The sequence below is a fragment of the Tasmannia lanceolata genome, unplaced genomic scaffold (genome assembly GCF_043159265.1).
Source record: "Tasmannia lanceolata isolate RefF3 unplaced genomic scaffold, GAP_Taslan_0.1 ptg000026l, whole genome shotgun sequence".
Lineage (NCBI taxonomy): Eukaryota > Viridiplantae > Streptophyta > Magnoliopsida > Canellales > Winteraceae > Tasmannia > Tasmannia lanceolata.
Window position 1 is genome coordinate 5,296,403 of NW_027518703.1, and position 65,507 is coordinate 5,361,909.

General features: G+C 40.1%; 3 protein-coding genes and 1 pseudogene across 4 annotated transcripts in view; 3 read left to right on the top strand and 1 right to left on the bottom strand.

Moving 5' to 3' along the window:
- The window catches only part of LOC143858446 (uncharacterized), a 7,088-nt gene extending 6,774 nt beyond the window's left edge, over window positions 1-314 (bottom strand). Inside the window, exon 1 of the mRNA XM_077369100.1 lies at window positions 246-314. Coding sequence (XP_077225215.1) covers window positions 246-314 — 69 coding nt within the window. The remainder of the gene's footprint in view (window positions 1-245) is intronic.
- A 4,640-nt stretch (window positions 315-4,954) lies between these two features.
- LOC143858447 (protein FAR1-RELATED SEQUENCE 5-like) lies at window positions 4,955-11,359 on the top strand (annotated as a pseudogene).
- Window positions 11,360-12,599: 1,240 nt separating this feature from the next.
- PEX7 (peroxin 7) lies at window positions 12,600-42,767 on the top strand. 2 transcript variants are annotated; one of them, XM_077369371.1, is made up of 2 exons: window positions 12,600-13,816; window positions 42,598-42,767. In XM_077369371.1, the coding sequence occupies exon 1, from the start codon at window positions 12,823-12,825 to the stop codon at window positions 13,771-13,773; it is 951 nt and encodes a 316-aa protein (XP_077225486.1). In that variant the 5' UTR covers window positions 12,600-12,822; the 3' UTR covers window positions 13,774-13,816; window positions 42,598-42,767. The 2 variants fall into 2 exon arrangements, with proteins under 2 accessions (XP_077225486.1, XP_077225485.1); XM_077369370.1 differs by lacking the exon at window positions 42,598-42,767 and adding an exon at window positions 39,816-40,139.
- Window positions 42,768-49,128: 6,361 nt separating this feature from the next.
- Window positions 49,129-56,391, top strand: LOC143858448 (F-box protein MAX2-like). Its single transcript, XM_077369101.1, has 4 exons — window positions 49,129-49,571; window positions 49,959-50,154; window positions 50,768-51,277; window positions 56,089-56,391. The coding sequence occupies exons 1-3, from the start codon at window positions 49,156-49,158 to the stop codon at window positions 51,269-51,271; spliced, it is 1,116 nt and encodes a 371-aa protein (XP_077225216.1). The 5' UTR covers window positions 49,129-49,155; the 3' UTR covers window positions 51,272-51,277; window positions 56,089-56,391.
- Window positions 56,392-65,507: the final 9,116 nt, after the last annotated feature.

Below are 65,507 nucleotides of genomic sequence, written 5' to 3' on the forward strand. Positions count from 1 at the left end.
GGAAAAAGGCTCTTCATTTTTTTACAGAGGGGAGAGAAGGGAAAGAGCAGCCGCCATCTACCCAAGCCCATCTCCTCATCGTCGCCTTCAACCTCCGGCTAGCCATTTCCGACCGACCGCCAGCCACCACCATCTCCAAGGTCCATCCACCACCTCCCTCATCTTTTCTTCTCCCAAACCCACCTTCTTCTCCGGCAGGCCTCCGGAGTCCGGCCGAGCCACCATCAAGCCCCATTTCTACCTACCATCTTCTCCACCCTCTGCAACTCCACCTCCACTTCCACCATTTTTGCCCAATCACCACCATCAGCCATTAAAACCTTTTTTTTTATTTATTCCCCAAACCCATTTCGGCTTCTCCGACCACCTCCACCATCAGCCACCGTGCCCCACCACCTCTGCAACTCCACCTCTACCATTTTTATTTTTATTTTTTAAAAAAAACCCATCTCCATTAAAACCGCCCATCACCACCTCCACAACCTCTCTCAGCCACCCTCGAAACCCACTTCATTTCCTCCATTGTTTCCAAGAAACCCCATCTCCGGCCACCATTTCTTCGACCCTCCTCGTCGGTCGCCGGCAAAATCCATCCTCTGCCATCTCCGACCGACCACCGCCTCCACTGAAATCCATTTTCTCCCACGCCTCATACCTCTGCAACTCCTCCACCCCCAAAACCCAATCAATCCAAACCCATTTCAAAAAACCCAAAAATCCATCACCATCTCTGCCGTTTCCCCTCAAAACCCCATTAGCTCAAACCCATATCCACCGAACCTACTTCCTTCTCCGGCAAGCCTATCCCACCTACCTCAATCTCCAACTTGCAGACCCTACCATCAATTACCTCCATCTCTTTCGGTCTCATGCCCAAATTGGGTTTGTGGAGTAGGGTTAAAGGGAAATTGATGTAGGGTTTGAGTTGCTGAGAGCATTTGAAGGCCTTTAAGATGCTTAATCTCAAGGAAGAAGGTCACCATTGGGCCATCTAATGTCATTGCCGCCTATCGCACTGAGCCGCAGCTGTCATCTCAACTCGCCGGTAATTCCACCATTGCAAGCTGACTTTCTAAGGGTTCAAGGAGCTGCTGTCCAATACATTTACGCACTGTAAGTGTGGATGGTTGCTTCAAATTCTTCGTGCCTTATTCTTCATCTAGGATATTTCGATATGCATGTTCCTGCTTCTATGATGGTGCCGCGATTTTCATGGGTTGATTGTTGAAATTAAATAATTCTCAATTGGAAAGAAATTGTTGAGTTTCTTCGTTATCATTTTCTTTGGCTGAATATCAAATTTCCTTTGATCAATCTGATTCGTAGATTCGGCTGTTAGCTTTGCAATATCCTCTGAAATTCTAGTAGAAAGTGAATGTTAGCATCTGAGAATGTCAATTGTGGAAATGAAATATTCTATGCTTGTTTCGATTGGGAGTTTTACTCAACTCATTTTGACAAAAATGGTAAATGTCGAGAACCTGCACAAATAGTCGATTGAGACAAATTCTGCTCATGGCTTTCGTATAACAGTAGTGTCGAAACTGCATGGTCATTGTGTGCTTAAATGCATGTGAAAGTTTCAAGGTCCCTAGTGTGAGATGTTCCTTACTCCCTCGTTTGATTTTCTCCATTCTCACTTATGAAGGCTTGTGTGAAATAAGCTTGCTATAATTGTTAAAAAAAAAGTGAGATGTCTTGTATCAATCACGCCGAGTCACCTCGTCTTTGGTGGACCTTCATTACAATTTCCAAGAGGCCAAGGGAGGCTAGAAGGCATTGTGATTTACAAGACGTTATAAGGTCAGGACATTTTTCTTTCAACATCAGGTTGATGGAAAGCGATACTTATCTTTGGTCGCAGCCCCTCTCCATTTCCCCTTCGCTCCTCGTTCAGATGTTGCTTCGGCATTTGGAACTCTTGTAGGATCTTAACGATCTCCATCTACATTCAGGATTTCTATTGGGTTTTGAGATTTTCTTTTCCTTTCGGGATTGCGCTGTGTATTTTCAAGATTTCCATCAATATAAGGATTCCATCGATTTTGAGTATGTTCCATTGGGACGGCTATGACGGAACGCTTCTTAAGCCACCCCCTTCCCTTCCTGCCTTAGAGTTTTTGCAGGTTAAGGGATTTCTTCCTCTTTAGAGTCTGTCCTAGAGAGTTTAGGAGTCTGTCCTACCATCCTAGGGTTTGGGAGTCTGTCCTACCCTTGTAGAGTTTCGGATTCTGTCCTATCCCTTCATAAAGTTTAGGATTCCGTCCTTCCCTCTTTCAGAGTCAGTCTTCAGCATAGGAGTCAGTCTTTCAGGAGTCTGTCCTATCATCATATGGGTTAGGATTCTGTCCACCCTCTCATCAAGTCATGTGGTTTTTATCCGCTCTTGCAGGGTATAGGATGCTGTCCAACCCTTGCAGAGTCATGATTCTGTCCAATCCCCCCGCAAAGCATAGGATGCCGTCCAACCTTTGCGGGATATCAGGAGTTTATCCTACCCTTATGATGATAGGATTCTGTCCTCCTGTGTCAAAAATTCAAAAACACTTCAAAAACATCTAAAAACCCAAAAATCTCAAAAATCAAGAGTCATTAAGAGTGTAGTTAGGGAATTCTGGTCCGAACTACGGATGGCTTGATCCCTAGCTAAGGGGTACGTAGGCAGCTCAGGCGTGCAGCTGGCATCCTGAGTCCAGTCACCCTTTCACCATTTTTTACACCCTTTTCATCACCATTTTACAAATATTTCTCACATTTTCGTCCGAACTACATTGGCTTGATCCCTCTCCGCAGGGTACGTAGGTAGCTTGGGTCCACCCAAGTTCAGTCAAACCTTTTTAATAAATATTTTCAAACATTTCAAAACAAAAGCAAAAATGGGCAAGGATGGTGGAGCCCTCTTTTCATTCCATTTCCAGTTTTCATCGTGATTTTCCGGTTTCCATCAGTTTTCTGACGTTTTATCGGGTTTTGGGACGGGCGATGACGTAGCGTGGCCCCTTTACAGGGATTGTCCTCGTTGAACCCAACGATAGGTCATGACGATCGCGAGACTTGTCCGATCTTCAGCAGATTAGGATCGCTGGGCTTGATTCCTTTTGAATCGCCCTCTGAGCCTATCGTGTGTTCCATCTTCTTTCCCCTGGCATTTTTTGTTCTCACATGCCGTTGATTTTCCGATTTCTTTCTTTTCTTACACCTTTTAGCTTGCTGTGTGCTTATCTTAGATTTCTCATGCATTCTAGTTTGTTTGTTCTTCTAGCGCGCGATCGATTGCCATTTTCTTAGTCTTATCTCTTGCATAGGCTCTCATGCTAGTGTGTTTACTTTACTGCTTTGATTGCTTAGCTATAGCGTTTATCCATTCGTCTTAGCTTGATTATCTGTCTAAACTTAGATATTTGCTTTCCTTATCTCATTATATCTGTCATTATCTGCTTAGCTGTAGCTATGCATGCGATTGTTTATTGCTTTCTTAGATGTGATGAGTTAGGATTAGATGCGATGAGTTAGGATTTGGATGTTCACTTTCTTTGCCCATCCCCGGGTCATGCATGATTAGCTAGACGTTATCTCGGGGATATTCGTTCCCATTTCGCATGATTTTTGCCCAAAACTCTTCAAAGTTAATAATAAATGGCATAAGAGACCAGGTGCTTGCACTTGGGCGAATTGGGGGCGCCTAACCCCTTCCCCATTCGTCATCAGGCACGGACCTTTTGTATCTCTGGTTATCTGTTGCGACAGAGCACAGCATGGGATCCAAGGCCCACTTCCTTGGATGGCGACTCTTTCTTTGTTTGAGGTACGCCTCGAATCCGGGCTAGTCCCCGAATCGAGAGGTATCTCACTTTACATCGTCGCTCATGCTGTGAGGGGCACTCTTTCGAGAGTTCCTTGGCGGAGCTCTCCTTCACGTGGATGATCTAGAGACTTTCTGGGGGGGGGCCGTCCTCCCGCCTCTCTAGGATCGGGGTCCACAGTGAGAAACCAAGTTTTTAAAAAGGAAATCCTAAAAGATAGCGTCAAAATAACGTTTGGAATTCTATGCCTCGTGGGATCTCCAATTTGAGCTTTAAATAGCGTCAAAATAGCGTTTGGAATTTCATGCATTTTGGGAACTTGAAGTTCAATTATCAAGAATTTTTTTTTTGGAATGCAGTGCGGGTGGCGCGTGGCGACACCCCCCAACTTACCACATCTACTTTATAGCGTTTGGAATTCCATTCGTTGTGGGAACTCGAAGTTCAATTATGAAACGTTTTTAAATTTCGGGATGCACTGGGGGTGCCACATGGTGACACCCCAGCTTATCACATCTACTTTATAGCGTTTGTGGGAACTCGAAGTTCTAGTCGTGCGGCATTTCCATGTGCGGACAAATTATCCATGATTCTGAGGACTTGGACTTTCATGTGCAGACACTTGAGGACTTGGGGACAAATTGTCCATGACATCTTTAATGTACGGACACTTGAATAGGGTTTTTTAGATTTACATCAGAAAGGGTTTTGAGAAGGCCGGGGGGAAGGTTTAAGATTATGACAACCGATTGCCAGTCCTAAACCTATTATTTCAGATTTTCTTCTCCAGCAGATTTGAGAGATGGTGGTCATAACAGGGTATAAGAAAAACTCAGGAAGAAATCCGAGAGATGGATTTGAGAGATTGTTGTCAAACAAACATGGTAAAAGAACTCAGGAAGAATAAACAAGAAAAGGGGAGGTGGGGATTGAGATAGAACACATGTTCTCTTTCACCCCTTTAACAAGATCTAATGAAAAAAATTAGGGCATAATAGGAGAGAGAGAGAGAGAGAGAGAGAGAGATGAGCAAAACCAAGATACCTTGAAGTGGGGAGAGAAGGGAAACGACCCAGAGTGGGAGATGAGGGTTTGAAATGGAGAGATGAAGGGTTAGGTCGAGAGATTTGGGGATGTGCGCGATATAACACATGGACTTCAAGTTTCACTTGTTAACGGGGAACAGTGCAATCGAGTTCTTTACTTATAAGTCCGTACTTTAAGTTCGCGCCTCGAAGAAAGTCAGTGATTTTCGGAAATTTCGACTAAGGGCTCGTTTGAGAGTTTCGAAAAATTGACGCACCCGACTAACGGCGGAATTTGAAGAATCCACCAAAGACCCCCTTTCTCTTGAAAGGAGGTATGCACAGAAGTTGCGCGTATAGGAGGGGGACACGTGGCAGCACCACGTTGTCACACATTCAGCTTTACTTATATATAATAATAATAATTAGATATAATTAGATTTTGAGTCCAAAAATAGGTTTAGAAATGGCAATCAGTTGCTCGAAACAAACATGGCTTATGCTTTCTATGAATAAGGTTTAGAACTGGCAATCAATTGTTCGAAACAAACAGGGCTTATGCTTTCTATGGATAATTGAAAAATTAAACAAAGACCACGATTTGTCATGCCCGTGGATTTAAATTTCGACCAAAATCTGAAAATTCGGACTGAAATTTCTGATTTCGGTCGAGAGTTCAAGACCGACACCGAAACGTACCAAAACCGAAATGGCCGAAACTTACCAAATTTTGGAGATTTCGGCGAAATTTGAATAAAAATATTATTTTTTTGAGGAATGATAGATGCAAGGGCTAAAGAAGGGCCTTTAAATAGATCCACGTCATTATGTGCAACCGAAACAGTTTCTCAACTTACTTTTAAAATGACGTGGATCTATTCAAGGGCCCTTCTTTAGCCCTTGCATAAAGAGGCCCCTTGCATCTATCATTCCTCCAATTTTTTTATTCCTTTCCCCAAAAAAGGGCATTTCATGCGCCTTTACCTCCCAAATTTCGGCTGAAATTTCGGGATTTTGATAGAAATTTCGGTATCAGTTACCTCCCAAATTTCGGCCAAAACCGAAATTTAAAACCTTGGTCATGCCCAAAAATTAAGGAATAATTCAAAAAATTATGTGTTGCCTTCAACAAAATTTCTTACAAAATCATGAATAAGTCACAAATTTCTCATTATATTATTTGTAAATCTAATGAAATCCAAATTAAACATTAAAAAGAGACTTAGGGCCCGTTTGGATACCTCGTGCATTTGTATTTTGATTTCGATTTAATTTTTGGATACAAAACACATCAATCATCTTCATGATCATGTTTTATAAGAGAGAGAGAGAGAGAGAGAGAGAGAGAGAGAGGGATGTCTCGCTGCTGCCGGAGCAACGTCGAGGAGCAGCGATGTTGAATGAAGTTGCCACAAATATTGATTTCCAAATAATGTCTCGCAGAAAAATTTGAAAATCGGAATTCTTTGCACTGTTGTAGCTGATTTGGAAATCTAAGGATCTGATTCAGTTCAAAATATCAACTAAATCCAAATCTAAATCTTGTTGGTATCCAAATGTGGCTTTATAGTTTAGGAAAATAAAAATAAAAAAAGAGAACGATTCAGCAGCACCAAGCGCTTCGTCGCCCATGTCTCTACCGTCAGATTAGGTATACGGTCTAGATTAAAATTTCGAAAAACCGCTTGGAATAGGTAGCCGGGATCCCTCTTTCTCCTCCTCTCCTAATCTGTAGGGCGAGAATATCGCATCACAATCTATGCGAAAAAATGAAAATTTCCAATTTCAGCGGAGATTTTTTCTCTGGGTTATTCCACCAATTGATTTTGATAATCTATAGGATGAAAATCACCCGAAAGAGGGAGAAAAAACAAGATACAAGGCATCGCAAACCTTGGTTTCGATTCTATCTAATCGTTCAATAGAACTAACCAGATCGAGGTAAGTTGATTTTTTATCCATTTTTTTCCGAAAATTATTTCAGATCCAGTCTCTTATTCTCTTCATGCAAATATCTTCTTTTCCTAAGCTTTTCTTCCTGGAGAAATCGTTTATCTTTAGAAATTGTTCTCGACTTGTAGGATTTGATGCATGTTTGATGCCGGGCAACCAAGAAATTTTTCATGAAAAATTAGGAGAAATGATAAATTCGCCCCTTTTCATTACACGGGACACCCCTTTGAATCCTTCCCACGTGAATTACTGCACATTGTAGGTGGCTGTCCCAAGTAGAAAAAGGGGGCGAATAGTTTCTAGAAGTGGTCTGGGGAAGAGAGAGAGACTTGAAAGGGCAAGAACGAGTAGAGTGTTATGGTTTTGTTATTTCAATTCTCAGATCACAAACATACCATGTCTGGCAACCATCAATTCTTTTCGTGATAAATAATTTTCTCAAAGGCCATGTCTGGCAACCATGGAATTTTTCCATGCATCGCGAACCTTGGTTTCGATTCTATCTAATCGTTCAATAGAACTAACCAGATTAAGGTAAGTTGATTTTTTATCCAATTTTTTCCGAAAATTATCTCAGATCCAATCTCTTATTCTCTTCATGCAAATATCTTCTTTTCCTAAGCTTTTCTTCCTGGAGAAATCGTTTATCTTTAGAAATTGTTCTCAACTTGTAGGATTTGATGGATGTTTGATGCCGGGCAACCAAGAAATTTTTCATGAAAAATTAGGAGAAATGATAAATTCGCCCCTTTTCATTACACGGGACACCCCTTTGAATCATTCCCACGTGAATTACTGCACATTGTAGGTGGCTGTCCCAAGTAGAAAAAGGGGGTGAATAGTTTCTAGTAGTGGTCTGGGGAAGAGAGAGAGAGAGAGACTTGAAAGGGCAAGAACGAGTAGAGTGTTATGGTTTTGTTATTTCAATTCTCAGATCACAACCATACCATGTCTGGTTCCTCATGCCATGTCTGGCAACTATCAATTCTTTTCGTGATAAATAATTTTCTCAAAGGCCATGTCTGGCAACCATGGAATTTTTCCATGATAAATTAGTTTCTCATAGTGGTGTGAGAGGAGTAGTCTAGGTAGTAGAAGGTTTGAAAGGCTTCGACGGAAGACTATTGGGAAAGATGCCCAAAATGTGCTCGAATATTTCAAGCGTATGCAATGTCAAAATCCATTATTTTTGTATGCAATACAAGTTGATGAAGATTATCGCATGACGAATTATTTTTGGGCTAATGCAAGATCAAGAATGGCCTACAATTATTTTGGTGATGTGGTGACATTTGATACCACATACAGGACTAATTGATATGGAATGCCATATGCACCGATTGTTGGGGTGAACAATTACAAACAGTCAATTATATTTGGATGTGCATTATTGTTGGATGAAACTGAAGAATCTTTTATTTTGTTATTTAATACATGGCTTGAAGCTATGTCAGGGCGTCATCCGATTGCAACAATTACCGATCAAGATGCAACCATTGGAGTAGCAATTGCGAAGGTATTTCCAAACACACGTCACCGTCTATGCAGGTGACACATCTTTAGAAAGATTCCAGAGAAGTTCGGTCATGTGGCACAGGAACATCAAGATTTCTCTAAGGATTTTTTTAGATGCATCAATCAGACTGAGTCAGATTCTGTTTTGAATCATCATGGTGGACGTTTATTAATAAATATGAACTGAGGGAGGATCGATAGCTTCAATCATTATATGCGATTCGTGAAAAATGGATTCAAGTTTACTTATAAGACACTTTATTTGCAAATATGACTACCACACAAAGAAGTGAAAGCATAATTTTTTTTTTCGACGGATATGTGAATACGCATACGTCATTAGGGGTGTTCATTATTCGGTTATAACCAAATAATCGAACTGAACCGAATTGGTTTGGTCGGTTCGGTTCGGTTCGGTTTTTTTCCTTTTCGGCTTGGTTTCGGTATTTTTTTTGGAAATTCAGTTATTCAGTTTCGGTTTCGGTTATCTCAAAAAAAAATTCGGTTAATCGAAAGAACTGAAATTTTGATAAAAACCATTATTTAAAAAAAAAAAAAAGTGCTACATGGGCACTCAGTAGGATGATCAAAACCGTCCATTTGATTGATCACAACTTAATTAGGATGTGCTCAAAAAATCATTTCGATTAGATGATCCTGCCCTCCGATCGAAACCGAGATTTTGTTTTTTTCCTTCTTTTTCTCACACTATTCGATTAACCGAAATAACCGAATTTTTTATCGGTTCAGTTTTTAAAATTTTCGATTCGGTTTCGGTTACCGAAATTTATTTCGGTTATCAAATTTCGGTTATTTCGGTTCGGTTATAACCGAATAACCACCCCTATGCGTCATTGGAAGTATTTGTTAACCAATGTGAGAAAGCCATAAATAATCAATATGTAAAAGAGCTCGAAGAAGATTTCAAGACACAATACACAAACCCAATCATGAAGACTGAGTTTCCTATGAAAAATCAAGCGTCTGAAATATATACAAGAAAATTGTTTCTAAAATTTCAAAAGCAATTATTTCGAAGTTTGCTTCAAAACATAGAAATGGACAAGGATGATGGATTGATTACTACATATAATGTGACAGAAATTGGGATAAATAAAAGGGTTTATATAGTTACATTTAATAGTTCAGAAGTCACTGCAAATTGCAGTTGCCAAATGTTTTGAGTATGCTAGTATTCTTTGCAGACATATAGTAAGAGCATTCCTTATGAGAAATATTATGCATATGCCCTATCATTATATATTGAAACGTTGGACAAGAAATGCCAGGAGTAGACCTACACCAAGTGATAATAGTCCCAATATGCCTCTTAACTTGTACGAATCTCGGACAGTTCGATACAACGATCTATGTCGTCAGGCCATTAATTATGCCGCAGAAGGAGCCAATACAGTACATGTTTTCAATGTGGCAGTGTGTGCTCTCAGAAAGGCCCTTGAAGAAGTTGTCTCTGCTAGAAAAGAAGAATTAGTTGCTTCCTCTAGTCGTGCAACCAGTGACGGTGTCCTCACATACAATTTGCGAAGTGAGTGAAGCAGATAATGTTATAGGGCATATAACTTTGCGAGAGCCTCAAAAGGTGAATACAAAAGGTCGTGGTAGAATCAAGCCCGGTTGGGAGAAGAAGCAAGAGAAGCGAAAGAGAACTGCAAAATGCAAGAAATGCAACCAACCAAATCACAACAAGCGCAACTGTCCAAATTTAAAGAGCGTAAGGTAATATAAGTATCTTTCCTTATAATTTCCTTCTTTGTTTTATGCACGAGTGTTTGGCCTTGCTATTTGACATTTCTGTTTTGCCGGATTATTTTTTTCTTTTTTTTGAAATGGCAAATAATATTGAATAAAAGGGGGGCCCCGAGAAGGGAAAACCCAAGAATATAGAAAGAAAAAGAAACAGAAAAGAGAGCACAATGCAGATGACACTTCAAGGAGGAAGATGATCAGACCATCTCAAAAAATCGCTCCCCACCCCTCTCCTAGCCAACAAATCCGCCTTCTCATTTGCGGACCTCCAAACATGGTTCAATTCAATATTTGATTCCGCGATTATTTTCTCCATGTCATCAAAAAGAGCCAAGAATCTCCAAGGAAGAACTATCCCACCCATCAACCATCGGATCACATTTAGAGAATCCCCTTCAACAGTATCCCTCCTAATCTTTTTTAGTCCTTGAAAAGCCGCTTTGACTTCCGCCTCCGTAGCATCACACTCTCCAATCGGACCGCAAAAGGCCCAAAGCACATTGTCACTATCATCTTGACATAAGCCTCCCACCCCAGCCGGACCCGGATTATTATGATTATTATTAGCAAAAATTTACTATTTTTTTCCTTTTAATTTTTCAGGGATAGTTCAAGCATGCTTGGAAGCCAAGGTTTCACATGGTCGTGTAGGCGAAGAATTTATAATCTCTAATAGCTTCACGTGAGTGTAATAATTGTTTTTTGGATTGGTTTCACGTTATTTTTCAAAAATTACTCAAAGACAATCTAATGCTGAAATGGTTGGCTAAAATAGGGATGTTCTGACAACTAATATATCTGATATGCATGTCGCAAATGATTTCACTATTTCCGTGCCCAGCACTTCTACGCAGGTAACTAAGTACATGAGTTTTGGCCCAAATGCAATTTTTACAGGCTAGTTTATCTAGTACTATGTTATTTAACATATGATTTATATTTTCAGGTTTCTCGTGAGACTAACTTTCAAGATAACAATGCCCTCTCCTAGTGAAATTATCATGTAATTAAGAAGGTATGTATTAATTTAATTCTCAGGTTCTTATACTTAACATATTATGAACACTTTCTTATTGAACATTTTTGCATGAAGTATTTGGGAGGCTAGTGAGGTGCATTGATTTTGTATTGAAGTTGGAAGGAATACAAATGTCTCTGGAATTAGTGTTATTGGAAGTTTATGCAACTAGTTCGATTCTATCTATTGTTTTCACCATCGGAATGAAAGATGAGGTTCCTCCAGGGTCAGAGTTCATGGCACACAGGGAAAGAATTGACAATGTTATGTTAGATTAGGCTCTTTAGGGAATGGATTCAGTAATTCAGTTATTAATAATGTGTGATTTTGCTACTAGTAATTAACAATATTTTGTTTCGAACCTTTCTTTATGTTATGATTGCATGCACGGGAGTTTTTGAAATTTAATATGGTGAAAATAAGAAGGGAAATTGTCTATCAGAGTTCTAAATGTATTTTTGTTGTGATACTTATTGAAGTGAGTGGCTTGGATTGTGTCAAGCACTCAAATGTGTAAACTAACTGTAAGCACTCCAAAAATACATTTAGAACTCTGTATCAGAGTTCTAAATGTATTTTTGTTTTATATAAGTAGAACATCTGCATAACATCAGTCGATGGCCATGAATGAGTTGAATTTATGAAATTACCAAATGCTAGTAAACCAAGGGAGTTGTTAAATCTCAACTATATATGATGCTGAAAAACTTAGTAGAGGATGACAGTTAGACCTGGCAAACGGGTGGGTCGGGCCGGGTCAACCCGCGGGTGATGCGGGTGCGGGTCGGGTCAGAAATTGACCAGTATTTTTGCGGGTCAGAATTTAGGTGACCCGCACGGCCCGCGGGTGGGCTGGATCAACCTGCAGGTCACCGGCAAATTCAAACAGGTGTTTATTTTGAGAAATGTTATCACTGGATTTTGATGAGGGCGGTATGGCCGGCACCATGGGATGATCCAAACCGTCCATTAGATGGCGCACAGGCTAAATAGGTGTTGCCCCAAAAATCATTTCAGTAGGTTGATCCTAACCCTCCGATCTATAGAGCGTTAGGATCAAGTGATCAACCCTCTAACATTCAAATCGGAGGGTTGGGATCAACCTATGGTGCTAGCCATAACCTATTCAGTCATCAAACCCTTAAAAATAGATTAGCATGACAAAATCACCATCCTTTGCATTAGAAAAAAAAGCCATCTAACTAGATTAGCATAACAAAATCACCACGCTTAAAAAAGCCAAGTGACCCGCGGGTGCCCGCGGGTTGACTCGACCCGACCCGACCCGTGTTTTTGCAGGTTGGGTCACCCGCAGGTTAGTTTTGACGGGTCACTAAAACTCAGCCCCGTGCCCGCAAATTTGCGGGTGGGTCGGGTCGACCCACGGGCACAGGTTATGTTTGCCAGGTCTAATGACAGTCCCCATTTAAACCCATATTCTTCAAAAAGTAGGGTAGAGCCACATCATAGGGCCCAAGTCAGGAAAGGATAAATACTACTAAAACCGGATCCCGTTAGTGTGACAGAGATATATCTCAAATAGACTTTTTTGCCATTGTGCGGATTCGTGCCTCTTTTATTTTAACAAACAGGGTTCCCGTTTCCCTAGCAAACCCTTTTTTAATCCACACCGGCATTAAAAAGCAATGACAAAATGCAAAACCACACACGAGAGCATTGATTTGATCCTTCTGGTTCTGGTTAGGGTTTCTAATTTTCCTCTCTAGTAGTAGAATTAGAAATGCCTTTGTTCAAGACCCCCTTCAACGGCTACGCCGTGAAATTCAGCCCCTTCTACGAAACCCGCCTCGCCGTAGCCACCTCTCAAAACTTCGGCATCCTAGGCAACGGCCGCCTCCACATCCTAGACCTAACCCCAACCGGCTCAATCGCCGAACTCCGTTCCTTCGACACCGCAGACGGAATCTACGACTGCGCCTTCTCCGAAGACAACGAAAACCTAATCGTCTCCGCCGTCGCAGACGGCTCCGTAAAACTCTATGACCTCGCCCTCCCTCCTTCTTCCAACCCCATCCGATCCCTTCAAGAACACACCCGTGAAGTCCATTCCATTGACTATAACCCCGTTCGTCGTGATTCCTTCATAACCTCATCATGGGATGATACTATTAAGCTCTGGACCATTGATCGACCTGCTAGTGTTCGTACCTTTAAAGAACATGCTTATTGTGTCTACTCTGCGGTGTGGAACCCTAGGCATGCTGATGTTTTTGCTTCTTCTTCTGGTGATTGTACTCTGAGGATATGGGATGTTAGACAGCCTGGATCTACTATCATCCTTCCTGCTCATGATTTTGAAGTGCTTTCTTGTGATTGGAATAAGTATGATGATTGTTGTATTGCGACTGCGTCCGTTGATAAGTCTATTAAGGTTTGGGATGTGAGGAGTTTTCGGGTTCCTGTTTCTGTTTTGAATGGGCATAGTTATGCGATTAGGAAGGTTAAGTTCTCGCCGCATAAGGAGAGTTTGATTCTTTCGTGTTCTTATGATATGAGTGTTTGTTTGTGGGATTATCGGGTGGAGGATGCGTTGGTTGGGCGGTATGATCATCATACGGAGTTTGCCGTTGGGGTGGATATGAGTGTTCTTGTTGAAGGGCTTTTGGCGAGTACTGGATGGGATGAGGTTGTTTATGTTTGGCAGCTTGGGACTGACCCCAGAGCGCCTTGAAGTGTGATGCTATGGTCTTGTTTGAAATTGCAAGTCTCATGGGGTATGTTGCTACTTGTTCTTCTACACAATAATTTGGGTTTAATTGTTATATATACATCAATAATTACTCCTTTTTCTATGTACAATTAAATAAATGAACTTATGAAAACCCGAGCTATAAAATGTGTTTGTAGTTTTGGATGATATGAGCACTATATGGATTCAGTGGTGTTCTTTGTATGCCTTTTGAAATGTTCCATTTCTTTAGTAGCATTTATTTGGTATTTTCCCTTTTCTTGCAATTGAATTCTCTCTTGTGCTGGAGTTTATCAGCAATACCATTGTGTATAGACCATCGATATGCTCTGAATTTTCCAATAATCTTTTCTTCACAATGTCCGTACTCCTTCCTTTAGAACAGCAGCCAGTAACCTTATTTGTGCCTAGGTGGCGTTTTTTTTAATGATTTTCTATGTTTTAAACTAAAGGAGAATGCCATTTTTTTGAATTTAAAATTCAGGCATACATTCTCTGGTTGCTAAGTGGCACTATTTAGTGCTGTTCCTATTGATTAATACATGTGGTGTTTGATTAAAGTCCTTAAAGAAACCAAGTCTCCAAAAAAAAAAAAAAGCATATTGCTAGTGGTATGGTTTAGCTCAATGCTATTCAATCTCAAGCTTCCTTTGACTTTAGTGGAAGTATCAAATAACATTACTCCCAATCATATATTGGACATAGTGGGTTACATGAGTTAGTGGAGGGCTCAACTCAAGCACCTTGATATTGTCTTTAGCTATGGTTAGTTAACACAAGTGATAAACTTGGAAAGTGACTTCCATGGTAAGAAATAGTGAATTAGATCTGTGCATGTGTTTTTGTTGAAGCCACTTGAATACCTAATTGCTACTGTAAACCATTTGCTAAAGCTCAGGTTGTATGTGACTTGTGACTTGTTTGGTGTGTGATAATGACTTGGCCAACTATTTGATCCTTAGAAGCACGAATCTTCCCTCGGGGTGCCGCTCCTACCTCGGAACCTCGATTTGGTGCTCTTAGGAAGGAGCTTCGAGGGAGTGCGACCCCAAAGAGATGGGAACCGCTCCCATGACGCTCCCATCCTGCTTCTATTACTCCATAAGTCCCACCATCACCAACTTCCTTGCATCAAACTCCAACTCTTCAAAGTACTTCATTGGAGCAAGCACAAAGGCCTGTGCATCTTCTGAAGGCACGAAGAACGAGTGCACGTAAATGAAGATGGTTAGAAGTTACTGCTTTTTAATGTACTTAAATTTTAATAGATACTTATGAAAATGGTTAGAAACTATTATTTTTTTATTTACTTGAATTTTGAAAGATATATAAAGAAAATATTATATATACGCTACCATGGCGCTCCCAAACTTGGACTCTTATAGACCTCACGCTTCCCCACCCCTGCTCCGGTCTTGCTTTGTGCTTCTAAGATCTGATCTAAACTCATGAAAAGCTCAGCTAGACCTTTAGTCTCTGTGAGGTCTAGAGTCCATTGGGAGATCAGTTTGTGCTGAAATGGCACTCACAAGCATGGAGCCATGAGCTATGGCACAGGAATGACATGTTCTGCTATCTAATTCTTTAATGCTATCGAATTCATAGGCCTTCTGATTCAGTTTTCAAAATGAATGTAATCCAACGGTTGGAATAGTTGGGATTTTCCTTTCTATTTGATCTGTAGTGCTGACCCGAGTTAACTGGTTGTGTTGCAAACACCAGTCCAGAATGGGCCTCAAAGACCTGAAGTAAACTACACGCCCAAGGAAGGTCCTAAAGGCGTAGAAAGCACAGTGGCTTTTGTTATCACAGAAATTTGGGTGTTCCTATGAAAGGATCCTTTTCTTTGAGTGTGATGCCTGCTTGGGATATTATTAGTCATTAAGACTACTGTTGGATGCCTCTTGCACTCCTTAGGACTCTGAGCTCTAGAAGAAATTCCACATATCTGAGGATTTACACCAGCCCTTGAATGATATTGGAATTGTTATTGTTTAAACCCAAGAGCTTTTGTGGAGTCCTACTTCACCATGCCATTTTTTAGCAACCCTACATTGTTCTAAACTTCTAATCGATCAACCCTTGCATCTCACATTCCCGCCGCACTTACCTTCTCTGTGGCTGCTCCTTGACTACCTCACAAATCACAATTGTTAACCAAGATTTGAGGAACCTGAGATCGAACATTCAGCAACTCTCAATGTTGAGGGGCCTTTACTGGCGACAAATTTTCACTTGACCGAGAGCTTTGTTAAGGGATTGAGCACCAATGAACTAACAATCTATTCAGCCATTGAAAGCTGCTGCAATATTGATCTGTTTATGATATATGGGGATGCATTTTCAATGAAACTCCAGGTTGGAAGCTGAAATTTTAAGGTAGAGTGAAGGCCATCCAGATTGTAGAAAGGTTTGACCTTGATTGGGAGAGATACCACAACCAACAAAACGACATCCTAGTTCAGAAATTCTAAACACAGTGACATAAAGTAGATACCAACAAGTTCAATATTTGAGGTTTCCACTTTCTTCCCTCTCAAGTTGTTAATTACCTCACTATTGCATGTTCCTCTTTCGCTATTTGATCGAAATTTACAGAACACAGTCCCAATAAACCTATAATTTAGCCGACACTTTGAATTTATTGCTAACACACGTGTCCTGTTGTGTCCGACACGACACGCGTGTCCAGCCATGTCGACACTCCTTTGGACACTTTTTAATATATTGCTAGAAGTGTCGAGTTAATGTGGGCGTGTCGACACATATTTGTGTAAAATCAATGATTTGGTGTATGTACATGTCACCATTTAAAGATTTTTAGATTTTTCCATGTCAGACAATTCATTTTCATGTTGAAACTCAACACACATATCCATATCAATAAATTATGATTATATGTACTTTCTATTTTTCGTGTTGAAACTCAACACACATATCCATATCGATAAATTATGATTATATATACTTTCTTTTTTAGCTGTGTCCCCGTTTCTCAATTCTGGGGGTTTGCCGTGTATGACACTTCATGTCGGTGTCGACACGCGACACTCGTGTCCGTGTCCTCAAATCATAGCAACAAACTAGTCCAGATCATAAGGCAGGGCTTTCAACTAGAACTGTCTTAGCATGTGCAGTAATAATTGCATCTCTATATACATGAAGCTGAAGAAGCCTGACGCTTAAGAGAGAAGAAGCTGCTCGTGAGCACCAGTTCATATTACATGCTGCCATTCATCTTAGTGTTGATTTGGAAGTGAAATGCTAAGTCTTTCTGTTTCTTAAGCCCCATTTGCTCATAGCCAAACTCTCAGGTAGTGCTTACTTAAGCACGCCCAGGAACAGATCAAAATAGCAGCATCCATCCCTTTCTTCATGCTCCCCAACTCCCTCGATTGATTCCTAATTCTGCCAATTCAAACATCAGATCCGAAAGGGGAAAGGATTGTCCAATGTCCACTTCTCAGATTAAAAAACAAAAATGCTGCAACCAATGACAGTATAACATGTTCAATCAACTATGTCAGAATTTGATATGGATGATGCCAAAGTTCTAAAGCACTGTCAACCTCTATGGAGACTAAAAGCTGCAATTTTATAACTCCTAAATCATGCATGCATGGTTATATTATATACACAGCCATAGTATGAAGAGACTTTGGTGAATTTTCTCCCACTTTAAGGGCCCGTTTGGATACCTGATATTTTGTATTTGGATTTGAAATTTAGTTTTGAATACAAAATGAATAGATCCGCCAGCTCATGTTGAGGGAGACAGAGAGGGAAGGGGTACTTCCGATTGGAGGGGAGTGGTTGAGGAGAAAAGAGGGCGAAGGAAACTGCCAGATCTGTGGATTTCCAATTGCTTATTTCCACAGCATATTTGGAAATCTGATTTTTTTTCACTGTCAGTCGTTGATTTGGAAATCAAAGGATTTGATCCGGATCCAAATCACAACACAAAAAGTACTGCAAATGTGAGAAATCAAAATCAAAATCTTCTCGGCATCCAAACAGACCCTAATTGAATTGCAATTGAAAGAACAATTGCATGCCATGAGCATGATGAGTCTGATGGTTATATGTTAAAGATCCATAAAGAGTTGATGCAATGATCAGTGTAGAAAGCAAATATGACATCCAAGCAACAAATTCAAGGGAAAGCAAAGCCTTAAGAAGCATAGAAAATATTTAGTTTCTGTTCTTCTTACTGATATGTTTCTCTTTTCAGCATATAATGTAGGGGTGGCCAACCGGTTCGGTTCTCGGTTTTCGGTTCTCGGTTCCGTGAACCGTAAGAACCGAACCGAACCGTAGTACACAGTAGGACCGAACCGAACCGGACCGAACATAATCGGTTCGGTCCGGTCCGGTTCTTCGGTTCTAATGGCTAATTATTAATTATTAATTATAATTTATAAAAACTTTTAATTAAAGTTATAATATAAGTTGCTTTCTTATTATAAGAATAGTATTAACTATTACTTATTAATATTATAAGTAATTTATATTATTAAGTATATGTATAATAGAAATGTAAAAATATTATATATATATATATATATATATATATATATATATATATATATATATATATTCAAAGTTCGGTTCTTCGGTTCCGGAACCGAACCGAAAACATTAGACCCGGAACCGAACCGAATAAGTTCAGTTCTTCATCAGTGGAACCGAACCGGACCAAAAATATTTTTTTACAGTTCGGTTCCGGTTCGGTTCTTCGGTTCTGGTTCGGTTCTGGCCACCCCTAATATAATGTATTCAATCCATATTTGAATAAGTTTTTCGCCTCGTAATAGATGTTTACAAGTTAATTCTTTAATCTATGTAGGATGGATTTACATCATCACTGATACTTGTGAATCTAGTGGGACTTGTTACACAAGCTGGATGATTCCATAATGAAATAATTAATTTATTATATTGTAATCAACATTTATATTCATCCCCACGATACTATTTAAAGTATCAGATGTGCAAACATAACTACAACAGCTTTAGCTAGAGGGTCTTTGAAGTAGCACAATTATTCTCAATGTAAAAACTAATATATGAGCCACTAAAGCATACAAAAAGCTAGGTTGTATTTCAATAACATCACATCCAATGAATTCAAGTATTGAAATGTACAATCTCTGAGTTTCCTCGCAATCAAGGGATCCTGGCGCTGACAATTCCTATTCCTATTCTATGCTTGTAGCAACAAACCTGGGCAGCCCAGTGCACGAGGCTCCCGTCGTTGTGGGGTCTGGGGAGGGCTAGATGTACAACAACAAACATGGTAAACCATAAATGAAACAAAAGGATTCTTAAAACACTGTTTGAAATTTTTTAAAGCACCATCTTAATCAAACATCCTAGTAAAATAAGAGAAAATACCTGACATATTTATAATGCGGTGACTCCTACGTGCTTCTTTTCCTCAGCAGATCCTCAAATCTCCGAAGCAATGCTTTTTTCTTTCTAGCATCATTGTTGAGCTTCTGTCATCCACCATTCCAACAAATTGAGCCCCATTTATATGATGATAAAAATCATCAGAGTTCACTGTTTCTACATCATCCATGTGTGCCGAGGAAAGAGCTTTCCGGTGGATGTAAGCCCAAGGGTTCCCATGGGTTAATGATTCACCTTACCTTCTTGTTTTGATGCTAGCAAACCAAATTGATTAGGATTTATGGACTAGTGTGTTGCCTTGAGGTGTTGTGTTGTATACATGAATTTCATGTCATAATCGCCATTACACAACTCTTCACAACACATGGCTTGTGGATCAAGGAGCAAAAGAACCAAGAGCTTGCACCTACAGTGAAGACATCCTCATTTGAAGATATTCAAATCAAGAAGCTCATCATGAAGATTTCACAAGTTCCCGACAAGTGTCAAGAAGGAGCTTGGATTGAACATGCCATGGTGACACCTCATGTACCATTCAACATGCATTGAAGATTGGAAGAAGTCACAAGAGCCGAATTAAGTTCAAGATGTTCACTCAAGCTAAAGAAGTCCAAGGAAGTGCAAAGGAGCCAAGACATTCCAAGAAGACTCAAGGTTCTTATTTTTAGAATGTATTTAGAGTCCTCTTGATTTTATGTAGATTGCACTTTAAATAGGTTTTCAAATGATTTTCATACCTAAATTTTTACATCTTTGAAAATCATCAAGACAACAAAAAAGGTGTTTGAAAACCTAGAACTTAAGCCCAAAGACCATGGCTCAAAAGCCCCTAATTTTTAAAGTTAAAATGGAATTTTACACAGGGCCGATCGACCGGGGTATACCGGGCGACCGCGGCAAGCTTGCTGGAATTCCAGCACTTGCGGAAAAATAGCTGGCCGGTCGACCGGGTTTGTCCGGCGACCGCGGAATAAGTACTGTTGAAACAGAACTATTCCGACATGGGTTTGGGCGGGCGACCGCCGTGGGTCGGTCGACCGCGGATAGGTTTATGAGCTAAAAATTTGAGCAAACGGGTAGCCTTCGTCGGGCGACCGCCATGGGGTCGGTCGACCTCGACGATAGAAAATTTAAAAATAAAATAGGGCGCCTGATAGGGGCGGGCGACCGCTGTGGCTCGGTCGACCGCGACGGTCGGGCAAACTAGCTGTTGGGGCTTTCACAGGTTGACTTTTTCAACCCTGTTTATTACAGTTTGACCCCCAAACGGTCCTATTTTCAAATGGGCTATATATACATCATCTAAACCTATCTAAACAAGCTTTTGAACATTTTTGAAAAGATCAAATCTCATTTCTTTGAGCTAAAACCTTTCTATCAAAAGCTAAACCTTTTTTATCTTGCATTTGTACATTCTATCAAGAGGTACTCCTTAGGCTTTACATTTAATCTTTCCTTGGAGTGTTGGTGAGCTATACAATTTTGTAATCAGCCTATCAAAAGGCATTGAATGTTTTTCATTTATTTCTTCATTGTATTTGAGGGTCTTCTCTTCGGCCCGGTAACAAGGGTCTTCTCTTCGGCCCGGTAACAAAGGTGAAGACATTATAAGGGTCTACTCCTCAGCCCGTTAAGAAAGGTGAAGACATTGTAAGAAGGTGTGTCCCCTCACCAAGGCTTTGTGCAGAAAGGGTGTCCCCTTTGAAGTTGGAGAAGTCGGGTGTACGGCTTGGAGATTCGCCCGTTGAAGAATCTCATCCTTTTTAGTGGAGATCCCAATGAGCTAAACTTGGAAGAGTGGAGTAGGTCTTGTGATAGACCGAACCACTATAAATCTTGTGTCTTGTGGATTGCTTCTTCTTCTCCTTCTCATTTGCACATGTGGTGATTGGTAATCTCTAACCTAACTTGTATTTATGTTTTAAATTGAACAAGAGTTACTTAAATTGATTTAACTTGGCAAATTGTTTTTAATCTTCCAACTAATTAAGCCAAAATTTTCAATTAGCCAATTCACCCCCCCTCTTGGGTTGTCACACTTGTATTTCATTTGGTATCAAAGCTAAGGCTCTTAAAGAGATTTTTAAATCTACTAGAGAAAGATCAGTGACAATCCAAATGGATTTCGAGTTAGGCCAATCCGCTCTAATTTCTCCATTTTTTGATGGAACGAATTATAGACCTTGGAAAGTGAAAATGCTTGCCTATCTCAAATCCATAGACTATGACATTTTAGATGTCATTGAAAGGGAATTTTCTTTACCATGGAAATGTAACAAAAATGATTTAAAATTATTTTCCTTGAACTCAAAAGCATTGATTCTATTGTGTTGTGGTTTAAATTCAAATATTTTTGAGAAAATTTCAACATGTTTAAATGCAAGACATTTGGTCCACACTTGAAGATATTTATGAGAAAAATTATTCTCTTTTCAAATGATAAAACTCCTGAGCAAAAAGAGATAGTACAAGAATCTTTTGCAAATGAAGAAAGTGTTGAAAATTTAATTTTCAATTTCAAGAATCAAATTGGTGCTTTAAAAATGAAAATTCATGAAAGTTTAAACAGAAATGAGAAATTAAGTCAATTAAGCAAAATCTTAATACACAAAAATGATGACTTGATACAAAGATGTAATGCTTTTGTAAAAGAAAAAGAAATCCTTGAAATCACAAAGAAGGATCTAAATGAAAAATATAAACTTGTTTGTGAAAATGAAGAAAAATTAAAAACTAATTCATCTCATAAGATAAATTGCCTTGAAGATCAATTAAATGAGATAAAATTAATAAATGAAGAACTCTCTACAAAGAACCAAAGAATATAAAAAGAAAAGGACAAACATGTTTGTCATCATATGTATTCTCATGGTTCTAGTTGTTCCTCATCTACTAATGTTTATTCTTGTTCATATTGTGGTAGATTAGGACATCACAAATCTAAGTGTAAGCTTAGATTTGTGAAGTCAAACAAGTTTGTTTGGGTAAGAAAAGATACACTCCTGCAAATAAATTTGGTCTGAACCAAAGTAATTTGGATTCCAAAATCTCCCACTCAAATCATCATTTGAATATATTAATATATGGGGTTGTACTTAATTGCTATATCATATGGTTTCTTTTTAGATGCCTTACTTCAATATTACATTCTTTGCATCTAGTTTACATGTGCTTAAATGACATATCATTCTATATTTAAGCTTAGATACATATCTTTACACATGTTTTAATAGAATGTATCTTTGAAAATTGTGCTTTAATGATCAAATCATATCCATGCTATAGTCTATAAGCAAAACAATGCTATACTTGTTGTAGACTATATCTTTGTACTTTATTGAATATCATTCTAGAATCTTTAGTCTAAGTGCATATACTTTGTCTCATATCCTCTTGCACTTAGTATTCATCAACAAAGAAAATCCAGAATAGAAAATCTTAAAGTGAAAACCATATGTGTACTTTAATGAAAATCAACATTTCCTTGCCCTTGAGTTCAACTTGATCTATCAAGTCCATTTCCTCCATATTTGAACTCTATCTAGGACAAATTTGGCATTTGCTAGATCTTAGAACATTCAACTTGTTTGAAATGCCATCTCTGGCAAAATTAAGAAGTTAAAAAGCCATGTCTAAGGAAATTAACTCAAATCCTTTCTTAGACATCTCTTGTGCCCTAGATGTGTAATCATATCTATTTCTTTGCTCCTAGTTGTCCTTCAAACCCATTCTTATGTGATTAATGATTATCATTAAATGCATAAGAAATCTTTATGGGTTAAAATGATGTGTTCCAAAAGTTTAAAATGAATATCCTTTTATGACTAAGATAAAATTATCTAGTCATAGTAGTTCATTTTGGAATGCATTTGCCCAAAGTGCTCATCTCTTGATATACTCTAAAAGAGTCCTTGGATCTTTCCCTAAGTTGATTTAAGAATATATTATATAGGGAAGTTGGAAATGAGTCTAGATTCAATATATGAAAGTCATTTGAGTAAAGCTGAAAATGTTATAGGAATCTAGTATCATTGTTGGGCATTTACCCATGTTGGTGGTTGATATATATAATGCATTGTGATGGGAACACTTGTCTCCCATATATTTTGGTTTTCCATGGGATTATACACTTGGTGCTTAATACCCTACTTTTATATGGTGGTTTGTGGATGTAATCATAGATGTTTGGACCATGAACCTTATGTGTCATGTTCCTTGTGTCCAAACATGGTAGACTATCCATGAATGCTTTCAAATATCATATCTTGCTCATGACTACCCATAGTGGTATGTTCTCTCTTATATGAGTCTTGAATGTCTCTCTTAGGCATATTCCTCTATAGTCTATTTTTCTGTTGTTTGAGTTCTATAGATTTAAGCTAAGTTGCCATATCTATATAATCTATAGTTTTATCCCCTTGAATGGTATTGGTTGCATGGTAAAGATGGTAAACCTAAAGTTAAAAATCACTCAATTGGTACTCTTTGTCATCTTACCTTGTAAGTTGGAGAGTGTACATTCATATCTTTAATTAAAACAACTAATCTCTTTGGCTTTTAGCCATCATCTTCACAATTATAAAGCCATATGTGCATTGAAGTGTTGCTTATATATATAATATATATATATATATGTATATATATATATATATACATATATATATATATATGTGTGTGTGCACATAATTAGGGGGAGCATGGTCTGCTAGGCTGTCATTTCTTTTGTTATTACCTGATTACTCCTAGCAATCATGCATTTGTAGCCCAAGGGTAGATTGAAAATCGTTCACCTCTAAATCTCTTGGTGCTTGTGGTTGGACAGCCCTTTGGATTCATACTTGTATGAGTCACTCACAAAGGGGGAGCTATACATGTGTATTGTCTGTCCATCCATCTTATCATATGATGTTTGATGTGTATATTACATCACATATGATAAGTACACTCATGTGGAGCCCATTGCTCCATATGTGTTGTAGTTTGGGTCTTGACTTATGCATCCATGTTGAGATTATCTCTCATAGATGTCAAGTTCCCTTGGCCTGTGCCTTAGAGTCTTATCCTTATAGGCTTTATACTTATCTTGGATGAACTCATATGGTTTCATCTTTGCCAATGATAAGTATCTTGTTCTAGAGTTTGAAAACTCTCTAGAACTCTCTTTAATAGGATAGTGCTTAAATTGATCATATCATTGCCTATGAAGTTGTTTCTTATCATGTGTTTTTTAAGATAAAAGATATCCTTTATCATGATAAGATCTTGTGGCTATACATTAACATTCATATCTATAGCCACTCTGTATTGTCATGCCTTACATTATAGGATTTACCAAAGGCTATGACAAATACTTAGGGGGAGAGCTGATGGCCTGAAGGACTTCAGCAGATTGAATTGCTCATCAGCAAACTTGTCTGTAGAAGAAAAGACCAATTCAGATAATCGGTCATTCACAGCTTGTCTAAGGTACCTGTCTCTCTCCATTATGCCAGATGTAATAAGATAGTAGATGTACACAATTTTCCTCTGTCAAAATCCACATTCTTTCCACAGAGAAGGATGAACAGAGACTAAGGAAATTGATGATTTATGACTAAAGGTTGGCATGTGTATTACCTAAATCCTCACAAAGATGACATTTTGATTAGAAAGAAGGATTTAAAACAAGTACCCAGTCTCTCAATCCGGGAAGATTTGTAAAGATGCTACCCTTATATGGAAGAAAGGGTCAAGCATTGATCTAAGCTCTTCTAAACATTCATCAGTAGAAGAGTTTCGGATAGATTCTTTCGAGAGATTTTCAAATACCACGTTTATCATTTCAAGAGATTAAATGAAATGTGGTATCAATCTTCCATCATTGGTTCATGTATATAAAGCTCCATCTTGTTTTATCATATATATATATATATATATATATATATATATATATATATATATATATACACATGTTCTTTAGTTGCCATGGATTTGTACCTCATTGGTTTGATTCTTTTATCCTTGTGTTTATTAGACTTTTTTTTTTTAAGATCATATCATTTTTCTAATAATCATCCATTCGAATTCAATCTGTGATTTTCATTTGAATGGAGCAAATCTTAAATGGTTAAAGGTGTTAACCCCAAAATCAATTGTCATATGTGCCTTACACTACTACATTTAGTATTCTTGCACATAGTCAGGAGGAGCTCTTGCATTTTAGGGGTAAACGACTTGCAAACTCAAAAGTTATTTTATAGTTCTGAGCATATCCATGCTCAGGAAGAGACTTGTCTGCATTTCGTCAAGAAAACCCTTACATGAATGTAGCCCAAGAGTTCAACTAATCACCCTCTTAACCATAGTGCCTTGTTATGCCCTACCACATAGGTTTCACCTAGGGCCAATGACAAATATATTGGGAGAGAGCCAAATGGTTATATGCTCATGTTTATATAGACCATTGTGATGTGCTCACATGGTTTATTGCCCCCATAGTTTTCCTAAACTTGAAAATCTTAAAAAAAAAAAAACTGGCTTATCATGCGTTTTACTTTGTTTTATCTTTTGATAAGCATCATATGAGCTTGAATGTCATACACATACCATATATATAGCTTATATAAGCTATCATTCATCTTGACACCCCACTTGCACTTTCACTTGCATATCCCTACCTTTTTGCTGTTGCCAAAAGGAAGAGAGTTTTGAGAATTGATTAGGTAGTCCATAGTTATATGCACCACTTGCTTTACATTCATATATTATACATGTGCATATAGTGAGGGGGAGCTATGCTCTATTGTTTACATCATATCATGCTTATTCATCTATTTGTTTGATATCTTCTTCCTCCCTAATCAATTTGTTTGCCATCATCAAATAGGGGGAGAATGTAAGCCCAAGGGTTTCCATGGGTTAATCATTCACCTTACCTTCTTGTTTTGATACTAGCAAACCAAATTGATTAGCATTTATGGACTAATGTGTTGCCTTGAGGTGTTGTGTTGTATACAGGAATTTCATGTTATAATCGCCATTACACAACTCTTCACAACACATGGTTTGTGGATCAAGGAGCAAAAGAACCAAGAGCTTCACCTACAGTGAAGACATCCTCATTTAAAGATGTTCAAATCAAGAAGCTCATCATGAAGATTTGAAATACAGGTGTGACAACCCAAGAGGGGGGATGAATTGGTTAATTAGAAATTTTAGGGTTAATTAAGAGAAGATTGAAAATTAATCTTCTAATTAAGCACTAATTAATCTGTCCCTTGTTCAAATAGATTTATCAATAGAAGCTAAGGTTTAGACATTCTAATCATGCACATTTATTAACCCTTGTTCAAATGGATATCATAATGCAATTAGGGTTTATAACATTTAACTCAAGTGCGTTTACTAACCCTTGTTCTATTAAAACATAAACATAAGGTTAGAGATTACCAATCACCACACGTGCAAGAGAGAGAGAGAGAGAGAAAAGAGACATTTACAAGGAACACAAGATTTATAGTGGTTCGGTCTATCACAAGACCTACTCCACTCTTCCAAGTTTACCTCATTGGGATCTCCACTAAAATGTTGAAGCCGTACATCCAGCTTCTCTATCTCCAAAAGGAACAAACCCTTTCTGCACGAAGCCTTGGCGAGGTAACACACCCTCGCACATGATTCACCTTTCTTCACGGGCCGAATCGGAGACCCTCGTCTTCACCTTTCTTCACGGGGCGAAGAGGAGACCCTTGTCTTCACCTTTCTTCACGGCCCGAAGTGGAGACCCTCGTCTTCACAATTCTTACCGGGCCGAAGAGAAAACCCTCAATGAAGAACAAATGACAAACGTGAAAAACTCTCAATGCCTCTTAGATAGGCGGATTACAACATTGTACGCTCACATTCACTCTAAAAGATAAACAAAGTAAAGCTATATGGAGTGCCTCTTGAAAGAATGTAGAAATGAAAGCTCAAAGAGGTTTTGCTTTTGATTTTCAAAGTGAAGCTCAAAGCGAAATGGGATTTGATCTTTCTCAAATGTTCAAAAGCTTGTAGAGAGGTTTTTATGAAGTATATATAGTGTATTTGAAAATATGACCGTTTGGGGGTAAAATCGTAAAAAAACTTGTTGAAAAAGTCAACCTGCAGAAGCCCCAACGGCTAGTTTGCCCGACCGTCGCGGTCAACCGAGCCACCACGGTCGCCCGCCCTATCGGGTGCCCTTTTATATTTTCAGATTTCTTACCGTCGCGGTCGACCGACCCCATGGCGGTCGTTCGGCGAGGCTAACCTGTTAGCTTAAAAATTCGGCTCAAAAACCTATCCGCAGACGACCGTCCCATTGCAGTCGTCTGCCAAGCCTCACATGGATGTTTTCTGGATTTTCAGAAAATCAATCCGCAGTCGACCGGATTGTCCTGGTTGACCGGCCCGATAAATTTCGAGATGTGCTGGACTTCCAGGTTCCATCCCGCGGTCGCCAGGTAAAGTCCGGTCGACCGGCCCTATGTGAAATTCCATTTTTAACTTTAAAAATCAGGGGCTTTTGGGCCATGGTCTTGGGCTTAAGTCCTAGGCTTTCAAACACATTTTAGGGTGTGTGTATGGTTTTCAAAGATGTAAAAAGTTAAGTATGAAAACCATTTGAAAACCTTTTGAAAGTGCATTTAAACATAAAATCAAGAGGACTCTAAATACATTCTAAAATAATACCGTTGAGTGTTCTTGCAATGTGTTCACTCCTTTGCACTTTCTTGGACTTCTTCGGCTTATGAGTGAACTTCTTGACCTTGTTTGGCTCTTGTAACTTGTCCTCCAATCTTCAATGCATGTTGAGGTACATGAGGTGTCACCATGGCATGTTCAACTCCAAGCTCCTTCTTGACACTTGTTGGGAACTTGTGGAATCTTCATGATGAGCTTCTTGGTTTGAACATCTTCAAATTAGGATGTCTTCACTGTAGGTGCAAGCTCTCGGTTCCTTTGCTCCTTGATCCACAAGTCATGTGTTGGGAAGAGTTGTGTAATGGCGATTATGACATGATTAACCCATGGAAACCCTTGGGCTTACAAGATTCCACAAGTTCCCGACAAGTTTCAAGAAGGAGCTTGGAGTTGAATATGCCATGGTGACACCTCATGTACCATTCAACATGCATTGAAGATTGGAGGAAGTCACAAGAGCAGAATCAAGTTCAAGATGTTCACTCATGCTAAAGAAGTTTAAGGAATTGCAAAGGAGCCAAGACATTCCAAGAAGACTCAAGGTTCTTATTTTTAGAATGTATTTAGAGTCCTTTTGATTTTATGTAGATTGCACTTTCAATAGGTTTTCAAATGATTTTCATACCTAAATTTTTACATCTTTAGAAATCATCAAAACAATAAAAAATGTGTTTGAAAACCTGGGACCTAAGCCCAAAGACTATGGCCCAAAAGCCCCTGATTTTTAAAGTTAAAATGGAATTTTACACAGGGCCGGTCGACCGCGACAAGCTTGCTAGAATTCCAGCACTTGCGGAAAAATAGCGGGCCAGTCGACCGGGTTGGTCCGGGCAACTGCAGAATAAGTTCTGTTGAAACAGACCTATTCCGACATGGGTTTAGGCATGCGACTGCCGTGGGTCGGTCGACCGTGGATTGGTTTATGAGCCAAAAATTTGAGCGAACAAGTAGCCCTTGCCGGGCGACCGCCATGGGGTCGGTCGATCGCGACGATAGAAAATTTGAAAATAAAAAAGGGCGCCCGATAGGGGCGTACGACCGTTGTGGCTCGGTCGACCGCGACTTTCGGGCAAACTTGCCGTTGGGGCTTTCACAGGTTGACTTTTTCAACCCTGTTTGTTACAGTTTTACCCCCAATCGGTCCTATTTACAAATGGGCTATATATACATAATCTAAACCTATCTAAACAACCTTTTGAATATTTTTGAAAAGATCAAATCTCATTTCTTTGAGCTAAAACCTTTCTATCAAAAGCTAAACCTTTTTTTATCTTACATTTGCACATTCTATCAAAAGGTACTCCTTAGGCTTTACATTTAATCTTTCCTTGGAGTGTTGGTGAGCTATACAATTTTGTAATCAGCCTATCAAGATGCATTGAGAGTTTTTCATTTATTTTCTTCATTGTATTTGAGGGTCTTCTCTTCGGCCCGGTAACAAAGGTGAAGACATTGTGAGGGTCTCTCTTCGGCTCGGTAACAAAGGTGAAGACATTGTGAGGGTCTTCTCTTCGGCTCGGTAACAAAGGTGAAGACATTGTGAGGGTCTACTCTTCAGCCCGTTAAGAAAGGTGAAGACATTGTAAGAGGGTGGTCATGAAAGATGACCTTCATCATGTCCATAATGGCTAAATAAAATGCTGATTTCTTCCAGATATCAGCCTTCATTGATGCCTTCAGGATATTTTGAGAACCATCCCTCAAATCCATTGCACACATGATGATTGTAGCAACAAATCTTGGCGTCCAAAAAAGAAAAATTAAATAGATCTTGTCAAACATCAGTCAACTAATCCATCACTTCAATAGAAAAGGCAGAGTTCCAATTCTAGAAACAAATTCAAGATAATGAGAAACAGTTCAAGATTAGAGATAAAGATTAAAAGATTAGGAAAAGATGAAGAGATTACTAACGTAATTTCAATTTTTCCGATTTGGAAATGAACTCTTCCGATTCCATCCATGTTCTCCTCTCGGAATTTCAGAATTCCAGACTCGTAGCAGCCTTGACTGTATAGGTTCTCCTTATATGTTCTCCTATTTGTTAGATGATTGTTGACTATATTGACTACTCGGTTTAGCTTTGCCAATCTGGATTTACATGTCAACAGGTTCGGAAGATAAAGCAGTTTTGCAGATATACAACAGCTTTGAAGATGAACATTTACTCCTTGTTTTATGGGATTTCTCTCTCATGTAGTATATCCACATTGTACACGTTGTAACTGAAATAGAGAAGCGTCAGTATGTATTTATAAAAACGTTGTGAATCCGCATAAGATAAGTGAAGCGATTTTTCTCAAATATTATTTAGTGTTTCTTCTGATGTTCCATTCTTCTACACTATTTAGCTACAATCTAAGCACAGAATTCCAGACTCGTAGCAGCCTTGACTGTATATGTTTTCCTATTTAGCTACGTGATTTAACAATTTCCTAATACCGAACTAATCCTCTGGGAAACTTAAGAATCCTGTGAATAGTGGGAAACTTCAGCACGTATATTGATCCTACACGCTGCCACATGAGCCTGGTCTCAGGTAAAACTGACAGATAAAAGCCAACAAAATCAATGGTTTATATTGATCTTTTACCCTTTACGAATCAATGGGGTAAGATCATGTAATCAAGGTGGCCCACTCTGTTATTAGATAAAGGTCAACAACTTTTCATGGTACTTGTGTCTTAATTTTGATTTGTATCGGATGCTAATGTGTACAGGGGGCTGATAACCAACGGTATCTTATAGACTTGGCAAACGGGTGAGCCGGGGCCGGTCAACCCGCTGGTGATGCGGGTGTGGGTCACACGGGTCGGGTCAGGAAATGACCTGCATTTTTGCGGGTCAGAATTTACACGGCCCGCGGGTGGGCCTCGTCAACCCGCTGGTCACCCTCAAATTCGAACCATTTTTTAATTTAGGGAAATGTTAAAACTTAAAAGTAGGGTATGGCCGGCACCGTGGGATGATCCAAACCGTCCATTAGATGGCCCACAGCCTAAATATATTGTGCTCGAAAAATCATTTCAATAGGTTGATCCTAACCTTCCGATCTAAAGAGGGTTAGGATCAAGTGATCAACCCAATAACATTCAGATCGGAGGGTTGGGATCAACCTATGGTGCCAGCCACAACCTATTTATATTCTATGGTTCCAGCCATAACCTATTTATAATTTTATATTGGGCAGAGAACTAGGAAGAAAGAAACCATAATAGTGCATAAAACTAATAGGCATAAAAGACAAAAAAGTTTGGGTCTTTTTTAATTTTTTAAAGAAATAATAAAAACCAAAAAAAGGCATCAAAACCCGCGGGTTGACCCAACCCAACCCATGTTTTTGTGGGTTGGGTGGCCCGCGGGTCAATTTTGGCGGGCCACTAAAACCCGGACCCGTGCCCTCAAATTTGCGGGTGGGTCGGTCAACCCTCGGGCACGGGTCGGTTTTGCCAGGTCTAGTATCATATTTTCCATCTTGATATTTCTTGGGCACACCCTATCTAGGTCAGGGCCCAACAAATGAATGGTTTGGATCACCCGAACAAGGTGTACCCCACTGTATTTTTTCCTTTGGTTATGAACGAGCATGCATGCCATACAATTACTCATGGTTTAGATTATCCATTCATGGGTCCGCCTCGGAAGCGCACCGTATAAAACTCCTCATTGTGGTTTATGAGTAGGGGTGGCAATTAAACCCGCTAAAAATGGAATCCGTCCAGGACCGCCCCTAATAAATTTGAGTAGCCGTACTTACCATTGAACAAATTTTGTTTGGTACTAACAATAGAACAAATTTTGTTTGGTATTCCTAAATTTTCCTTAATACTTTTCAAATGCATTTTTAGTAGAATTTTTCCCTAAAAATCCATTAAATGCGTTCCTCAGTAGTGTGCGGGGCGGGAATGGGGATTAGATCTTCCCCGCAGGACGGGACGGGGAATTTTCCCTGATGCGGGGACAGGTTGAACTTAGGTCGGGACAGGTTGGGTTGAACCTCATTGGGTTGAAAATGTTGGTGGGAAATTTCTAGAATATAGAAATAGGTAGAGATGTAGAGTTGCTTCAAGGCGAGTAATCGCTTTCCATAAGACAAATTTCTCCCCCACCAGTTGTGTGCAAAGGGGATCCATGAATTGCCTCCAAGATACAATGAAGCCTTGTAGGAAGATCCTACAAATGTTTGACGACACCTCGCACAAGCGGAATCAAAACCCAAAATGCCCTTTAAAGAACTTCAAGCCTTGGAGAAAACACAAACTGTTTCTGCAGAAAACAGTCTCTAGTGTACTGTTTTAATGAAATCTTAACTTGAAAAAACAAGGTAATAGGACATTGCTAGAGGGGAAGAAAAGTACAACAATAACTGAATTTCTTCTGTATTTAAAACAGACAGATTTCTACTTTTTTATAGTGCATTTGATGTCTTTTCATTGAGAGAAAAATGTCTTTAAGACATCCCTTGAATTGGTTTGAATAATGGCCATTCGATCACAACTCTTTGCGATTCAATGGTTTTGGATCACCCACAAAGTGTCCCTTGATGTTCAAAATCATCCATGATTGTTGGGAAGCAAAAGACATGGAGAAAGGTTGAAAAACGGAAGTGAAAAGCCATGTTTGTTTTCTCCCAACGGTCAGTTTTTCGAACATCCACGGTCAACCGGTCTACTGCGGTTGTCCGCCGACATGCTTCTGGTCATTTTATTTTTTACGATCCAAAGAACTACGGTTGACAGTGGCTACTGCGGTCGACCTGCCATGTCTTGCTGGAAATCATTTATGTTTCCAGTAACCAATCCAAGGTCGATCTCCAAAACTCGGTCGACCTGCCCTGTCTGAAATTTATTTTCTATGTTAATATTAACTCCTGAAAATTCATTTAATTCTCCAATAATATTTTGAAAATCTCTAACAATCCCCCCCCCCCCCCCCCTCCATTTTCAAAATGAAAATAATTTTCTCATCAGGCTTGGAAACCTTATGCATAAATGAAGGTATTTTTCGATTTGAATCTTCGCTTAGTGAAAACACATCAAAGTTAGTCAGAATTGCATAGTAGACGTATCTTTGAACTAATTATTCTAGTTGACTAACTTGATACGTCTTTACACATAAGATTTCAATTTTATAGGCAGTTTCTAAGAGCCGACACATGTATTGGCCTTGTGTCTATATCTTGGTTTCATGAGCGCTCTAGAGACTAGCCAGGTCTCATAGGAAGCTGCACCACTCCCACACTCACATAAATAGACTTATCAAGAGTGCCTCTTGTAACTATAACACTCTGTGGACCCCGATCCAAGAAGCAGCGAGGGACGAGTCTCCGTCGGTCCTTTGGATCTCCACATGTGAATGAGAGCTCTACCAAGGAACTCTAAAAAATGGTGCCCGCATAGCATAGCATAGCATGAGTGGCGATATATGAGATACCTCTTGATCCAGAGTCAGGGCTCAAAACTAAGACGTACCTACAAAATGAATAAGAGTCGTCATCCATGGATAAGCCATGGAACAAAAAATATACTCTGTTTGCAATGGATCACCAGAATCAATTGGGTCCGTGCATGGTTACGAGTATGGAAGTATTAGGCATCCTACTCGCCCGAGCGCACTCGGTCTCTTATGTCATTTATTTATTATTGTCAGTGAATTTTGGGCGAAAATCATGTGAAATGAGAACAACTATCCCCGAGAAAACGACTACCTAAACATGCATGACCTAGGAATGAGTAAAAGAAAAATAAAATATTCAAATCCTAAAGAGAATTGATATCAAAGTCATCTGACATTGGATTGAACACTTGAATCCACCGTCTTTAAAAGAGGCGTAGAAAACTAGAGCTAATCCAATATCAGACAATTCTGCTACATATCTCCACACATCACATCTAACATCCATGCCTAAAGAGAATTGGAAACAGTATCCTCTGTCATTAAAATGAACACTAGAATCCACCGTCTCCTCATAAAATGAAAATACATATACAATACTGAAACACGTACATCGATATCGTGAGGAGGCAGAGAAGACTAGTGTCGATCCAATAATAGATAGCCCTGCTACCAGTCTCCATACATCCCATCTAATCCCAACTCATCACATCTGGGAAAGCAGTAAACATACGCATGCACACCTACAGCTAAGTAGGTAATGGCAATGACAATAAGCAGATATGATAAGCTAAAATAAGCAGGAAAGTAGTAAAAGAACTACAGCTAAACATGTGATCAGAAAATAAAAGAGAGCTATTTTAGCAGGAAAGTAGTAAAAGAACTACAGCTAAACATGTGATCAGAAAACATCCTCAACCTGAGGGTCGGGTTAGGGTTGAGGGATTGTTATCTCGGGTTGGGTTAGGGTTGGACCCAACCCGACCTGAGTTGCACCCCTAAGGAGAGGATGACGGGAGCTACAGAGAAGGAGCCCTTCAAAGTTTATTTTTACTAAAATACCCTTAATATTATACCTAAACTTATAAAAATATAGAGGGTATTTTCGTCAAAGAGTACAATAAAATCGGGCTTTTGTTCATTGTCTGGATCCAAGCGGTAAGAATTTAGAATTCAAAGATAGGGTCCCGTCCATTTAAGTTCGGATTCTGGTAGTCCATATGGTAGGGTCCATTGACACACCCCCATCTGATTCCTTGACATTGATTCTCCCTTTCATCTGCCAAAGACTCCGAGCTGAATCCAAAGTCAACTCTCTCAGATATATACCTAGTAAAGGGAAATGATATATGCGCCACGGTGTTTCGATAAACAAGCGCTCCACTTGTTTGTCGTGTAGTATTTAAAGGGATTTCAGAGGATATTACGGTTCTCAAAAAGCTCTTTAAACCCTTTAAATACTACACGACAAACAGGTGGAGCGCCCATCTAAATATGGAGGAAATTCGTAACGTGGACCGAGTCATGAGGCTTGCACAGATGCATACCCCTTAAAACTCTCACCTCTTTCCTAACGAATAGATTTCAACTTCTCTTTTTGCCCCTAAATTTTTGCTATCTCCTTTTATGTGTCACGCTTTTCTGATTTTTGAAACGAGAAGTTGCAAAAGAACGGCCATCACCAACCTCCTAACTATAACCGACCATGCAACCTTCCAAGAGGTAACAAAAAAATCATCCATTTTTTTTTCCAATCAAAATTTTGGTTTTTTGATTTGGGTTTTTTTTGCCACTTTCATTGGTTCTTGTTTTTTCTTCTTTACCTTGCATGGGTTTTTGGTAGAATACTGCAATTATTCTTTTTCAATCAAAATCCATTTTATTTGTGGGGGTTTCATTTTTTTTCTCCTTTGATTTTGGGTATTTAACTATTTATTCATTCTACTTTCAATGTAATTATTCTCGCTTTCTCTTCTTACCTTGTATTGGTATTTGTTCGTTTCAATAAAAAATCCATTCTTCTGAATGGGAGTTTCATTTTTCTTAGAAATGAGCTTAAGTTGGCTACAGAGGTAGATGAGAATAGCAAAGAGGCCATGGATGCTTTAGTAGTAGCCATTAAAGAAGTCACAACGGAGGCCAACCAAGTCAAAGAAAAGCTAGGATGGAAATAGAGACTTTGAAACTTACCTTAACGAGCACTGAAGAGAAGTATCAAGCACATTTGAATGACGCGAAAAGATAGATTGATCATTTTAAAGAGTTAGTCGTAAGATTGGAGCTAGAATCAGAGGAATTGATTGTGTCTTGGAATGGTAAAGAAGTCGGGTTTGTTCAATGTATGAAAGTATCTGAAGAGGAGATTGCTGTTGAAAAACAAGAGAACATCAGATTGGTCAAGTCACTGACAGAGTCCGAGGAAGTACTTAAGGGGGCAAGGCAAGAAACTAGCAGGTTGCGTGACATACTAAAACAGGCGATAAATGAGGCTACGGTTGCTAAAGAAGGTGCAGAGATTGCTAGAACTGAGAATTCTCAACTCAAGGATAACCTATCAGTTGAGAATTAAAGTCTCAGTCTTTCGATGGCTACAAAAGAAAAACCAAATGGCGTAGTTGAAGATGATAAGAACGGAGTAAAAATTCGATCAGAAAATCCAATGAAACATTAAAGTCTCAGTCTTGATCTTGAAAATCCAAGATTACAGAATGGACACAAGGATGTGAGCAAGAACCATGAAATCTTAAAGGGGTCTATATTTATGGTGGAGTCACCAGTGCAAGATGAGAAGCTTGCATCCAATAATAGTGTGTTCCACTGAAATACAAGTGTGACTACCCAAGAGGGGGGGGGGTGAATTGGCTAATTGAAATTTTTTGGCTTAATTAGTTGGAAGATTAAAAATAATTTGCCAAGTTAAATCAATTTAAGTCTAACCCTTGTTCAATTTAAAGCAATCCACAAGGCACATGTGCAAATGAGAAGGAGAAGAAGAAGCAATCCACAAGGCACAAGATTTATAGTGGTTCGGTCTATCACAAGACCTACTCCACTCTTCCAAGTTTATCTCCTTGGGATCTCCACTAAAAAGGAAGAGATTCTTCAACGGGCGAATCTCCAAGCCGTACACCCGACTTCTCCAACTTCAAAGGGGACACACCCTTTCTGCACAAAGCCTTGGTGAGGGGACACACCCTCTTACAATGTCTTCACCTTTCTGAATGAGCCGAAGAGTAGACCCTCACAATGTCTTCACCTTTGTTATCGGGCCGAAGAGAAGACCCTCATAATGTCTTCACCTTTGTTACCAGGCCGAAGATAACACCCTCAAATACAAAGAAGAAAATAAATGAAAAACTCTCAATGCCTCTTGATAGGCGGATTACAAAATTGTATAGCTCAGCAACACTCCAAGGAAAGATTAAATGTAAAGCCTAAGGAGTACCTCTTGATAGAATGTGCAAATGCAAGATCAAAGTGGTTTAGCTTTTGATAGAAAAGTTTAGCTCAAAGAAATGAGATTTGATCTTTTCAAAAATGTTCAAAAGCTTATTTAGATAGGTTTAGATGATGTATATTTAGCCTATTCAAAAATAGGACCGTTTGGGGGTAAAATTGTAATAAACAGGGTTGAAAAGTCAACCTGTGAAAGCCCCAACGGCTAGTTTGCCCGACCGTCGCTGTCGACCGATCCACAGTGGTTGTCCGCCCCTATTGGGCGCCCTTCTTTATTTTCAAATTTTCTATCGTCGCGGTCGACCGACCCCATGGCAGTCGCCGGCGAGGGCTACCTGTTCGCTCAAATTTTTGGCTCATAAACCTATCCGCGGTCGACCGACCCACGGCGGTCGCCCGCCCAAACCCATGTCGGAATAGTTCTGTTCTTGAATGAAAGTTTCTCATTCCCTTGCGTGAAAGTCTTGTCTTGTAGACTACTAAAACGTGTGAGGTAAGTAAATTCTATCTCCCTGCCTTACTGAAGGAACCGAGATAAGCTCAAGGAAGGAGCTAGCTCGACCGATAATTCGCGGCTAAGGCACTAGGGGGAACTTGTTCTGCGGTCGCCCGGACCAACCCGGTCGACCGGCCCGCTATTTTTCCGCAAGTGCTAGAATTCCAGCAAGCTTGCCGTGGTCGCCCGGTATACCCTGGTCGACCGGCCTTGTGTAAAATTCCATTTTAACTTTAAAAATCGGGGGCTTTTGGGCCATGGTCTTTGGGCTTAAGTCTTAGGTTTTCAAACACCTTTTTTGTTGTTTTGATGATTTCTAAAGATGTAAAAATTTAGGTATGAAAATCATTTGAAAACCTATTGAAAGTGCAATCTACATAAAATCAAGAGGACTCTAAATACATTCTAAAAATAAGAACCTTGAGTCTTCTTGGAATGTCTTGGCTCCTTTGCACTTCCTTGTACTTCTTTAGCTTGAGTGAACATCTTGAACTTGATTCGGCTCTTGTGACTTCCTCCAATCTTCAATGCATGTTGAATGGTACATGAGGTGTCACCATGGCATATTCAACTCCAAGCTTCTTCTTGACACTTGTCGGGAACTTGTGGAATCTTCATGTTGAGCTTCTTGATTTGAACATCTTCAAATGAGGATGTCTTCACTGTAGGTAATAGCTCTTGGTTCTTTTGCTCCTTGATCCACAACCCATGTGTTGTGAAGAGTTGTGTAATGGCGATTATGACATGAAATTCCTCTATACAACACAACACATCAAGGCAACACATTAGTCCATAAATGCTAATCAATTTGGTTTGCTAGCATCAAAACAAGAAGGTATGGTGAATTATTAACCCATGGGAACCCTTGAGCTTACATTCTCCCCATTTTTTATGATGGCAAATAAATTGATTAGTGAGGAATGATATATCAAACAAATAGATGAATAAGCATGATATGATATAAACAATAGAGCATAGCTCCCCCTCACTATATGCACATGTATAATATATGAATGTAAAACAAGTGGTGCATATAACTATGGACTACCTAATCAATTCCGAAAACTCTCCCCCTTTTGGCAATAGCAAAAAGGTAGGGATATGCAAGTGAAAGTGCAAGTGGGGTGTCAAGCTGAATGATAGCTTATATAAGCTATGTATATGATATATGATATGACATTCAAGCTCATATGATGCTTATCAAAAGATAAAACAAAGTAAAATGCATGATAAGCCAGCTTTTCTTGGAATTGAATTCTTTGTTGTGCTGGAGTTAATCAAGAATAACACTTTTTTTTTTTTTTGAAAATTGACTTCTATTGATACGAAAATCAAACCAAGAGGGGACAAGATGTCCCCCTCTACATGAGAAGAAAAAGCCCAAACCCAGATGATATAATAAATTTTACAATGATTAAATCACCGCAGCATGGTTTGTAATTCCCCATTTTCCAATTCTGCCGACCAATGCTGTACTCTCACCTCCTCTAGCATTGCACCCTCTTTTGCTAATTTATCCGCAACTTCATTTGCAGTCCGCCTTTTATGATCTATCTTAGGGCGCGCAACTTCATTCACTGTCCGCCTTTTATGATCTATCTTATGGCGCACTTGTCTGACCAAATCACACACTTCCGCAATAATGGCTTGGAGTTTCCATGGGCCTTTGGATTTCTCAGATGCCCATGCAATAACATTAGATCAGGAATACTATTGTTGTGAATAGGCCATCGATATACCCTACATTTTCCAAGAACCTTATCTTCACAATGTCCGTAGTCCTTCCTTTAGAACAACAGCCAACAATTTTATTCGTGCCCATGTTGATTTTTTTTTATAATGATTTTCTGTGTTTTAAAGATGATGACTTGGTTAGAAACTAGGGGGAGGGATGCTGTAAGTGAAGGTTCTCTCCAATTACTATTGGAAAGGTGAGAGAAACCTATAATGTTGTTTTGTGAGTTATTATAATGGTTAGGTCCAGGTTAATTCGGGTCCAACTGTATTGAATGTTCTGTTTAGGATTTCTGACTGTGATGTGAGAGTGGGTCAACAATTGTGAATTCTTCTTTCACACTTGTTTCTTGTCTGCTGATTGTGGAAGGTTATTTGCTCAGTGTAATCCATTGGGTAAGAACTGATTGCTGAACCAGGAGGCTTGCAGGCACTTCTGTAGAGATTTATGCTCTAAAAGAAGTGAAGAATCTTTTTGTTTGGTAGATTGAATCATTTTTTTCAAATCAAAGTACATTACCCAACCTTTTCAAATCAAATTACATTTCCCAACCGCTTCATGTCCAGATCTTCTTGTTTTCTACATGGAATTTTTTTTTCTAATTTCGAAAGCTGGGAAATTTTAAAAGTCAATGGTAATGAGTAGTGTTTTTTTTAATTCAGCCTCTAGCTCTAGCTCAATGGTCTAGGCTTTGTTTTTCAACCTGGAGGTCGGAGGTTCAATCCAGAGTACCTACCAAAAATAATTAATGAGTTGCTTTTTCTTGAGGAAGTTTCATGTTGGTGCCAGAGTTTATCTCATTTCCTTTAAATCTTGTTGCATTTTCAGAATCATGAACAAGTCACACAATATGCAAACTTTGGCTTGAATGGTAAAGATAGGAACTTTGCAATTGAAGAACCACTTCAAGATTTATTCTTGAGTGTCTGATGAATCCCAAAGTGCCCTTTTCATTTGATGACTCGAAAGAGGAGATGAATTCAATGGAGAGGTTTGCGGTGGGTGTCTTTGAAGGAAGGGACAATGATTCTTGTACGAAATGTTTAAAAAATTAACAGCATTTGCAATTTTGCATTGTTGGCATTTGGGATCACAAGGCTGAGCTAGTGGTTCGATAGGCACGAAGGAGATTGATCCACTCTCTTTGATGCTACTAGGAGATTATTTGAAAAGTTTCACCATGCTTTCAGTTTAGTGATTATCATCATTGTTCCTGTCTAAAATGATTTAAATCTCAATACTAAAGTTTTAAAATTTGTTCCAATAAAGGGGGTTAATTTAGAGTGGATTTGGTAATTATTTTGTTTAATATGAGGATAAAAGTATTATATGGGCCAATCTTTTGAGTGAAATGACTGGATTTTACGTATAAGAGGATGTAAGTTTGATGGAGCTGAAAAGGGGTGTTTCAGGGTGGGGATGGTGGGGTGGAAAGGGTGAGACCTACCATATGGCCATAGGATAGAACCAATTGATTTTTTTTGTTGTGGAGAAGGGGACTGTTTTAAGGCTGTAATGAAGGGTGAATGCTTTTCTTAGGGCATTGGATAGGGGATGGAATGATAATGGATGGAGAGAAGGCGAGGGCTATCTAGGAGTGGTATGCTCCCACTAAAGTACGAGAGTACTAAAGTGCCAGAGTTAAGTTTTTCTTAGGACTAGTCAACTACTAGAGATTCATCCATGGGTATTCATGTTGGGTCACTCCACTAACGGACTTGTAGAAAGATTGAGCTTGGTGCTGGGCGAATGAGCATTCAGTTTACCGAGCCAAAAAAAAAATGAGCATTGAGTCGACTACTTAAAAAGGGCTGTAATGGATGAACTAGTCCTCAAGTTGCCCGACTAAACCAAGCCATTTGAAATCAGGACCGATGCCTCAAACTGTCTCATTGGAGGGTTACTTGTGCAAGATGAGTACCGAATAGCCTTCAAGAGTTGGAAATTAAATGACACTCAAAAGGTGATACGCCTGTATTTACTCTCCTAGCTTAATCTCCCCTGTTCTTGGAATGAGCTTGTTTGCACTGGGTGTTCCATCATTTGACATGGATCTGAGGGATGTGACTTTAGGATTGTCCTTTGTGTTGCTAATACAAATCCATCCAATCTTGCTCTTCTCCATGGAATTTTGTCTCTATGACGAGTTTGCATGGTAGGATCTTGATCCAGCTTCATGTTTCCGGTGCAATATTTAGATAAGGAGCTTCGGAAACACCTTTCATGTGTGAGTTTGAGTAGGCTCCAGTCATAAAGGGATGGATCTATCTCCCACTGCCTCTTCAAGTGGGAGGGATGGCGGGTAAATCCAAGAAGCCATAAACCGCTCTGCTCTCTTGCTTGCTTTCATATAGACATGTTACCTCTTCTCCTTTTGAGTCATCTTGGATGAGAAGACAGAGACCGACTTCATCGACTTTCAATGTCCGTGTGGTTTCTGGGACTCAGGGGACTTAGTGTCTTTGAATACTATGTATGCCTTCCTCAGTGGGAGAGTAAATGCTGACGATCATGTTTTTGTTATTCAAAGTTACGTAACAATCCATTCATCTGTGATTCCAACCACAGTACTTGGAAGGTCCCAGCTGCATTCATGATCGATATTCTGCTAATTCATGAAAGCCATGGATAGATGAACACGATCAAATGGGGGTTTGAAAAAATTCATGGGTGTGGAATCTGTTACAGCCTCATGGTTCATCCTTGACTCATCTTCCATTTTATCACCTTGGATCATTGACTTGTGGACCTTTGACCACATGAGACAGAGCTATCCTAATTTCTCTTCCTATTTCCTTACGTAAGAATTTAATCTCTTTGGGATGATGGATCCTCCACCTTTTTCATCAAAGTTGACATGTGACACTTTTCCATCACTTCAGTCATCTTCTGTTTTGCATCTTAGTTTCAGATTTACTTTCTGCAAGTAGGGAAGACCTGTAATTGTTCCATAAACTTCTTTCTTCCACATTATGTTTTTGAGGACCTGATATAACAGAGGGAGGTTGGAAGAGGATGTGTGTCCATGCAGCTGTATCTCCTTAATGAAACATGTAGGGACCGTTTGGACACGCGGATTTTAGAATCCGGGATTTCTTCAAAATTGTAGCTAAGAGACAAGAGAAGAAGCGGACCAGCCGTTGTTTTTGACTCGTTTTTTGACCTCTCGCCCTTCTTTCCATCAGCAAGAGAGTAGCAGATCCTCCCATATTTCCAGGTTTTAGAAATCTCAAGATGCAGGAGAGATTTTTAAAACATGAATTTCTCACTTAAAATTCCAAGAACCGCTGTCAGGACACCATACAACAGCTTGATCATGAACCATCTTTTACACTGTTTTCAAACTAAAAACCTGGATTCTAAAATTTGCGTATCCAAACGGCCCCGTAGTGTCATTGAAAAGAATGGATAATACTTCTCTAACCTTGCATTTCTGTTTGGTCATTCATGTGGGTTTTTATAATGTCGCAAATCTTTGGTCCCATTGCTCCCACCAGTGGGTGCAGGCAAACTTAGGTCCACATGGCCTATTGACTTGTTTACAGTGCTGTCTTTGTTGAAGAATTTTGTCAGATCTCATGAAAAATCAAAATCAAAATTTCATTTTCAGTGACCGCTCGGGTGGATCTTCTTCCTCAAATGGCAACTACCAGCTCTTCAACTCCCCATAGAAACAGTTTGTAAAATAAAACATAGGCACCCAATGGACATGGATGGATGAAACAAGAGAAGATTTGAAGAATTCGATCGCAGGTTTGCATCTCAATTCTGTTTATGCCGTACATTTTTCCAGGGAATCGATCTAATAGTTACGGTCTCAAATTGGTTTATTTTTGGACTTTCTTGGTGGGCCCTATTTTGAATCGGCTGTTACCTGAAGTTGCTGTGATTAGAGGATTCTAATAATCTGAAAAGAGATAGAAGTAGTAGGATGAAAAGGAATTGCTCCACACTCAATGGGAGCGCACTGTTAAGTGCTCATACGGGACCCACTTGGGATGGAATAAAGTTGTTTAGATTTTAGAAATCTGTAGGATTTGCTTGGTGGTTGTTGGAATAGATAGGAGTCTTGGAGTTGGGAGTTATCAAGAGTCCATTAAGTTAGGGTTTTCCTATTCTTTCTCCTACTTTTATGCAAGTGTACGTAAGATACAATTGTGGCCCTCAATGTATAAAGAGAGAAGGAAATACAATAAATAAACGCAGAATTTATCCCAGAAACTGTGTTTGTGCACAAAGGAGGACGACCCTTCCCTCGAAGTGGGTCAAGAGGCCGATCTTCCCTCTGAGAAGATCAATCCGTTGCGATCCGAATCAGATTCGTAACAAACTGGTATAAGAGCAAGGCATGGATGATCCAATGATCGTACGGTTGGAAGCAAAGGTGAGTTCTGTTGTTGTGGGACAAGAGAGAATGATCGAGGCGATGCATGAGATGTTTTCTGCTATGAATGCGAAGTTCAACAAGATGGTGCTTTCGTTTGGCGTGAAGATAGAAGAGCCTCCATGTTTGAAGGAGATGAATGAAAGGTTCGAGAAGGGCGTATATGACGAAAAAGAAAAGAAGAAATAGAAAAAAGGGAGGAAAGAAGAAGAGCCAAGAAATCAGATAGAAGAGAAAATGCCACAAAAGAAAGGAGCTGTTGATTTTTAATATTGTCGAGTTCGTAGCCGGAAAATCCGCCATTCTTCTCACACTATCGATCACAATCGAAAAGATATTCACTCACAGACATCCATGCGTCGACATCCAAATCATTCCAGGAAAACACAACGCAAGGACTTTGATGAACGCCGCGATGTAATCGATTTGAAAATGGAGTTGTCTCAACCGTTGATGATGACATACTTGACTAATCATAAGACGAAGAGGAGAAGAAAGGGGGTGCGAAAAAAGAAGAGAAGAGAGAAGAATTTTGGAAGATCCTACGCAAGATATCAGTTCCCACTACGCTTAATACCCACCCTTGAGGACAAGGGTCTTTTCTAGGGGGGAGGAATGTTACGTGCTCATACGGGACCCACTTGGGGTGGAATAAAGTTGTTTAGATTTTAGAAATCTGTAGGATTTGCTTGGTGGTTGTTGGTATAGATAGGAGTCTTAGAGTTAGGAGTTATCAAGAGTCCATTAAGTTAGGGTTTTCCTATTCTTTCTCCTACTTTTATGCAAGTGTACGTAAGATACAATTGTGGCCCTTAATGTATAAAGAGAGAAGGAAATACAATAAATAAACGCATAATTTATCCCAGAAACTGTGTTTGTGCACAAAGGAGGACGACCCTTCCCTCAAAGTGGGTCAAGAGCCAGATCTTCCCTGATCTTCCCTCTGAGAAGATCAATCCGAATCGGATTCGTAACACGCACCCTTTTTCTTTGTTTTGAATGGTACTCAACGGGAACACTTGCAATGATCAGTAAGTTATGATTGTCTAATCAGAGTCAATTTTAGACCATGGACAATCCAAGGTGATTTCACTTGAGTAGACAGTCTAGATTCACAATTCAAACAGAAACCTGTCCAATGGAATCGAAGGGTGTTGAATCATATTCCCATTTACAAGTGATGTATATGATCCGTTCCTCTTCTTTTATGGGCCCAAAGAAAACCTATTTTCTCTATGGAGGTTGAGAGTTTTTTACTCTGGAATGAGTCACTCTCAATCTCTCCTACCCCTTCAGGGATCTCTTGCATTTTTTGTTGTTTGTTTGGGTGTTGGCTTGACCATCTGTACCAGTACTTAATGTGAGCCCTTGAATAAAGTTTATATGTCTGTTAATTATCAGAACCATTGGCCAATTTTAGGAAATGGCTTTCAAAGTCTTCTGTCTTTTGCAAACATTAATGACACCAAACGAAGATTAAATGATAGAAAGACTTAGCAGTGGTATCTTTCAACAGGGAGAACCAAAACAAAAAGGCTTCAAAACAACAACCGATGTTCAGCGTAAGTATGGATGATCATTAATTTCAGTGTGATGACAAAACAAGTTGGGTGGGTGTGAAATGCATCTCCTTCATCCATAATAGGAGGGCCAACGTGAGATGGACCATAATCATTCTCCACAATTAAAAGAGTACCACTTTTACCATCAATGACAAAAGGCACTTTCTAGGTCCGATTGTGTGACATAGGAGGAAATGTATGTGAAATCAGGACCGTTGATCTTGATCATGTAGAAATTTTTTAGCATTTTACGAAAGGGAAGTGATATTTTATATTGGCCCCTTTATAAGTGCTGAGGGCTGGAAAGAAGTCCCACAATTGGCTATAAGAAGAAGGTGGGAAACGAAATTCACCACACCCGTTATCATGTGCATATCACGTTAAAATCCATGGCAATACCTGGAAAGCAAAAAACAAGAAGAGAGAAAACCAAATTTCATTCGACATTGCATGATTAACAGGATGATTGGACCAACCTCCATGGTACCCCGTTTCGGCAATATGAACCAATTGCGTGGGTCCGCTGGCTGATTAATCCTAGCAAATCTAAAAACTGTGCCCATAAACATTATTGGGGTCATGCATGATTGTAGATCAGTTGAACACGTGGAATTGGTTCTCCTCGTTGGACCCCTAAACAAATTTTTTTTATTTTTTTTGGTTCGTAAGACCTCTAGGCCAAAGAACAAAGCCTTGACCATTGTGCTAGGGGCTCAATCCCTAACCCTAAAACCAGTCACAATCAGCCACTAGTTTGGTCACTTATCCAAATCAGGTAATTACGGAGGTCTGGGTCCCCCCCTACTTATAGCCCCCAACCTCTGAAGCCATTACAACTGATTTAATAAAGAGAGTGACTGGGCAGGTCACAGTTGTAGTGTTTGATTCGTTAGGAAGGCATGAGTTCGCAAGGTGAAGTGAAAGACTACACTGAGGAAAGAGAGTGTAACAAAGATGCATTGCATTAGATGATGAAGGGCATACAAGATATTTGGATATCCTACACTCCGATGGAAGTTACACTACAGCTCCACTAACTAAAATTTGCCCTAGGCTTGACGATGGACACAAGTAAAATACAAAATAAAGCAAAGAAGATGTGTGTGGTGAGAGGCCTTTGAACCAATTAAAGGTTCAGGTATTTAAATTGCCTCTTCTGCACATTCAACTTGTCTTGATCTCTGGATCGTCCCTAAATGTGGCACAATCTTGTCCTTGTAAAAGTCACCGATTTTTTCTCTAAACGATGTGTATCTCAAGATTCTCAACTAACACTTCTAGTTTTAAACTACAGTATAGAAAGAAGATTAGATTTGTTAGATTACTGCAGATTATGCAACCCACAAGGTGACAAGCAATCATCTGTCTGGTGCCAAAATAGTAGGGGTGACAAGCAATCCTCGGTTACGGTGTGAGCAGTAGAATGCGGCAACCCGACAGGTAGTTTACATTATTAAAAGGGATAATTACATTTACACCCCCCTCTAGTTTCTGACACATCCACTTCTACCCCTATAGTTTAAAACGTGACAAATACACCCCTGTAGTTTCAATTTGTTTAAGGTTTGCCCCCTCAGCTGAAGGTTCGTCCATAGACTGAAGGGTTAGGATGATCCGATGGAGCTGATTTTTTGGGCACACCGTATCTATGTCAGGACCCATCAAATGAACGCTTTGGATCATCCAAATAATGTGGGCCCCTACCTGAATCCAAACACTACCAAAAAATCATCCAAATAATGTGGGCCCACATTGTTTGGATGATCCAAAGCGTTCATTTGATGGGTCCTGACATAGATAGGGTGTGCCCAAAAAATCAGCTCCATCAGATCATCCTAACCCTTCAATCTATGGACGAACCTTCAGCTGAGGGGGCCTACCTTAAACAAATTGAAACTACAAGGGTGTATTTGTCACGTTTTAAACTATAGGGGTGGAAGTGGATGTGTCAGAAACTAGAGGGGGTGTAAATGTAATTATCCCTTATTAAAAAGCAGGGAAGTATGAGATGAAAAGGGCATTGGGCAAGGAAGTTGGGTTGGCTTGGCTTTAAGATCCCATGTCTGATTTAAAGGCAGTTGGTGTGAGATTGAGACGTCAAATCATGTTATAAGGGGAGTGTGCACTTAATGCAGGGGAGTGAAAATATCATCTCCTGGCCAAATTTCATGTTCTTATTAAATGGTTTACTTTACAAAAAGGCATTGACCCGTTTTTATTCTAAAAACTAAAAACTTAAAAAGTGACCCGAACAACATAGAATTCTTTATAAAATTCCAGTTTAAAGGTTTTAAAAAAGAAAAATAACTTCTTTCAATTTTTTACTTTTTAATCGATTTCACTTTTTTCTTGCTTTCTCTTTAACCAAATTTACACTTTAATTGCCTCTCTTTCTTTATCTCTCGAGTAAATAAGTGTAAAGTTTTTTTTCCTTGTTATTTTCATCCTCATCTCCCATTCTTCTTCGTGGTGTCTTCCGCATTTTGTTAACATGCAGCCAATGGGGTGCCCTTTCCCATGATTTATGCAAGGGCTCCTTTGAGTCTAGCATTCCTCTTATTTTACACAATTTTTTTTTTCTAGCACTACCATGTTTTGATAGTGACACACTTTTTGGGAATTGTAATCGCTTTCGACAAATGACAACTGGTTAAATAAATAGAGACAAAGTGAGTTTGTGTTATTGTCAAAACATGGTTTATATTCGTCATTATGCTTCCCATTTTTTCGCCCGCTTTAGGATATTAGCGCATCATCTCCCATTTTTTTTTCCGGGGTTTGTGTTCGGAAACTATTCTTTTACGGGATTTTTCCCTTTTTTAGGCTTGGAGAATGAGTAAAGCCAAAAAAATCTCAAAAATCTTGTTGACCCGCTAAGGTCAGTTTCCAAAATTCCTGCTACTTTTTCGACTAAAAAATAGGATTCCTTATAGCGATAAATAACCGTTTCTAAAATATCTCATCAAGTGTTGCTGAACATGCCATAAATTTACCAAAACCCTCTATCTATAGGAAAAGAAAAGCCAAATGGGTAAGTAGGGTCCCTCTCATTTCCCTGTTAGAATATGAAGGATCTAACCATTGGATTGGATTGAGATTCACCATTGGATCACCAAGACTTGGTGGTGATTAGGTAAGTGGGGTAACCAAGGTAGATTTAGCAATTAGATTAGATTAAATTAGGAATTAGATTATATTAAAATATTTTATTGTTATCACAAAATCTTTCCATGTTTATCATATAAGTGCTCTATATAAGCAACCCATTCTTAAAATTTAGTGAATCATCTGTGTTTGGCGTACCGTTTGAAATAGCGTTTAAAACGCCGTTTTGGCGTTTTGGTTCAAAACGGCGTTTTGCCAAACTGTGTTTTCATGTTTGGTTGGCCAGATCAAAACGGTATTTTAAACGGCAAACGGAGGTATTGTGTGTTTGGTTGCAAATGCCCCAAAACAGAGTTTTAGTGGTAAAATAACCAAAAAGGGCATTGTTTGGTTGGCTTTAATGTAACTCAACTACTCTCTCATTAGGCCCAATATTAAAAGGTTATTAGGATCTCATTCAAGCACTATTAAAATTAAACATCATTGCCAAAAAAAAAAGGCTATACCTTTAGGGTTCTTTTCCTTCTTCTTCTTAACGGCCAGATTTGCCGGATTTGACGGACGTGTGGTGGCGCTGAGGCGTGACTCGTGAGAGGGTTTGCAACTTTGCAAAGTAGATGAAGAAAGTAAGAAACTAGGGTTTCTTTTAATTCTTTTGTCTTTAAAAAATCAAAATTAAGAGACCATATAATAATATCAGCAGCCCCTTGTTTTGAATTAAATATTAACAATTTAACAAATTTGTGTTCTCAAGAATGATATTAACACCCCCACTTTTTTGGTATTTCACGTAACCATAAAATCACACGCATATACGTAAAAATGGGTTTTGGTGAGGGCAAGCACGTAAAAACCCACAGCACAAAAACTCCGTTCAAAACGGCGTTTTGCAAACGGACCTCTCCCCCTCCGTTTGCAAAACACCATTTTGAGGGTTCAAAACGGTGTTTCAAACGGCGTTTCAAACGGCGGTTGTGCACCCAAACACTTCGAAACGGCCGTTTGGCTCCAAAATGGTGTTTCAAACGCCAAACGGTGTTATAAACTGTACGCCAAACACGCACTAAACTCCCCCCAACCAAAACCCACGGAAGGAAAGAAAGAAATAAAGAAAGAGATGCCGATAGAAGAGAGGCAAACCCACCTACACGACCTACCCGAAGCCATCCTGACCATCATCTTCGCCTCCATCCTCAACCTCAAGACTCGAAACGCCATGGCTCTAGTAAGCCACAAATGGCTCGCCCTCGAACGCTCAACCCGCACCTCCCTCAACCTCTTTGTCAATAAACGTAACCTCTTCCCCATCCCAACCTGTTTCCAATCAGTAACCCACGTCCATCTCTTCCTCTCCCCCCCTTGTGACTTCTCCTTCCTCAAACCCTCTTCTTCTTCTTCTTCCCCGTTCGACCCTTACCTCCTAATCGCCCATCGCTTCTCCCAAGCCTTCACCTCCCTCACCTCCCTCACCCTCACCGTCTACTCACCCACTCTCTCCACCTTCCATGGCATGCCTCCCTTCCCCGCCGCCGAGTCACCCTTTTCCACTTTTAATCTCCCTCTTACCTTTCCACATCAGCATCTCTGGTGATGATGATGGAAACTGCCGCGAAGAAGAAATTTCCAAGATTACTATTAATCTATTGATCTTATTTTAGACGGACGGCTGTGGTTAGTTGCTTGAGTATTAAGTTAGCTCTAGGGTTTTCTTTTCTTGTAAATAGAACCCCTCATGAAAGCAATGTAAGGGAGACTTTCTTTGATTATTGAATGGAAATTTGCTTTTAGGCTTTTGGGTTCTTTGAGAACTTTATATGTGAATTTTATTTGGCTTGATCTCTTAATGTTCTACTAAGGGTCTAAGCACGTATTGATCGTGATTTGCTTATTTGTCTTATTGTTTGTTTGTTTGAATTTTAGAATATATTTGGGGAAATCTAACGTTTTACCAGATTTGCCAAAGCATTTCCAACCTCATCTGAGTTTGATTCGCTTCTCATTCTGTGGAATCGCTGCAATCTCTTCCGGGATTGCATCAATCAACCCTCCTATGACCGGCATTGGAAGTGCTCTAACATTTTCCCAGTTAGATGGCATAGATGGCATTGCGCTCTGTGTAATTTTGCAATCTCTGTCGATTAAGAATTCTGCTCTAAAACCAACTACTCTAAAACTTTCTTAATATCAGGAGTTGTTGAGTTTTGAACCAGGACCTCGTAAGGCAATAGCTCTACTACCATGTGAAACAACCAATTACTCCAAAAGCTTAAACTGTTACGAGTTGGTGTTATTTAATCATGATGTGGACAACCAATTATTCCAAAAGCTTATGCTGTTTGAGTTGGTGTTATTCAATCATTTATACTTCAACACTCTCCCTCACATGTCGTTGTCGTTGGTCGTGAGTTTTTAATACCAAGCAGTTATTGAGTTTTGAACCGAGGACGCAGTAAGGCAATAGCTTTGATACCATGTGAAACAACCAATTAGTCCAAAAGCTTAAGCTGCTAGAGTTGGTGTTATTTAATCATTTATACTTCAAAGGTGACTCAGTAAGGCAATAGCTTTGATACCATGTGAAACAACCAATTAGTCCAAAAGCTTAAGCTGCTAGAGTTGGTGTTATTTAATCATTTATACTTCAAAGGTGACTCAGTAAGGCAATAGCTTTGATACCATGTGAAACAACCAATTACTTCAAAAGCTTAAGCTGTTAGGGTTGATGTTATTTACTCTTCTGTAATTCAACAGGTGACTGTAGGACACAACCCAAGCCAGCTGAACCTGCATTCGGTCTGAGCTCTCTGACTTGCTATCCTCGCCTGTCAAAGATGAAACTGGACTGTGGAGATTTAGTAGGGTATGCTCTGACTGCACCACCCAGGTTTATGGATCTTAGCCTGCGGGAGAGGTTTTACCAGAATGGGATTGGGAACATAAACCTTGGTGAACTTGACTACTGGCATCCGCAGGACAGAGATGTGAACCACAGTAGCCTCTCTCTGCCTGCGGCTGGCTTGCTTGGCGAATGTTCAAATCTGAGGGAGCTCTTCATTCACGGGACCGCCCATGAACACTTCATGAAATTTCTTCTTAACATCCCAAACCTGAGGGATGTTCGGCTGAGAGAGGACTATTATCCGGCGCTGGAAAATGACATGAGCTCAGAGATGCGAGTAGATTCATGCAGCCGCTTTGAGGATGCTTTAAACAGACACCGTATCCTCGATTGAGAATTGGTGGAGCTTACTCATCTGTTCTTGTTTTGATTCTATAATATGCAAAGAACTAAGATTTAAAATTTCGGTTTCGGTACCTATTTCGGACCCCACCGAAATCCGAAATTTGGTATTAAGCTTCAAATTTTGGGTTTGAAATTTCAGACCAAAATTTCGGAAATTTTGGACCGAAATTCCGAAATTTGGTAATTGGCGAAATTTGGAATTTCGGCTAATTTTGGTTTCGGTCCCCACCGAAATCCAAAATTTCGGATTTCGGTCGAAATTTAAAACCATGCAAAGAACCAAATAAAGGAGACCCTTTAAGTTGATTAAGAGATGTTAAACAGTCTCCTGAGCAACCTTCAGTACTTGTAAAAGGAGACCCTTTATCCATGTTGCAATTCCCATATTTTCAAGCCAATTCAACATTGTGTATTGCGAGGCATATGCTATATTATCAGACAGACAACAAGCATGGATGCTGTGGAAAATTGAAGATGCTTGAATCATGCATATTACTTTGGTTTTCCATTCATGCTTTTCTGAAGATGAGAGCAGATGGATTCCAATGGTCTCCCCTTACCCCATATAAAGGGTCACCGCCTAATTGTGGTGAATGACCAAGGACTGATCCCCTTCTCCACTACCTCATATGAAAACTTTTGTGTACCAGAACCTTTACAACTTCCCTCTCCTTGATAATAGAGTTATGTAAGGTATTGTACTCAACACGCAAAGGCAAAATGGAAGGTGTTAACCTAGTCCTGATGGGATGCTACTTTTCACGCCAAAAACAAATGTTAGCTATTTAATGATTACAACGCCATATTCCCAAGACCCAAAAAAATGACACCAAGGAAACTTCTGCAATATGCTTAAAATATCTATAGTTCAAATTCTAATTAGAATACTATCCACTAGGGCCCCCACTCCCCCAGGCCCACTAGCTTCAACTTGGACCGAAGCTAGGGGAAGGCCACTGATTACTTAGCCGTAGGCAGAACATACCCTAGGCAGATGGGATAGTGGGTTATAACGATGTGAGATCCAGCCAAAGGGTTTCTCCTTCATCCCTACTGGAATAGGTTCTATTGGTTTCTTCGATTTCCTTTTAAAAAACTTTCCTTTAGGCCTAGACTTCCGGGCCTTGATTTTTAAACCAAATGGGCTCAAACCAGAGCCCTAGGTTTAAGAGATTCAGAATATTCCTTGATTTTGGAATATGAGCACTCGAGGTCCTCTTTAAAATAGGAGGGTCCATCTGTCTAGGTTTTCTTTTAGGGACAGGAGGATCATTTGTCTTAGAGCCAAGTCCAGCAGGTAACGGGCAAGTTTGACCAAAACTCATGTTCATGGATCCCAACACGCCTCCCACAGGTCCATTCTTAGGTAGTACACCTTTTGAAATTGATTAGTCAGGACTAAAATTTGAACTCAGAAAAGTGGGCCCCAGGGGTTTGTCGGAAAGCCAGCCTTGATACTCTGGGAGGCGTTCAATAGGTGGCACTGCCGATCTTCCCAACCCAACGATATCCGGAGTAGCTTCGACCGATGAAAGCAGTCGCCCCTTAGAATTTAAAGTAGTAAAAGGCTCGAAGTTAGTTAAACAATCCCCGATCTTCTCTTGAACTCCAATTCCGATGGTATAGTAATGATCAAAGATTCGGATTTTAACAGATGTGCCAGATAACTTCTATCGGGGGGCTAGGATTTTAGCCGATACAAAACTCATACAAGGTTGGTGGTTGCCTTCCATCTTTGTATCCAGAACCTTACCAAAAAGGCTCCCTAAGGCTTCCACCATTGAAATGGCCCATGCATTTAATGGAATACTATAAAAGTTGACCCAGAGGACCTCCGCACCTTGAATAAAATCCCTACTCCAAGGGGAGAGAGAGCGCAGTTGATTTCCCCATGCCTCGGATCCTTTGGTGAGGATCTGTAAGGCCTGCTCCTCTGATTCGAACATAGAAATGAACTTGTTCTTTGCCATGATGCAGGGGCAATGGAGAGATGGGAGATCCCAAAACTTTTGTGCCCAGAGCCAAAGGTCCACTAGGATCTCATTGCTTCATCTCTCTTTCTCCCTATCAAACAAGCCTTTAGGGTATCCATTCGCACTTCCACTTCCTTACCCGAGATATATAATGTTAAAATCCCCCCCCCCCCCTATATGAAGAGATTTCACCGGTGTCAGGACATCGTTCGCACTCATTATCATCAGTCTCCAGTGAGGTTGGTGGACTAACAAAGGTTACCGTATTTGGGGAGTTTTTGTTACGAACCCAGATTGGTTCGCAACTGATTTGATCTTCTTAGAGGGAAGATCAGCCTCTTGACCCACTTCGAGGGAAGGGTCGTTCCTCCTTCTGTGCAAAAACACAATTTTGGGATAAATTTCTTCATTCCTCAAGAAAAGCCACGGACAAGTTATTTGTAGAAAATCCCTAATCTAGATATTCCTTCTCTTTAAGACTCCTACACGTCCCAAACAACTACAAAGTAAATCCCCAACTAATAAATCTAAACTAATTTATTCCAGCCCAAGTGGGACCCATAGAGGCACTTAACATTCCTCCCCACTTCGAATCAACCTTGTCCTCAAGGTTGGAAATTAAGCAATGGCTCGTTGGTGAAAGATTTGCATAGAATCTTTCAAAATTCTCCCTTCTTCTCTTTTTCTTTTCCTTCTCACTCCCTTTCTTCTCTTCGTCTTGCGATTAGTCACCAAGTGTTGAGGAAGCTCTATTTTCAAATCAATTTGATCGTGTTTTTCATCAAAGCTCCATCGCTGTGCTTGTTTAGAACAATTGGGATTTTGACACACGAATGGTCGTGAATGAGGATCTTCTTGATGACGTACAGGCTGAGAGGATTTACGGATTTTCCTGCTACGAATTCGACTGCAATACTGAAAATCAACGACTCCTTTCGGTTGTGGCCTTTTCTCTTCTATCTGATTTCTTTCGCTCTTCTTCTTTCCTCTCCTTTTTCTATTTCTTCTTTTCTTTTTCGTCATACACTCCTCCTCAACGGTGATCTCGTTGAACCTTTCATTCATCTCCTTCAAACATGAGGGATCTTCTATCTTCACGCCAAATGAAAGTACCATCTTGTTGAACTTCGCATTCATAGCAGAAAACATCTCATGCATTGCCTCGATCATTCTCTCTTGTCCAACAACAAGAGAATTCACCTTTGCTTCCAACCATCTGATTGTTAGATCATCCATGCCTTGCTCTGATACCACTTTGTTACGAACCCAGATTGGTTCGCAACTGATTTGATCTTCTTAGAGGGAAGATCAGCCTCTTGACCCGCTTCGAGGGAAGGGTCGTTCCTCCTTCTATGCAAAAACACAATTTTGGGATAAATTTCTTCATTCCTCAAGAAAAGCCACGTACAAGTTATTTGTAGAAAATCCATAATCTAGATATTCCTTCTCTTTAAGACTCCTACACGTCCCAAACAACTACAAAGTAAATCCCCAACTAATAAATCTAAACTAATTTATTCCAGCCCAAGTGGGACCCATAGAGGCACATAACATTTTGTCCTGCCGGCACCAATGACATTTATCCCGCCACTTGAAATTAAAGTAGTCACAGGAGGGGCAAAACCAATCCACAGATCACCTTCCTGTGCTTTTCTTAGCTCCCAATTTAGAGTCTCCCCCCCGCGCCCCCCCCCCCCCCCCCCCCCCTCCTCTCCCCATGTGATGCTGGATGGCTTCTCTCATGTAAGGTAATGGTCGAGGGAAGTGGTTTTACCTTCTTTTGCTAGCACCATCTGCATCTATTCCACCAGTTGAAGTTGCAGTAATTGCAAAACAAGTCCCCCACCACCTTCTCGATTTATCCCCTAGCATATCACCACCAACCATTCGAAATTCCATTCTCCTCCTTTTGGTTTGGTGAGAGATATTGATCTTCTCTTGTACTCTCTTGATCTTATAGTGGATTTTCTCGTTGCCTCTGCCGTGGATGTAGGCTTTGCCGACCAACGTAAATCTTTGTGTCTTTGTGCGATTGTTTGTATTTCTTCTTTAGTTTTTCTTTTCCATTGAGAGGGTTTTTTCACAACACTAGCCATCTGATCAACTTCCTACTCTGGGCAGTGGAGAAGTTATGGGAAGTAATACAGAAATCGTCCACTGATTGAAGGGTTTAATATCATGGTGTTTCTTTTGGACAAAAGCCCATCCCACCAATTGGATGGTCAGGATTGATGGGTATAAGAACCAATTGGATGATAGAGGTTTATACACAGAGCTTCAGTATTTTATATACAGATGATAGTTTTCTCCTCTTAAATGATAGAGATGTTGATCCCACCTTTTCCCAAAAAAATGTAACAACATGCCCTATCAAGAAACAATGTTTCGCTAAATTCATGTCTAGTATGAAAACGAACAATGTCAAACTGTTGCCTGCAAGTTACATGTCTATTATGAAAAAGGGGACTGATTTCAATCTTCCTCCTCCCTGCCTATACTCTTTTCTACATAGTACAGCTTGTTATATTTGTCTCCCTTTGTTTTTCTAAATACATTTGATTATCTAGTAAAATACAGTGTGAAAATGGGTGACATTCCTACAGGTTTCATGAAATAAGGTTCCAACTCCTTGTCCCTGTTTAGTTTTGTTGGCCCAGACACTGTACATGCTACACTGATCTTATTTTGAGCTTGGAAATTTCATTGACTATTTTCATACATTATTTGAACTTTTTCGTTAATGAGGTTCTCATTGTGATATGTTGATAATTTCTGTAGGCTTGTTATTGTAAGATTTCCTTATTTAAGTTTTTCTTTGTTTTCATTTTTGTAGAATTATGGAGATAGCATGGGTGTAGAAGCAAGAAACGAATGATTGCCAAACACAAGTTCCCATGGACCAAGCTCCTAGAGAAATCCAACCCCCACCAGCAACCTCATCTCAAGTGGAAGAGGGATGGATTTACCGCATTTAGCTGAACAAGGTGGATGGGTTTTCTTTGCATTTGGAAGGCCATATTCACAAAAGAATGCACTCATTTTCTATCTCAGTACTACTACTGTTATTCTATGTTGTTGTCTTGAGCTTGATATATTATGTTGAAGATTCTTGGATAAAAAAGGAGCAGAAGCCAGCTATGTCATTTTTCATAATTATTATGTAATTTATTTGACACAACTTCATGCATGTTTTTGCATAATTGCAAATAAATCTTCTCTTCCTTTGTTATTAAAATTTATCGTCAACTGTTCCGTATTAAAAAATATATATGGAATCATGCTAAGCTCTTGATGCTACCCTATAAAATGGTTAGCATCCTTCTATACTCCTATAGGGGAGAAGTTGAGCATGGCCCATCCATGCAGGAGCCCACCAGATGAACAGACTACATCACCGACCAATAGCCCCACCTGAACAGCTGCCAGCCTCAGAAAAATGGCAATTTGCTCCGTGGAGCCTTGTATAATACCCTTCTCTTATAAAGAAAAATGACAATGCTATGGTAATAAGACAACTGGATAGCAAAGAGGACAGATGCTTGGTATTTACACCATACTAAACAGTTGTAAGCTATTATAACCTAATGGGGATGTTCACCATGGTGATAGCAAGCTGGGGTTTCTTTTATCCTTGGATACACTTGCAATCCTCTGTTCCCATCTACCTTTGTTCTTGGATAAAATTTCCAATAAAAAAATTGGGGAACAGATGAGAATGTTATTTCAAGATAAACTATCCAAGCAGGATGGTCAATCCGCGAAACAGCTTATCCAAGGATTTCTATCCTCGTGGTGAACAGCCCCAATTGGGTTAATGCTTGGGATTTAAGAGAAATTATATAGGGGAACCTTTGAAATGTCACCTAGTTAGGTAGTTCCACAGTTTTCATAATCTACTGTCTTGAAGTAATGTTTATTGGTTTCCACTGCATGACCACAAGTCCGGGTACCATATAACTACACTTGTTATGAGGTATCAGGCTTTCAGGTAAACCACATGCATCGCCGTCAAACACTATTTGTCGTTACAACTAGGAATTCGGTATCCATCTATAGTGTGGCCTTGAATTAGAGAAGTGACATATTTATTATGATGCTTGACTTTATTCTTCCCATGTGTCTCGAAACCATAGCCACAACTCATATTCACTTACCAATCTACTCATTGAATATCTGTAGATAGATTGATTTGAGACTTCTCACTAACCTTGTTTTATTTCTGTTTGCTAAAGTTCCTCAAGTTCAGCAAGTCTACTTTGGCTTTTTTGTGCCCTCAGCAGTCTAATTGTTTCATTTCTAGGAGCACCACACCAGTTGCCTTGGTAGCATTCTTTCCTTTCAATCAGTCCTAAGGATTAAGGCCCACACTTCCTCTCCTTCTCTAACAAAATAGCACAAGAGACCAGAGATTGAATAGAAGATTATGAAGGATTCTCAGAATCTCATGCTACTTTCATAGGATTGCACTTAAAATACAAAATTCATTGAATGTTCATACTTAGTTGCAATGTAATTTAGCATCCTTATCTCTCCTCAACCTTCTCACAAATTTGAACCTTCACTTTTTTATACCTACACTTAGTTTCTACCCACCTAGACGACCAACACATGGAATCTGTGAGACTATCTTCCTCAAACCAACTCCACACACACAGAATTTGGATCTTTCATATAGAAAACTCTCCAAGACAACACACTTATGCTAACAGAAAATGATGAAAGGAAAAATCAGAGAAAATACAATTGAGAAAACCCTTTATGTAGATTCTGTTCATATGCTGGATACTCCAAATTCAGGGTCAAGCTCTTCCAATACCATGGTGCTGATGAATCCCGTGGATGACGACACTGAGATTCTGGTCCAAAATGAGGTGTTAGACAGAACTCCTGTCCTGGAGGCTCATCTAGGAGGGGTCGATCAGGCAGATATGTTGAACGAAACGGACAGATTGCAGCCCAAATACTCTGGGGTTGTTGTCTCAGAACAACCATCTTCAATTTTTGGAGGACAAACAGACATCACTGATGGTTTCCAACACAAGGATGGTTTACTTCAAAAGGATAAGTTCTTTTCAAGTTCAAAACTCCCCAACAATGGTAGCTCAGATTTTGATGACTCGCAGCCTTCAAAATTAGAAGATCAGGAAAACTCTTATTCCAGTGCTATGCAGTCTCCACTTCCCCCTCCATTGCCAAAATCACCTTCTGAATCTTGGCTTTGGCGAACCTTGCCTTCTGTTTCATCAATGAACCCATCTTCTCGGTCATATCTTGGTATTCAGTTCCGTCCGAGGAAACAGGCTCTCAAGACATCCACTACTGATGATCCTAAGTTGGGAACCATTGTGAAAACTTCTCATGTTTAAAAGGGCCATGTACGGTTTTCAGAGGTTATCGCATCTTTCTTCACTTAATATTTATAACAAATTTCCTTGTGAACCAATCCAACACTAGTCAATGTCTCCAGGAACTGAATGTATCCCAGCAGTCTAAAACCTAACATGTTGGAAGGTCCTTTACGTCCTCCCACTAATTATCAGGTTTCACCATTGCAAACTGGAATGCCAATATGTGTAAAGGTAATTACATTTTCCCTTCTATTTTATATCTGTTTTGAATTTGCCTATATTAATAACTTACTTCTCTGAAAATAGGTATTGGAATTCAGGATTCTGCGCCAATTCTTACTGTAAAGTTCACAAGTTACTGTTTCTTTCTCCTCTTACACATTTGTCACTTGATCAAACAGTCACACTTAGCCAAGATTGAATTCATGTAAAAATTATTCAAATTCTTCCTTCTCACTTCTGTTACTCCATCTTCAATGGTCGTATAGTAAAATGAGATGACATCAATTTTCTGCAATAACGGAGTATTCTTCTGTACTACTTCTGTACATTTGCTTCCTACATGATTAATCAAAATAACAGGTTGAATGGAGCCTAAATCTGCATGATTAGAGTGCAAAACATGACTGATACTTATATTTGGTTATCCTGCTATTCTGATTGTGTGGGCATATATGACATGTACTGAACTGATGCAGATGCTCTTTTTCCCAGGAATGGGTTCTGAACTAGACTAAATCCCTTCCTCATGAGCTAGGGTGAGTAGATACAATTTCTTTTCACCTCTTGAGAAGAGAGAAGAGGGAGGGGGTGGGTTCTGGGTGAGAACTCGTTCAGCAAGGCAACTCAATGTGAAACAACCAAATATTCAAAAAGCTTAAGCTGTTAGAGTTGGTGTTATTTAATCATTTATACATCAACACTCCCCCTCACGTGTGGCCCCTCTTTTGATTTGGCCGTACACCTGGTTTTTTAATATCAAGGAGTTGTTGGGTTTTGAACCCAGGACTTACCGTTAAGCAATGGCTCCGATCCTATGTGACACAACCAATTACTCCAAAAGCTTAAGCTGTTAGAGTTGGTGCTATTTAATTATGTTGAATTATGTTGAGGAAGGGCACTAGAGGGAGAGACATAAGAGGGTCTGAGTGAAGGTGAGAAAAGGCTGCCAAAAAAAAAAAAACTCTACTAAAAATTCAATTCATTCTTTCCCTGTTTTTAGCCACTTATCAGTTCTCACCCTTTCCTATACTCATACCCTCTCAAGTTTCTCATTCCCCCATGCTCCCTACCCATCTATGATGACTTGATAAACTATATTCTATGGAAAAAGATTTCATGCTTGCTATATGAATCATCCGACCTCGGCAAACTAAGTCTCATAAATATAGACTAATTAATTCTTTCGGTCATCGCTACTCATTATGGGGAAGCGTCGAATCCCCTTCGATAAGTGATAGAACGGCTATAATCATAATGACGTGATGGGAAAAGACCCCTTCATAATGGGCGCATCTTTTCTAGGGGAAAACGGCACCGCGCCACGCGGCAAGGAGGCGGAAGAAATCCAAAGGACACTTTGTAGCACTTAATGCCTTTTCCCTCCTTTCCACTTCTATATATACAGGTCTCACCTTTAGATTTTGTACTCAGAAAATTTTTCTGACAGAGACCCTTTTTTTCTTTCTTTCCTTCTTCAGGATGTCTAAGTTCTTTGACAGCCCCTCCTCACTCAACAAAGGAAAGGGGAAGGTGGGACCCTCCTCCCCCAAGGTCGAAGGTTCCTCTCTTCCTCCACCTGGTTTCCCCTCTCGCCACACCCCTCCTTCTCCGTCCAAAGAGGAGTCCATGGGGGAGTACGTCTCTTGAAAACGCTCTCTATTTCTCTCTGTGCATGGCGAAGGAATGGAGATGTGTGAGAGGATGCTGGCCCTAGAGAAGGAGAACACATACCTGCGTATTGCCAACCTAAGCCTGAAGGAGCAAGTGGATAGGCTCAACAAGCAATTGGCTGAATACGAAACTGACTCCCTAGAGGCCTCCCCCCCCTCGTAGGCTTAATAGCGAGGATGACTCGGACGAGGAGAACTCTCCTCGTGACTGGTCTGACTAGGCGGCCTACCTCTTTAAGGGACTTCTCAGGATTCCTTTTTTCTGCTTTCCATCATCTTTTTTATTTTACATGTTCATAGGACACGGGGCCTTTTCATGTAAATATTTTGAAGTTTTAATGAAAAAGGTTTACTTTTCTGCTAGTATTTGTTGTTCATAATATTTTCATCTTGCCCTTACCATTTGCTTGGTTTGATCCAAGCTGTATGTTAATCGAGTCATGAACTTAATACCGCATTGTGGCACAATACTCAACGTTTAAAAGTATAGCCAAATATGTAGATTAATATCCATCTCACGGTACTGACCGACTTACTCCAATGATGGCCGATCGATTTTGACACTCAATCGACGAAGTGAAACGAGCCATCATAATTCTCCCATTTTTCATTTATATCATTAAGAGCCGTCAAATCATTTTTGATGAGATGGCAGTCCTTATCATGAGGATATGATGGGAGGGGATTCCTCCATTATGATCGCCGTTTCTTGGGGCAAGTGGCAATGTGCCACGTGTCAAAAGAGGGCGGGAGAATCCAAAGAATATCTTTTTCACGGCCTTTCGAGTTCTATTTAAAAGGAGGTTTTTCTGAACTTTTCATTCTTAAGGTCTTTTCAACAGTGACCCATATCTTTTTCTTCTTCCCCTTTCTCCTTTTTTTGTTTCGCCTCTTCTACTGCCATGGCCGAAAACTTGGATTTGGATCTCTCCATCCCTGGGCTTTTCGAAGCCCAGGCCATTGACGTTGAGGCCATTGATGTTGAGGTAATTCCAGAGGTGGATGCTATCCCTATATCTTCACCGGAACCGCCAGCAGAACCAGTGGCCAAGAGAACCAGGAGGGCTTCAATCGGAAAGGGGGTAGTGAAATAAGAAGAAACGAAGGAAGAGACCATTGGGTCCCTCTTTCCTGCTTCGTCGTTGACCAAAAAGAGGCCGGAGGAGGCTAAACCTTCTTCTTTAGGCCAATCAGACGCCCAATGTGAGATGTCTGATTTGAAGGGGATGAGATTGTTCGCTCGTAACTACCGACGCTCGGTGAGGCGGGCTAAAGATCGGAGCATAGGGTTCGCCCCCCGGTTCATATAATTAGCGGAGGAGTTGAGCGGTCTGGAGATGAAGGAGGCTCTCCTGGAGGAAGAGAACGCGGTGCTACGTGCCCGCCTCGAGGCTTTGTCGGGAAATGCTGGTCCCTGTGGAACCTCTCCTGCCGAAGAACCGACCGAGTGATATCTCTCGGAACCCCTGGAATCTGGTCTCATTATCGAGAAGGTGAGAACATTGTTCTTCGCACTTTCCTCAGAATCAGGGGAGGGTTCCTTTTTGTTGATGGCATGGACACGGACGGTCTTTACCCTCACCTTGTTGACTATAGTAGTTTTTGCTTTTTGTTTTCTTGCTGACCTCGAAGTCCACCACATGTAATCGGTTAAAGAGATTAATAGGATTCCTACTTTACTTATAGGCGTCATTCTATCATGCACATTCATTGAGTCACGAGTCCATTCTGATTATCTCGCCTCAGCCTCGAAATCCGTCAGTGGGCATCTGTGAGAGTCGGTGCTCATTTGAAAGCGATCCACTACCGGTCGTTAGAAGATGGTCATCTTCGCCATTTTCTTATCAATCGGTGCCAGGTGAAAAGGACTATACCTTTTAACTTTTGACAGTTTACGCCTTGGGAATCGACACTCTTGATTATAATAGCAACCGCCATTATTTTCAGCGCAATGATGGGGATGCGAAGCGTCAATGTCTAGGGACATGACAGTTGTTTCTTTTTAGAAGGTAACCCTGGTTTTTCCCGCCTAAGGGTTTTACCCCATTTATAATGTTTTTCCATCCTTTTATTTTTACCAAAAGTCTTTTTACCCATCGAATTCACTTCAAGGGTGGCGGCAAAGAACAGCGAAACTTTTCTCGCTTTAGAGGGCTCATCTGGTACCTTCGTCTCCACGAAAACCCGTAAGTTCTTTTCCCCTTCTTTCCAGTATTTCTGCCCTTAAACATGTCTGATGCCTCAGACTCGCAAAACCCTTCTGGGAGCGTAGGGCCTATGGAGAACCAGAGTCTCCTCATAAGACGGATTCAAATGAAGGTCTGGGGGACGAGGCCAGCGTCAGTGAGCCGCCGGCTCCGGCGAAGTCTTATAAGAAGAGAAACCCTACCAGGAAGGAGAGGGGCCCGAGATTGTCCAAAAAGACCAAAACCTCTTCGGGGGGTATCAATGAGGTTCATGAACCTGATGATATTCCCTTGGGTTTGAGAATGAAAACACCATTAGGGGAGCAACACATTTCCTTAATTAAAGAGTCGGCCAATTTTTTTGAGGCTATGGGAGATGTGGGGGGACCCCATAGACCGGAGATAGTTACGACTCAGGTTTGCACTTTAACAAATAGGAATGTAGAAGATATTCAGTACGAGTACTATATCCCTTATGATTACATTATCAGAATACCGAGCGATGGAGACCGAGTTTGTGTTAGCTCTGTCGAGGGCGAGACAGCCTTTTATTTAGAGGCTTTCAAGGGCGGTCTACGATTTCCCTTGATAGGAGTGATCCCTCAGATTTTCAAGTTTTCTGGGATAGCTCCCTCTCAAGTCTTTCCAAATAGTTGGAGGAATTTATTAGCCTACTTGGCCAAAAGCAAACTTTTGAATGCTGATGTGTCAGTCGACATTTTTTGCCGATGTTTGAAACTGGTGGATGATGGGGAATGGTTGACCATCACGCATCGCTGGAACATAATGATCGGGGCGAAAACCCCTTCTTCAATCAAAGGGTGGAAGAATGAGTTTGTTTTCGTCCGGCCTCCAACGAGATGGGATTTTCCTTTTGATTGGAGGAAACCCTCGACCGACAGATTAAGCGTCCTGCCGAAGTTAGGAGATATGGGAAATAAGATTTTCAGGTCCATCTCGTCGGGCTTTAAGATTGATACTCGAAAGTTCAAAGACCAAGAAAAGCTAGTAGAATATGGTCTGTGCCGCGAGGTAGTTCACCCCAAGGTTTTCATCAAGGGGGTCGGATCCGCCAAAAGCGGTAATTCTCTCTCCTGCTTCTTATTCATTCGGTGGTGCCTTTGTTGAAGGTCTTAATAATTATGTTTCTTTATATAGGAATGGCGTCTCAACAAGCGGATGTTCCCGAGAGGAGGGAAGTTCCGGAAAAGATCCAAGTTCCCGAAAAAAGCAAGGAGTACGAGAAGGATAAAATTCCTGAGAGAGGTGGGGCTCCTTCGCGACCTATCCCGACGATATCAATGGCGGCTTTGGAGAGGGCTCGAAGGGCCAGATATGGGGGTTCCGACTGATGGAGGCCCCAGCAATCTTCCCTCTTCCTTTACTATTGACGAGAGTAGGCGAACACAACTTCTCTTTCATCATGTCGACCTTCCGGAAGGGGATGCCCGGGTTCGAGGAGACTCCTTTATTCCTCCTTGGAAGGTTGGGGACAAAGACTCGGCTATACATAACCCGAGGGTCGGGGTAGAAATGTGTTTGAATAGCGTACTTCCGAGTGATAAGGAAGAGTTACGGAAATTGAGCGCCGGGGCTTTAAGCCGCTTCTTCCTTCACCAACAGAAGATAGTAAGTATAATTGAACCTTTCTTTTTTCCTTTTTCTCTTTATACTTGCTCGAACTTATTCCCCGCCATCTCTTACTAGATGAATGATCTCAGTGCCATAGTTTCCAACCGTATTATGGACACATTAGCGGACAATCTACAGCTTCGGAATGCGGTTAGCGACTTGGAGGGAAAAATGGTTCTTTACAAGACAGAGTTGCAGAATTGGAGAGAAAGGAGAAGACCGATACGGAGGCCATTGCCGTGCTCCGAAAGGACTTAGAGGACACGCAGAGGAAACTAAAAACGTCGTAGGAGACCGTTAGCGAGCTAGTTCGAGATCGGTCGGTAGTCGAGGCGGAAGCAATCTCCAAGTTTAAGGGGAGTGAAGATTTTGGCTTTGAAGTGGCGTATCACACTCTCGACTTTGAAGTGAGGGGGTTCGAAGAATGCAAGAGGCAAGTTCTACAAAATATGCCCGATTTTTCAGTAGAGCGGTTTACCGCCCCTAAGACTGACACCGTGGCTACTGACTCTCCGATCATTGCTGAGTTGAACCCTCCTTCTGCTGATATTTAAAATTCTTTTTCAGACACGCTTGGGACTTGTTTGGTTTGTAATATTTGCCTCATGGTGGGGCATATGCTTTGTGGTGGTGCGTTTTTTGTTAGCACTTTTTGGTACTTACAGGTACTTCATATTTATATTCATACAATGCACGGGTTTTATTCCTCACCTTTACGGGGGAATAAAAGTTTGTAATTTTTTATGAACCTCCTGCCTTTCCTTTATGAGGGGCGGGGTTTTTTATCATTCTGGTTATTTCCTCTCTCCTTCTTATTTAAAAATAAAAAAGGGGAAATCCAGGTAAAGAAGCGGTCGGATCTTTAGTCCGAGCTTTTCTTACGAGAAGTGGGCCGGACCTTTGGTCCTGTTCCCATTTTATTTAGGGATACACTCTCTTGTTCCTTTATAAAGGTAACAATTTTCGGGTGTTCCCTTTGTGCTTTGCACGTCGGTCGTCTTTCTTCGATTGATCAATTCGAAGTCGACTGACCCGCCCTCCTTTACGTGGAGAGAACTCATATCCAGTGATATTCTTAGTGGTATCCGGGATGATCAACCTCGATCGCACTTTACATATCATCTGGTTTGATCTAGAGATCAGGGCATCAGGTCCTCCTGTCTGATGGGTCGGACGAGTGCCTCACCCTACTCG

Excerpts from the sequence above, each read along its gene's own strand:
- PEX7 (XM_077369371.1), top strand. The coding sequence starts at position 12,823 with ATGCCTTTGTTCAAGACCCCCTTCAACGGCTACGCCGTGAAATTCAGC.
- LOC143858448 (XM_077369101.1), top strand. The coding sequence starts at position 49,156 with ATGCCGATAGAAGAGAGGCAAACCCACCTACACGACCTACCCGAAGCC. Across the intron at positions 49,572-49,958 it reads CCTCCCTTCCCCGCCGCCGA|AATATATTTGGGGAAATCTA; the intron begins GTCACCCTTTTC and ends TTTGAATTTTAG. Across the intron at positions 50,155-50,767 it reads TAGATGGCATTGCGCTCTGT|TTACTCTTCTGTAATTCAAC; the intron begins GTAATTTTGCAA and ends GGTTGATGTTAT.